This window comes from Physella acuta, unplaced genomic scaffold (assembly GCF_028476545.2).
Source record: "Physella acuta isolate Inbredline_101_S28 unplaced genomic scaffold, ASM2847654v3 ptg000142l, whole genome shotgun sequence".
NCBI lineage: Eukaryota > Metazoa > Mollusca > Gastropoda > Physidae > Physella > Physella acuta.
The window spans coordinates 5939-78027 of record NW_026731661.1 but is presented as its reverse complement, the minus strand read 5'-3'; the positions used below and the strand labels follow the sequence as shown (position 1 = coordinate 78027).

The following is a 72089-nucleotide window of genomic DNA, read 5'->3' as shown; positions in this document are numbered from 1 at the left end:
ATTTCTGACTGGATTGTCTAATAATAGATGCTTATTGCATCATTCGCAAAGTGACGAAACTCTACAGTAGGCTCCTCATATTCAAAAAGTTATTTTTTTTTCATCTTTCGCAAGGTGACGAAACTGTGCAAAAGGATTTCCTCGCGTTACAAAGTTATTCTTAGAAGCCTGTTGTCGTTTTTACCGCTGAATATAGTAGTACCCCTTACTAGCTATGCAGGACGCTCGATTAACGGATGCCAAGTGCCAACTTAGTCGCTCTAAAACTCTGGGCGCCAAACCGTGTATTGACGAAAGTTGTACCCTATATGGCGCCGCCCGTTAGAAACTTTAGTTTTATTTTTCGCAGAAATATTCTCGGGAGTATTCTCATCTACTCCCTAAAGTTTCATGGCACTCGGATGAAACGCATCCGAGTTTTATTTTTTATATACCGTGTATAGAGAATTGCCCTTGCAATATTAAACCGAAATTTTATAAACCGTATATAGAGAAAAATCGCAGCCGCCCGTGGCGCCGCCCTTGCGAAATTAAAAAAAGGATTTTTTTTACAGAACCCTTTACTGAATTGTTCTAATCAACTCCCCCAAAGTCTCATGGCTATCGGATAACGGTGTCACACCAAAGTCGACTTTTTTTTTTACATACCGTATATAGAGAAGAATCGCACCCTCCCGTGGCGCCGCCCTTGCAAAGTTAAAGTTATTTTTTACAGAACCCTTCCCTAGAGCTTTATAATGAACTCCCCAAAGTTTCATGCCTATCGGATGAACGGTGTCACTGCAATTCACATTTATTATTGGTATATACCGTAAATAGAGAAAAATAGGACCCTGCCTTGGCGCCGCCCTTGGGAAATTAAAAATTATTTTTTACAGAATCCTTCCCTAGAGTGGTATAATGAACTCCCCAAAGTCTCATGGCTATCGGATGAACGATGCCAAACCAAAATCGACTTTTATTTTAATATACCGTAAATAGAAAAAAACAAATCGTGCCATTTCAGGGCGCCACCCCTGCGAATTTGAAATATTTTTTTTTGCAGAAACCTCCCCAGGAATATTTTTAACAACTTCCCAAAGTTTCATGGCGATCGTGTGAACGTTGTCACGGCAATCCAATTTTATTATTTTTATATATTTGAAAACAACGATTACAATACCATAGTAAAAAAACAAGATTACAATACCAAAGTAAAAAAACACAACGATTACAATACCAAAGAAGAAAAAAAAACAACGATTACAATACCAACCTAAAAAACACAACGATTACAATACCAACGTAAAAAAAACAACGATTACAATACCAACGTAAAAAAAAAACAAGATTACAATACCAAAGTAAAAAAACACAACGATTATAATACCAAAGAAGAAAAAAAAAAACAACGATTACAATACCAACGTAAAAAACCACAACGATTACAATACCAAAGTAAAAAAAAAACAACGATTACAATACCAAAGAAGAAAAAAACAACGATTACAATACCAACGTAAAAAAAACAACGATTACAATACCAAACTAGAAAAAGGGAAACAACCAAGTAGTCGCGTAGGCTGTTGTTCACTTAACCTTCGACATTAGCATCGTACTGTTAAGTTTAAAACGGAAATCGATTCCTCCAAGATCAAAGCGACTACCAAATCAGTAATCGATGCTGGCCTGTTCTTTCTTTTATCGTCGGGTAATGATACCTTATCAAAGCGAAACAATCACCCCCCCCCCACATCCCCTCCTCCCGACTGAGACCGCCCATTTTTATATGAGGTGTTGTGAAAGTGTGAGTGGCTGTGTGTGTGTGTGGGGAGGGGGGGCGGGGGGTTCAAAGTATTTGAACATAAAAATAAAAAGAATATGTATTACATTTCACCGGGCATAGTTTTGATCACATAAATCCTTCATATGCCGTTGCCATAAAAAAAAGAGGTGAACTCTACTTCATCTGTCCGATGGATCGCCAGTTTAACTTAACGCTCGTAAAAAAATTTAGTAGATCAATATTTTTTTTTTTTTTGCTTTTATAAGATTCGTGGTCCGTATGTAGTCAATTATATTTATTCAAAAGTATAGTCATTTGTTTTCAATCTTTGAACCAATTTAACTTTAAATTAAGAACGAAGAAGAAGTTGATGGATTTATTCTTGGATGTGGACCGCTCGTTTGAAGAGGTTAAATCTAGTATTGAGGTGACTTAGCTAGCAGTGGGTTGTCTAGTGGTGTTGGGGTTTTCTGTTGAGGTGACTTAGCTAGCAGTGGGTTGTCCAGTGGTGTAGAGGTTTTCTGTTGAGGTGACTTAGCTAGCAGTGGGTTGTCTAGTGGTGTTGGGGTTTTCTGTTGAGGTGACTTAGCTAGCAGTGGGTTGTCCAGTGGTGTAGGGGTTTTCTGTTGAGGTGACTTAGCTAGCAGTGGGTTGTCTAGTGGTGTTGGGGTTTTCTGTTGAGGTGACTTAGCTAGCAGTGGGTTGTCCAGTGGTGTAGTGGTTTTCTGTTGAGGTGACTAAGCTAGCAGTGGGTTGTCTAGTGGTGTTGGGGTTTTCTGTTGAGGTAAGAAAATTGAATACATATTCATTTGATGATTATTTAAGGATTTAAAAATACATAGTATCACCTATATTTGCCTTGTATCTGTATGTTTTTTAGCGCAATTTCCATTCTGGAGAATTGCGTTTATTAACGCGTCATTTCTGGGAATGTATGGATGGATGGATGAATGAATGTATGGATGAATGTGTGTCCGGGCTTTAAGTCGTATCTCCTCCTCAACGAAGCAATATCGATGACTAGTTCCAAAAGCAATTATGTTAAGCAAGTTACGAGAATGAGCATAGGCCATAAAAATTCCGGGTTTCTTTCATGTATTTCCCGGAAAAGCCAAAAAACCTCGAACAAATGCAGTTTTTGGCCCATATCTCGGCAACCAGACCACTTAGCGACTTGAAACATGTACCAATCGATTCCTGCCATAATTTAGAACAATATTGCCGAAGAAAGTTTTCAAAAATATCCTCTCGTTTAGTCACAAATTTTAAAATTACATAAACACCTACAAACCGATCGTTCTTCTAGCTTGAACGCATCCCAGCATTATACGTCAGAGCTATTTTTAGATAACATAAGGAAATTGCGCATTAATGTCACTAGACTTTTTAATTAACTTGTTTTTTGTTTTTTTTTAAATCCAACTTGTACAATAAATTAAAATAATCAAGTTCAACCCTCTGTTACCCTTATTTAAATGATTCATATTTTATTGAATTTGAATAGTAGTAATTTGAGAGAAACATCAGAGTAAACTGTAACATTTTCGATTAAAGTAACGATAACATACACGTATAATATATACCATTTAAATCTGTATTTTTTAAAACATAACATTACACTTTATGTTTACCAAAAGATCCAGCCTCTATTTTTTCGAAAAGTTCAAGGTGGAAAAAAAAAGATAATATTTGGTGGTGGACAGTTGATTTTAGGTCAAACATTTGTGAACTAAATAGAAAGAAAAAAAATTGTAATTCTGAAAAAACTTAGAGCATGTAAAAATAAGTTCACTGTGCTTACTTTTAAATAAATTCTAATATTAAAAAGAATGGGTTCTTTTTTAATACTTTTATTCGCACCATTTATTTTTTTAATATTTTATTATTTATTATAATTTTAACATTTAACACAAAATTATATATGCAAAAATTTAAAGCCAAAAAGCCAAAAGTCAAACGAAAATGTGTGCATAGGTACACTATTACATTACTATTAGTATAGTAAATTACACTCATAGTTTACATTAGTCACATTTTTTCTCTTTTTTTTTTCGCCTCAGACATGTAATTTACAGTGTCATTTTGCCTTGCATGTCGGCTTTAGTATTACAGTTTTCATCATCGGCTTGTGAGAACTGATACAGATTTACAATAATAATACTTCTTTCTTACTAGTATCCTACTTTCATTCATTTAAGACGGTTATATACATATATCTAATACAAAACGTCTAGTTACAATTTTTATTTTTTATTTTTTTAAATTAAAATGCATATGTGTAATTAAATGATGATTCAAGGGATTATTTTCATAGGCGTTGTGGGCTGAGGGGGGTTCGGGCTTTTAAGTAGTGTTGAAATAAATTTGGGATTACAGATAATCAAAACGATGACCAAATTTAAATAATTCGAAAACGACAGGTACAATCTTCAAATAAATGGTACAAATCAGTCACAGTTGATATAACAAAATATATAACATATTTAAATGGTTCTTATGATTTTTAAAAACAAACGCAAATTAGAATTTTCCTTATATTGAATGTTATTTCTTCAATATTACAATCGTGATTAATTGATATTATCATAAAATTACTATAGTAATTTAATTAATGTATAATTCTTTGTACTTCTTAGTTACACGTTAATCAACAAAATATTGTGTAAGTTATTTCCCTTATAAAATGTGATGTCAATTAAGTCAACATTATTAATCAAAGCTGACACTAGTATCGAAGCTAACAATAGTATTCTAATAGACGTCTTTCTCTTAATCGGTGAGCTTAGCACAGATACATGTCTTATCAATTTTTATTTTATTAAATTAGTGTGTAGAAAATAATTACGGTGATTAACTGCAACATTATTCTTCATGTTTGTCTTGTTTTATTTCCCTATTTATTTAATATTGAGTAGTTTGGAGGCAATGTTATGTCGTTTGTTTTGCTAACCGACTTTCTGTACTTATTTACATGTTGGATTTAAAATGTTCTTAACGTTATAAAGTAGTAAGCTGGCATAATCAGTGTTCTGAAAAGAAACAGTGGCATTCGGTTATGAAGAAGTTTTGGAATTATGTTGGGGTTGAGGTCGGGGGTTAAAACTGCCAGTCTTACCATTCAAAAGCGTTTTCGTTTTTTTTTTTTTTTTTGGTTATACACTTTCGTGAAACATAAAACAAACATGGAAATAATGTACAATGGTCTGTTAAAGTATCATTCATCTTGCTTTTAGATACATAGCATCGATTTAAGACGTATTTTTAAAAATAAAAAAAAAATAAAACTTAAAAATGTGTGCCTGTTTCTTAATGATTTAATATATATAAAAAAAAACCTTTATATAAATAAAAAAATATGAAGTAATTTTAAAGTCTTTATTTTTAACTAAATTACTAAGCTAAAATGTTGTTTTTTTTTTCCTTACAAAAACAACTTAAATATATTTTCTAGATAAATAACTGAACAGTCCTAATATTATAGTCTTTTAAAGTTCTTGTAATATGCTATTCATTTAAAAAAAAATTGTCGACATTTATTTCCCTTGACACATGGGAGATAATAACGTTCCTTATGTTCATTGTATTGTTACCATAACATTCCATCAGATGTCTATTTTTTATTTGATCAACTTCTCAACTCGAGCGGTGGAGACTATTTATAATTTATTTCGTTATAGGAGAAAACATGTGTAAAGATTAAATGATTGCAATCGGATGGATTTGTTTCTGAATTATTTTATTGGTCATTAACTAAGTTCTCGCCCTAATAAACCAATCATAGACGTGTGTCTAACTTTTATTCCCTGCCTAATGAAGATAAAAAAAGATTCATGAACAAGATATCAATCACATTCGTTTAACTATGTTTCATTAATTGGTGAAAGAACCACATCCATTACTTAGTAATCAACTTATTTTTATTAGAAAATGTTTATATGAATTGATTACATCGAATACTGTTAAATCTTCACAATTGTAACGTTGGTTCGTTAAAAATGAGATTTGACATTTCGAGAATACGATGAAAAGTCAGTAACATCGACATGTTTCTGTAGTTTATTGTTTAACATTTTTATACACTACAAATTTTAAAATCGAGACATAAAATGTGCGTGTCTGACATATAGACATTGTTCACATTCATGACTTCAGTTTGTTATTCAATTCGCCACATTTGAAAAGACTAGGCAGTAGATCTATATCAAATCGATCGAAATGGAGTGGAAATCAACTATATTTTAAAAAAAGTTTACAACGATCTTTTGTATGCCGTGAATGTTGTCCTACAGTACTGACCATACAACCATCTTATATGTAGAGGTTAAAGAAACATAAAATGTCCGTCTAAAAAAGTTCCGTATTATAACATGTGTAGGGCAAAAAGAAAGGTGTTAAACTTAAACATTAAAATTAATTAAATCTAGAAAGTGATTATTGGCATGAATGAAACAGTATTTTTTAAATTCACAATTTACAAAAAGAAAAAAAAACTTTAAATGGTTCTTGAAAATGCTAAAGTGTAATTAAATATTGATTCAAGGGATTTATTTTTTCCCATTGGCGTGGTGGGCTGAGGGGTGTTTAGGCATTTAAGTAGAGCTAGAATAAATTTGGGATGACAGAAAATCAAAACTATTTTTAACAGACTTCCTTTATTAATAGTTAAAGCAATGATCTTATAAGGAATATGTGTCAAGAAGTCAGGCTTGACTCTCTTAGTGATGACAAAATGGGCTTTCCTTGGCTGGGCGGGATCTCTCTTAGTGTTAGCTTTAACACCTGTCTCCTTAGCTTGTCTCTTCAGCTCTTCATTTTTCTTGACGCATTTAAAGAAATCAAGACGGCAGTTACTGTTCTTAACATGCTCAATTCTGACATTGATTTGTTTGGGGATAATACGGTTGTCCAACTGTTTATTGACAACCACACCAAGAGCATGAGGGGTTACATTGATTTGTTTGGGGATAATACGGTTGCCCAACTATTTATTGACAACCACACCAACCAACAGCATGAGGGGTTACATTGATTTGTTTGGGGATAATACGGTTGTCCAACTGTGTATTGACAACCCCACCAACCACACCAATAGCATTAGGGGTTACATTGATTTGTTTGGGGATAATACGGTTGCCCAACTGTTTATTGACAACCACACCAACCAACAGCATGAGGGGTTACATTGAAAACACGACCAGTCTTTCCGTTATATAACTTGTGTGGCATACCTTTTTGAATGGCACCATCACCCTTAATGTCAACGATGTCCCCACGTTTGTAAACTGACATATAACGTGACATATTGGTCACACCTTTGTTTCTGAATCTACGTGAGAACATGTAACGCCTGCCGCGGCGATAACCTTTTGGATTTGTCATTTTCAATCACAATAAGTTTGTCCTGTCACCCACACGGCTTTAGTAAGAGGACAGAAAGTCAAAACGATAGACTTTTTTTTTTTAAGTAAGTAGGGGGAAATAAGTTGTTTTTTTTTTTACAGCAAAATGTTATAACACGGATGAGGACCCAACGTTGATTAATTAGCAGTCCCAAAGTATATTACAAGAAAAGTGACCTATTTAAAAAGTTTTTGTCATTTTTTTATTACAAAATAAATTTAGTTATTTTTTATGCAGAATGTCATTTTTGTAAATATTACCTATGCAATTATTTGTTGCTATTCGAAAAATACTATGGCAATTTGATTGATGCATACTTTTTTGGTACTTCTTATTTAAACTTTAAACAACAAAATATTGTGTACGTTGTTTCCCTTATAAAATGTAATATAAATGAAGTCCCCATTATTAATCGAAGCTAAAAATAATATTCTCATAGACCAGGGGTCGGCAACCTTTTGGGATGGAAGAGCCAAAAGTTACAATTTACCACATTTCACAGATTTGAAAGAGCCACGAACATTTTTATTTCAATATAATGATATTTGATTAGGTATATATATATATATATATATATATATATATATATATATATATATATATATATATATATATATATATATATTTAAAATAAATAGCTTGAAATATGATATAATATTTATTCTTTTAAAAACACACATGTTTCGCATAAAACATATTAATGTAGTTTAGCAAGCTCCGCTCGAAATTAGAAACTGTACATTGTTATTAGATCTATATCTTTAATTACCGAGTATTGCAGACTAATATTTTATGAGTTTTAAAAATAAATTAAAATAAGTAATAATATTTGTGTATGGAGCTGAAGAGCCGCATCTTAACATCAAAAGAGCCGCATGCGGCTCGCGAGCCGCAGGTTGCCGACCCCTGTCATAGACGTCTTTCTCTTAATCGGTGAGCTTAGCACAGAGACATGTCTGATGAATTTTTATTTTATTAAATTAGTGTGTAGAAAATAATAACGGTAATTAATTGCAGCAGTATTATTCATGTGTGTCTTGTTTTATTTCCCTATTCATTTAATATTGAGTAGTTTAGAAGCAATATTACCGTTTGTTTTGCTGTTCGACTTTCTTCACCGATTTAAATGTTGCATTTAAAATGTTCTTGGGCGGATTTAAATTTCCTATATGTCGTTCTGTAGACAAACAGGACAACTTTTGTATAGAAATGTATCATATGATTGTCAGGACTGTAGGGTGTACTCATGTCTGTGCTGCTCGACCTATGTGTAGTTTAATCTTGGTTTACATTGACCCTGGTGTATACATAGATTTTTTTTTGGAAATGTGAACATTCATAATATAAATAGATATTCAAACAATAGAAAAGCAGTACTATATTTTGAAAATAGAAAGTATGCTAATTTACACATATGTGACTCTTAAAATCAAGTTAACATCTTTCAAATTAAATACGAGACATATAATGAAATGATAAATCTTTAAAAAAAAAATGACACTCGCATAGTTTAGAATTGTCTGTATTTATTAAGCAGTGAACAACTAATCAAAAGTTCTCACAAGTGTACATATTTTTTTCTTGTATTAAGTTAATTTAACAGAGTAATGTTTATTTCAGGCATCAATTCCGGGGGGAGGATTGAAGGCACGTCTACCACCCCCCCCCCCCCCCCCCCGCCCACCCATACACACCTTATAAAAGAAAACGGATTTATATAAAAATATCTGCTATTTAAATTATCCGCTCCCCCCCTCCTATCCCCCTACTGAACATTTTGTTTACCCCCCGCCCCTTTCTTTATAGTTTGACATCAGACACAGTAATTACAATTTTTATTAATTAAGTCAACTTAGTCCCACAAAAGTATATGCTGTTGGTACAAATCATATACCACATGTTTCTAATTGTGTTGTTTAACAAAAACTAATATAACGTTTTTTCATTTGCAATTAGTTCGGTTAAAAAAATAAACATGTCTCATTATTATTATTTGATAGTTCTCGTTTATTTTTATTTTTTCTTTGTTTCTTCCATTCTTCATGATTTTTTTTTGTTAAAACAACAGTTATGGTCTGGGTTAGATGTAACATTTTCTCCATTTCTTCTGATTGGTGCTGATATATTTATACAGCCAATAACGATCGTTTTAGTCTTACACTTGAACTTATTGATGCATAGTTAGCTCATGAAGCTAAAGCTACCTTTACTAACTATTCTATGAAGACAGATTAGCAAGATCTTGTCTTTTCTTTTGGACTTTCTTGTGGTGACATATGTTAACCTTTTTAACTCTAGAAAACAAAATAATTTCATCTTGTCTTTTTTTTTTTTTTTTACCCTTTATTGATATATAGTCAGCTTCTGAAGCTAGAGCAACCTCTGCTAAACTTTCTAGCACTACAAAGCAGAATAGCAGAATATTGTATTTTCTTTTAGACTTCCTAGATCTCATGACTGACCTCCAGTATTAAATCTAATATCTGTTCCACTTCAGTTGTATGACCCAATACTGTAAACTGTACTCTCGAGGGGCCATCAAAGCTTACATCTACTTCCTGAAATATTTCTCAATATCATTCATTAGATAAACTCTGTGATAAAACTGTGGAGGTTCCATTAACTGCCACACCCCCAGCGTGATTTAAATATACTAGATGTCATCTGTATAGTTTTTACAATCATTGCAATACTTGGATGGACAAAGAGCATAAGTTATTGCACCATTTTAACGTTGTTTTATAATAACTGACTGTTATATCCCAGATGACCATCGTACATAGTTTCCTTTTTTTGCGTTTTGAGTTTGGATCTTCAATATCACCGTAACAAAGTGGTACCTCGACATTATAATCCCCCGACATCTGGTTTTATTTTAGATACTTGCTAGATAAAATTTGCTTTGATACTTGAGGATAAAAATTGGGAATAACCAATATTAGCGCGAATGATAGTTAACACCCTAAACATGTTTCAGCTGAATGTGCATCGGGGCTAGTTTATGACAAATACCTAATTTATGTTTGAAACATTCTAAAATGATAGAAAAAAACAAACCTTGGACACGTTTATTTTAACGGCCAGCTTGGAAATATGAAAAAAAGTGTGGCAAAAAGGCAATGACAAACTGAGAGAAAAGAGGGCGAGACAATAGGGCTGGTAAGTAGGTCACCAACTAGTTCTATGTCTCATGCAGGTTTTATTCAGCCGTAGAACAGGTTGGTGATCTACTTACCAGCCCTACTTAGTTAAATAAACCAAACATTCTTTTTTTTTCTTTTTTTTTTATTCACAAGTTTGAGAGTAAAAAAGAAAATCGTGACGTAAAAAAATCATTCAATTATCAATGAACACTAATGAATTCCTGATGTAGACTAATACTCTAATTCAGCTTAAGGCGTTCCAATCAATTATTTGACTGTGTGACTCAATCGACAAAAAAAAAATTACGGCAGCAACTGTGTTTTCATTTGAACTAAATTACCCCGTGTTGTAGGAATCACAACACGTCAAATGACGCTCCATTAAAACTAAAAGACAATATTCAAGTAGATTGTGTTACAACACCAAACAACACATGTCATAATTAGCATAATTATTTTCACTACGCAATATATATTGGATAAAATGTGGTGAAACATAAACGACATGCAATGCAATTTGTCAAGAACATTAATTATACCATCGTTAATCCAAGTCTGTTCGAGAAAAAAAAAAACATCAAGTCTGAAAGATAGATCATGGAATAGGCAGATATTATGCAGCTGGGCGTAGCCAATCCGGGTACACATGTAGCACAGTAATACTCCACGTTGTTTGATGACGTCAACGACAAGGACGACGATGATGATAACAATAACGATAATGACTAGGTCAACGGCAAAGACGTGACTGATGTGGTTTAATAACACATTCTTAGACAATCTCATTGTTTTAAGATAACATTTAGTACCATAATGCCTTACATCAGTTGGTATCTTTTCTCTACTGCGCGGTCATTGTAATTGTTATTTAACCATTCTTTTATTTACGGTTAGTTTGTTCACATTTCCAAATTATTTAAAATAGTATTATTGTAACGGTTTTTTTTTGCGCTATTTTTTTTCTTCTTTCATAATGTGCACTATTTCGGTATTGTATTGTATACATCTTTCGGACAATGATGTTTCATAATGAAAATATTATAAAGTACTCGGTTTTTCTTTATTTTCCTTCTAACATGTTTACATATAATCACGTCCTTCTGACAACAAGTATTATGATAAAATGTAAGACTATTTTTGATAACTTAAAATACGACGCTAGAGTGACCGCAATAACTTGTCTTTAAGCCCCATCTTTGTTTAAATAGATGTATGTAGGTAAAACATACAAATCTTTAAAAAAATATATGTAGATATTTATAATTTAGATATGTGGATTAAAAAAGGATATATTTAAACACCGAATTGATATATTTGAAAACCTTTAAAAATACATGTTTATAAAATAAAAGACAAACAAACAAATAAATAAATTGTTTTTAAAGTCTCAGATTATGTAATTCTTTTCAGCTCGCCTGAGCTTTGTCCCGAAGGTGACCACTGTCTAATTACTTGTATTTCATAAACTGTAAAAACTAGCTAACGGAATAAAACCATTTCGATTAATTAATCGCTTAAAATATTTAATATAAGAAAAATTAAACAACCATTCATTTTACAGAGCTAATAATAATTAATATTATAAAAAATGTATCTTCTGTCTTTAAAATTGAAAATTAAATTATTTTTAGCAATATAAATTAATACAGTGGATTGCTGAATTTAATTGTGATCATAGTTATGATTAATTTTAGAGATTGTATGATTAATTTATACACAATTTAGAATTACAGAATATTGATTATTCGGTATAGAAAACATTAGGGTAGAGATTACTAAACGATATAATATAGGATTATGTAATATAGAATATATTAGTATATTATTATAGAATCTAGGCTATACAACAAGTAATACATGATATGATTGCAAAATAGAAAAAATACATAATATAAAGGCCCATTTTTTAATCGAATTTAAGACTCTTTTCGTTTACAATATGTTATTACAAATATAAAATTAATTGCAGAATACGTAATAGCTATTTTTATCGAATTTATACATAGAATGTGCTATATAATCTTAAGAACATGATTATGTAGTGGCGTAGGTACAAGGTGTGCCAAGGGACTATACCCCCCCCCCCGATATATATATATATATATATATATATATATATATATATATATATATATATATATATATATATATATATATACATATACATATACATATACATATTTACTGTACTCAAGTAGTACCCCTAACCAGAGGCGTCACAAGGTTGGGGGGGGGGGGGGGGGCGGGGCTGAGGACTGCGCAAGGTGGCAAAATTTTGGGGGTAACACCATGGCAAAAAATAGCAAAATATATAGAAGAAGTAAGCATTTTGCCAGTTCAATAAATGACTAATGAGAGTTAACTGTACTAATAACTGACTGCAGATAAAAAAAATATACAATTAACTGTGCACGTTTAAAAACTATCATTCAGGGGGGGGAGGTGAGGGGAGATGACACAAACTGCAAAATGTACAGGTGAATACATGCTTGTTGAATTTTTGGATAACAGATTTGCTAAGCGACGACCGGAGAGAGGCTGATACCAAAATCTAATAATTTACGATGAAAACGATGCTTTTTTTCACATGAATTAATAGGTGGATTATGTGCAAAATTTGACGCCATTGGGGAAAATGGGAAGTCACCGAATGTAGCTATAAATATATATATATATATATATATATATATATATATATATATATATATATATATATATATATATATATATATATATATATATATATATGCATATGTAGAATTATTTATATTTCTCTCTATGTATATATATAATGAAGTTTTGCTTGTTTGTTTGTGGGTTTGTTTATGTCCTCTATGCAGCACTACACCTTTCATCCTATGGCCATGCAACTTAAGTTAAGAATACCACTGGATATATTTCACAAGCACGGTGCCCCAGCAGGGCGCGAATCGATTCTATATATAGATCCCTATATAGGGTATATATACGTAAAAGTAGATTGCGGTTTAATCCCGTTCATCCGCTCGCCATAAAACTTCAGGGGAGGTTTTTTTTATTTTATTTTAACAGGGCGGCGCTTCTGGAGGGTGCAATTTTTCTCTACACAGTTTGTAAAAAACAAAACGGATGCTGTTTGACATCGTTTATCTGAGTGCCGTTAAACTTTCGAGAGTTAATGAAAACACTCACGAGAAGGTTTCTGCGAAAACAAAAATTAAAATTTATTATGGGCGTTTCCTTGGAGGGTGCGATTTTTGTTAATAAACGGCTTGGCGCCTGAAAATCCAGGACGGCGATATTAAAACTGCATGGGGGCTAAGGTAAAAAAGCAACAACAGGCGCAGCCGCCGGCGCCCCGGATATTACGTAACCCAAAGCGCCCCGTGCTACCATGTGAACACTATGACGCCTACGTTCGTTTTTTTTTTAAATTTATACACTAAAGACACGATGGGCAACAATAATTTTTGACTATATGGAATCAGGCGCGTCTGCCGGCGCCCCGGCAGGATGCGATTTGGCTCTCTGAGATATCCTAAGGTTGTGTTAAAGAGCACTCTACAATATTGACCCTGTGGCACACGACATTCGATGACAATTCGTTTGACCCGATGCGCCACTGGCTTCGGGAGGAACACTATGAGTTTTAAAAGAGCGCCCTACAGTAGGGAAATTGTTTGTCTACTGCACCCCTGGCGTGTGGTCTAGCGCCCCTGTGTGGGTCCCTCATAAACACTATTGCGCCTACGTTCGTTTTAAAGAGTGCGATACATTATGGATACAATGGGCTACTGTGTGCGGTAGAATTTGCGCCTCAACAACTATGATGAAAGCAATATAACACCGGCTTTGATTACATTTAAATTGTTTAGATTTAGAAATCAATGTCAAGCGTAAAAAAATACGTGATTGCTAATGTAATTATGGAATCCTCTTAAAATATTGCGTCAGTCTGTCTTCTGAGACCGCAGCAACGCGCGGGACGGGTACGCTGGTTTAATATATATTTCTTCTATATAAATAATTCTCTTCATGGATACCATAGAAAACACCAAGCTGTAAGCGCCCCTAGCAGCCCCCTCTCTTTCTCTCTATCCCTACCACCCCCATCCCTACATGGTCTGGTGAGCTGTGGTTCAAGCTAAATGTTTACAATCGTAGAGCCGGGTTTAGTGACAGCTATTAGGGGCAGATAATTTAGTTTGAAACGATTTTAAACTTAGTGGAGGTAACTCAGAGGGGGCTGCTTTCACGAGGAGGGGGGGTAGGATTTTTGGGAAAGGAGGGTGGGGAGGGGGGGTTATCGTCCTTAACGAGCTACTGATAGTGTTTTAAAGCAAATATTTTCAGTGGCAGCATTGTTACTGTCAAATTCACAAATTATGAATTACTGAAAAGTAGAAAATGAAACAACTAAATAGCGGCGTATGATAGCGGCTCGTAAAATATAAAACACAATGTAAATACCTTTGTTATACCAACGGAAAATAATAATATGTAACATGGATTCCTGAAATTTTGCGCTGCTTTAATTTTTAATGTTGGGATCCTCCATCAACATCCATACTCTCCTTTAGTATGTTCAGGCTTTTTTTTTCATTTATGGGAAGGGATGATCGGAAAGTGTGACGACACATTTTTGCTTTCATCCGTTATTTCGGGCTTTAAAAGATTGCTTTTGGTATTAATTCATTTATTAACTCAATGTTTATCGAGGTCAGTACATATTATAATAAACCGGGAGTGATCTCCCCTAAACTTTCTCGAATATTCTAATATAACACTACGGGGAATGGCAACTCGGGATATAGACATGATTTTTAATCCATTTTAAATACTTAAACTTTTTAAAATAGAATAAAACCTCGTAGAAAAAAGAATTGCACACCAAGTGAACGTCAAATAAAGATGTGCATAATAGTGCGCAACATTATTAGTACTTTATAAATTTACGTGCGTTTTTTGAGAAATCGGAAATAGCGTAAATTAGTACTTCCTGTCAACGGAAATTACTCAAAATTTGACAGAAGGTATAGAATTAGATCTTTTACTTACATGTGAAATTTCATTTATCTATCTGCAATAGTACTCAAGTTATAGGCTTTTGAAAAATTCAAAGTAGAAAAAGTACCACTTTCCGTTATCGGAAATCACTCAAAAGTTTATACGGATCTATGATTTTGATAAAATACTTATATATGAAATTTCATCAACCTAGCTGTAACGGTACTCAATTAATCGTGTTTACACACAGACACACACAGACACAGACATACGGACAAGATTGCAAAATTATGTTTTTCCGTATCAGTGAGGTGTAAAACATCGAGATTTGTAAAAAAATCTCGATTTTTTTTTTTTTGCACGATTACAAGCAGTGTTTCTTCAAGACTTTTTTCTCCGGGGGGGCACTTGAAATCTTCGGGGGGGGGGGGCGGTAAACTTTCTTCGGGGGGGGCGGACAGTGTTAAAAGTATATATTTTCTATATAAATTATATAAATTTCATTTCGTTCGGGGGGGCGGTAAAAAATTTTCGGGGGGGGCTTCGCCCCCCCCCCAAGAGATGCCTGGAAGAAACTCTGATTACAAGACTTTCTCTATACTTCGTATATACGAGAAAGTAAAAATGCAGTTTCAGGGGAACGGCGGAGGGGGTTATGTGTAGAGGTGTAGTGTTTTTAAAGAGAGTGGTGGGGGGGGGGGGGAAGCGAAGATCTGGCTTTTTGTGAAAATTTGTTACAATTAGAGAAGGGGGGTTTGGTGCAAAATCGTCTGAAGAGCGAGTCGTGGTTAATGGGTGACCACTTTATGATTGTATATTGACGTCACCATCATTTTGGGCGGTGGCTTTATGTGACGATATGTAACGAGAAAAAAGAGGGTTGAGTTAATGGCGTAGCATTTATTTTGCATTTTTTAAGGATACAAATAATAAAAACACTGCTTATTTTGTTTTACATGTGTGACGACATTGTGTTAACCAAATGTATTGAATAGTAGGACTTACAGATTATTAGTTCTCTCCCCCCCCTGAAGCAATTACCCCCTGTCATTTACCCCCCGCCAAGGAGGACATCTCCCCCCCCCCCCACGCACACACCTCTTAAGGTACAGCTGGGGTTAGGGTTATGGTTAGGGTTACGGCTAGGGTTAGGGTTTGGGTTAGCGTTAGGGCTAGGGTTAGAGTTAGAGTTAGGGTTAGCGTTCTGGCTAAGGTTAAGATTATGGTTAGGGTTACGGCTAGGGTTAGGATTAGGGTTAGCGTTAGGGCTAGGGTTAGCGTTTGTGCTAAGGTTAGGGTTATGGTTAGGGTTAGAGTTAGGGCTAGGGTTAGAGTTAGGGCTAGAGTTAGGGTTAGCGTTCGGGCTAAGGTTAGGGTTAGCGTTAGGGCTAAGGTTAGGGCTAGGGTTAGATTCAGAATTAGAGTTAGTGTTATGGTCAGGGTTAGGATTAAGGCTAGGGTTAGTGTTATGGTCAAGGTTAGGCTGAAACCTAAGTCTAGAGTTGGTTTTGGTTATGTGTTAAGTTTTAGGCTGAGGTGAATGCTTAGGGTTTGGTCATTTTTTTATCGATTAGGATTAAGGAAATACATAGGTATAGAGTTTGAGTTAGGATCATAACTTGAGGCCGGGGGGGGGGGGGGATTCTCCAGGGGGGTTATTGACAAGGGGTAATTGCCCCGGGGGGTAAATACGGGAGGGGGGGTCTCCTCCGGGGGGGGTAATTGACGGGGTGGGGGTAATGTCATGTAGCCAGGTCCACTATTAGAAAGCCAAGATTCCAAACTGCGTAGCCTTATGTATGTAGGTAATCTAATCTCATACAAGTTCTTGAAAGCAACATCAAAGACGAGAAATAAAAAGAGCCATCGTTGTCGGCTTATTTAACAGGGAAGTCTTAGTCTAAATCAATCCACGACAATGTCTTTAAGACAATAAACTTTAACTTTGCTTGAAATAACAATATCGTTCTTCATTCAGTCAAACTCAACATTATGGCTTCACTGAACTTTGTCATTGAAATGCATGTGTAGTTTGAAATGTGTGTCTGTTAAAATTGTACAGTTGATACCGAATATATCCAGCCTTTTTCTTCTTCGTTCAGCTGCTTTTCTTTCTGGATTTCTTTTCTTATCTTTTGTCAATCCAAGAACAAGTGTTGTATCCCCAAGATAGGTTGCTATCCCCAACTATAGAGCCTCATCTACACGGGAGATTGAACTCAGGACTTCTCGGTTTAGCAACCACGAACTTTACAAGTTCTTGATTTTGGTATTGGCGTGTCAGTTTTCTTCTTTATTTAGTCGACATCTAAAGTTAAACAAAAACAGTTGCCTACCTCAGCAAAAATCAATGTAGGCCAATTATGGCCAGTGTAGCAATTAGCAACATCAAAGTTGATTTGAATTCCATGCAATACTCATTCCATACTTCTCTAGTGTGGAGGTCTTGCTTATTAATATTATCCTGTTTGTTTGATACTTTTCTTTAACTTAATAATATTAACCATAGACACTTTTTGCCTGGAGTACAAACTGGGTCACAGTATTCTCTGGTAAACAATTAAGTTCTTTTCCAAATATATGCTCAGCTAATAGAAACAGCATTCCTAGATTATTTTATTTATTTTTTTTTTTTTTTAAAGGGCTTCAGCTGTTTTAATGTCAACTTGTGCTGGGAATACTATAACTACATACAACCCTTTTCAGCTTTCAATCACTTGCATCTTATGTACTAAGTAAGAAAACCAAATACATCAAATTTTGAGAAATAATTTATTTATGAAACAATTGCATATAATTATAAAGCCAAACATTAATATATCAAGATTATTGCAATTATCACCATTTGCAGATTCTTGTTTAACTATGGTAGATGGAAGTATTAGTTGCCTTTTACATCACTTTTCACTTCCTGAAACAAAACAAAATGATTTTCTTAATCATCCATCTGAAATAATAAAATTAGCAAAAAAAAAAAATCTTTAGTTTAAATTAGTTTAATACATCAAAACAAAACAAGAAAAAAGTGATTGAATGAGATGAATCATGGCATAGATATCTATAAAATTTTGCTTTAGTGATAAAGGGGGAAAAATTTAAGTTATTTTGAGTGAAACATAAGCTAGAGAAATAAACTATTAGGCCTAATTTAAATAATTTAATTCCTTTCTCCCAAAACACTACATGTATCCTTAAAAAAAGAAAACTTAAAATTTATCAATATTTACCTTGTGTATAAACTCTTCTGTACATCTACTGTATCAGCTTGACGCTCATTAGGTATGCCTAGTTCCTGTTGAGCAGTTAAGACAGATTAAGTAAATAATTCAAATTTGTAAGACAAACCACTAAATGATACTGTTTTATATATATATATATATATATATATATATATATATATATATATATATATATATATATATATATATATATATATATATATATATATATATATATATATATATATATATATATATCCTTCCTGCAAATCAGCATATTTTGCAAAACAAATATTTGAAAAAATACATAATGATATTGTATCAATTATCACCACTGACTTGGTTTTACTAGGTAAAATATTTTTTTAAATACAATATTTATACAAATAAAAATCTATCTCAATCAACATGTTCAAAATAAATCAAAGCAAACTTGTGATAACTTACCTGATTAATGTTTGAGAGGATTCACCCAGTTCTCGCCACTGAAGCAGATTAGATGCATGTGTTATTACACTTGTGATATACTGATTGCCATTTTGTGTACTTTTAGTCCTGGAGATCTATGTTGTAGGCATAGACTGTTAAACCTGGATAGTAATATTATAGAAGTAAATTATATCTAGTATAATATAAATATTTTAAAATATAAATGACACTAAATTATATTTATCATTATTGGAAATAAAAATGGTACAATTAAGTTATAAAAAAACAAATTATAAAATTTAAAGCAGCTTATTAATAATTGTCATACCTTTTCCTACTTTTATGTTAAATGTAAGAGGTAATTGAGAAAGAACATCTTGTGTCATTTAGTATGCTGTAGTCTTATTACTGGTAAAAATCAGATCTTCCCTTTTATTTGGATGAACCTGTAAAAGAGAAATTACAACATGGATAAACACAATGAATATCATATCTAATCCTCAACTAGTTATCACCCCAATCCTAACCTCATTTTTTAAAACCAATTTCTAAATATGTTTTCAGAACAAATGTATGTTAAGTCTACCTATTTTAATGTTCAGAATACTAATATTTATCAAAACTACCTCCAGTTGAAATTCAAGATACCTTTATAAAAAGTTATTATGACTTTAACTTTGTGTAGTTGTTATTTAGGCTATTTGTTTAATTTATATTATTTAAATTAATATTTCATGCCTTGTTTTAAAAAGATCTACAAGTCTACTTTTGATTTTATGGTATAATCTGATAAAAATTAGGCTGCTACATCTGAAAACTAAGGTCAATGCAAAGACTTCCAAATTAACGATAAGTAGGCTTGTATAGATATTGTATATAATTACTAGCCCAATAGTATTACTCTATAGGACTTAATGTATCAGACCTAATTCCTATAATTAGGCCTACTAATTATTAAATAATTAATAGATCTAACATTAGGATAATTACAATTATGGGCCTTAGCTGACATAGAGAGCTGAATACTTAACTAAACATTTTTAAAAATTATAGTAAGCTAAGTGAGTTGAATTATTTTATTTAGATAGGCCTAGGCTATAATATACTCTATAGCAGTCTATAGTGATAGTCGCAGAGTAGCGTATATCATAATAATTTCAAATTAAATCTATAAGCAACATTAAGCCTCTGCCTTGTTGCCTAATTAAAAACTAAAGCCTATTAAGCCTTTTCCTAATAAGCCTTTGGCCTAATTTAAATAACAGCCTATAGGCCCTATAATATATAAATAGGCTAAACTACTTGTAAGACCTAATAGACTAATGACTAAGAGAGTGCTAGGCCCCTTTTCGATATTATATAATAATTGCTTGATCGATATCATAATATCTAACACTGATTACATTAATTTACATAAGGCTATACCATCTTAACTATGACTAATACTTTTTCTACTAATAAAATAGGCTATCTCTAGTTTAAACTTAGGCCTAATAGTAATTAGTAATTATAATTAAGTAGGCCATTTTATGACATTTATAAAAATTTTAGTAGATGGCCGAGCCTTAAATTTAAATACTAAAATAGATTTAGCATACTATGCCTATTGTTGGTCTAATTAATAATTTATTTTTCATTTAGAATTTTAGATCTCCAAAAGATAGGCCTAGGTCCTAAATAAATTATTTTTATTTTATTGAGCCCGCCTTAATGTATAAGATGTGATCTGTTTTTTTAATAAAAATAACCCTACACAATACTAGTGATTTAACTAATATCTAGTACTGCTTTAGGCCTATTTAATTATTTATTAGTAGGCTGAATAAAATCTAAAGCTATAAGGCCTACTTTATTACTATATTTGCCTATTATTCTATAATTAATTTATGTTTTCTTTCAATACATAGTAGATCCTGTAGTACCTCAACATTCTAGTGCCTCGACATACCAGATTTTTTAAATACGAGCAGTTGAGCGAGTAATATTTCGCTTTGAGTTACGCGCAAAATTTGAGATACCGTATTTCACAGTTCATGTAAAAGAAATACCCCCAAAAAGATGCAAATGATTATTTATCGCAGCTATTTAATTATAATAATAAGCGTCTTACTCATATTTGCAGCATTATGAAAGGGAGAAAGAAATAAACTTCCTAAACAAGTTTTATTTTAAGCTACCAGCACATGAAAGTGACTTAAATTATTAAAATTAAGCATGGCAAAAAAGAAGAGAAAAGCTGTCATGAAAATTAAGCTAACGTAATAATTTTATTTAGTATTTAGGCCTTACGTTTAAGTCTTAAGTGCAACAATGCTCAGTGAATTTTAGCCATTAATGGCATTAAGTTTAGGAATGATGTGTACTTGTGTAGCCTACTGTAGCTTTAACTTTAGTATATTTTTAGACCTAAGCCTAATCTTGTAGATATAGATCTACAAACAATTTGAAATAGAAGAGATTTAAAATTGAGTAGATCTAGATTCTAGATCCTAAATGCTAAAGGACAGCTATGCCACAGAAATAATTATCTTTCTATCTAGTCAATCTCTAGACTAGATCTAGTGCTACTGAAAAATTACTAGATTTTCTAGATCTAGATTCTATCATTTACTTTCGACGCACTAGGCATACTTTTAACTTTTTCTCTCTAGTCAATAATGTAGATTTCTAGATCTAAATCCTGATCTTGTAGATTTGATTTACGTAGGTTTTACATCAGTGTAAATCGTTGATCAAGTAGATCTAGTCTAGATCTGGACTAGCTCTCGTCAAAACAAAATGGCTGGAATATTAGCTTCAAAACACCTACAGTTTATGCTTTCCTAATTGTGGAGAGCATGTTTAATTATTGTTTTATTTTCAACGACAGTGTTGACTGAGAAACCACCAAAGGGTTTTATTCTCAGCGACACAGTCGGAGAGAGGCTCAACGATTCTGTCGTTGAGATGATCCGCATGGGGTGAACATTCGGTTATGAAGAAGTTTTTGAATTTTGTGGGGGTTGGGGTCGGGGTTTAAGGCCGCCAGTCTGTCCATACAAAAGTGTTTTCTTTTTTTCGTTATACACTTGTTTAGTTTGTAATTTTTTCTTCTTTTTTTTTTTTCGTCTCAGTGTTGTAGAATTGACTTTCAGCGCGCCTAGCCAATGAGTGGTGGCAGTTTGTAATTTATTTTTGGTGTAAATTAAAAACCATTAATATTTAATATGGAAAAAGTAGCCATTAATTTGCATCAGATATCAAATGATAAATCGCTCTATATTTAGCATTAAGTACTGAAATCTGACAAAAGTTTTACATTTAGAGTTAGATCCAATATTAGAGGACATGTTTATAGATAATGTCATTTTACATCATTGTTTCAAGGAATATTTTTTTTAATTTTTATTTTATCTTTTGTTTTAAAAAAAAGGTATATTTTATTTTATTTCTATTATTTATTTTTGTTGTGTTTCTTAAATTAATGTACTGATATTTGATTGTTTCCCCTGCATAAAAAGCATTTGAGTTACCTTTACCTAAACAATGCTTTGTCAATTATTTTCTATTACTGCGATCTATGGCAAAGCATAATGTTTATAATTATATTTGCGGTTTGGGATGTGGGCCCCATATTTTGTTAACTTTTGAAAGAAAATAGTTTTTTTTACTTCATAAGTAAGCATCATTTATCGGAGTTATTACACTTACGTAGACCTACACAAGATAGTTTTAAATCAATTAAATATATTTAAATATTGTACACTTTCTTAGCAGCTATATATCTTAAAAGATGTTTTTTTAACACGTTTTTATTAACTCAGCTTCGCGTGGATGTGTTTGTTGTTAAAATTGACATCGAAAATTAGCCCACTTCTGATTGTTCTATAGTTCTGAAATTTGGCATGCAGGTTACTTTCGCCTAACAATTTCAGATGCAATCATAAAAACTAGCAATTAGAGACCGTAATTAGCTTAATTTAATTACGCCCCAAGGACCATAAAATTGAGGACATGATTTCTAAAGATACCGACAAGACTTGAGGCCTATTGACACAGTTACTTCGGCCCCAATCGATGTGAGCGCGCTGGCCGTGATCGTATAGTGGTTAGTACTTCGCGTTGTGGCCGCGACAACCCAGGTTCGAATCCTGGTCGCTCATGATTTTTTTAGTCCGTGTATTTATAAACACTTTTTTAAAAACCACGTTTTTCATGTGTAGCAACGGACTAAAAAGGAGAAAATAAAATACTTAAAAAAAACTTTTTAAAAAACCACGTTTTTTATGTGTAGCAACGGACTAAAAAGGAGAACGGACACGGTAACACATTGTTAACGGTGACACGGTTGGTACGCTGGGCATGCTAAAATACACATAAACACGTTTTTCCTTAACTCAGCTTCGCGTTTATTAAAACGTTTTTCTTAACTCAGCTTCGCGTTTGTTTGTTTGGATGTTTGTTGTTAAAATTGACATCGAAAATTAGCCCACTTCTGATTGCTCTAGAAACCTGAAATTTGGCATGCATGCTACTTTCGCCTAACAATTTCAGATGCAATCATAAAAACTAGCAATTAGTGACCGTAATTAGCTTAATTTAATTACGCCCCAAGGACCATAAAATTGAGGACATGATTTCTAAAGATACCGACAAGACTTTAGGCCTATTGACACAGTTACTTCGGCCCCAATCGATGTGAGCGCGCTGGCCGTGATCGTATAGTGGTTAGTACTTCGCGTTGTGGCCGCGACAACCCAGGTTCGAATCCTGGTCGCTCAAGATTTTTAGTCCGTGTATTTATAAACACTTTTTTAAAAACCACGTTTTTCATGTGTAGCAACGGACTAAAAAGGAGAAAATAAAATACTTAAAAAAAACTTTTAAAAAAACCACGTTTTTCTTGTGGACTAAAAAGTAGAAAATAACTATTTACATACATTTGATGACAAAAAACGTGGGTCGGGCAGATGGGTCGGGAAATTTGATGGTGAACGTACCCACGTTTTTTGTCATCAAATGTATGTAAATAGTTATTTTCTACTTTTTAGTCCACAAGAAAAACGTGGTTTTTTAAAAAGTTTTTTTTAAGTATTTTAACACGTTTTTATTAACTCAGCTTCGCGTGTGTTTGTTGTTAAAATTGACATCGAAAATTAACCCACTTCTGATTGCTCAATAGATCTGAAATTTGGCATGTAGGCTACTTTCGCCTAACAATTTCAGATGCAATCATAAAAACTAGCAATTAGAGACGGTAATTAGCTTAATTTAATTACGCCCCAAGGACCATAAAATTGAGGACATGATTTCTAAAGATACCGACAAGACTGGAGGCTTATAGACACAGTTACTTCGGCCCCAATCGATGTGAGCGCGCTGGCCGTGATCGTATAGTGGTTAGTACTTCGCGTTGTGGCCGCGACAACCCAGGTTCGAATCCTGGTCGCTCAAGATTTTTTTAGTCCGTGTATTTATAAACACTTAGTCAATTCATACTTAATCAAGTCATTAGATAAAGTAGAAAATAAACTATATAAAAAACTTTTTTAAAAACCACGTTTTTCATGTGTAGCAACGGACTAAAAAGGAGAAAATAAAATACTTAAAAAAAACTTTTTAAAAAACCACGTTTTTCTTGTGGACTAAAAAGTAGAAAATAACTATTTACATACATTTGATGACAAAAAACGTGGGTCGGGCAGATGGGTCGGGAAATTTGATGGTGAACGTACCCACGTTTTTTGTCATCAAATGTATGTAAATAGTTATTTTCTACTTTTTAGTCCACAAGAAAAACGTGGTTTTTTAAAAAGTTTTTTTTAAGTATTTTATTATTTATTAACTCAGCTTCGCGTGGATGTGTTTGTTGTTAAAATTGACATCGAAAATTAGCCCACTTCTGATTGTTCTATAGTTCTGAAATTTGGCATGCAGGTTACTTTCGCCTAACAATTTCAGATGCAATCATAAAAACTAGCAATTAGAGACCGTAATTAGCTTAATTTAATTACGCCCCAAGGACCATAAAATTGAGGACATGATTTCTAAAGATACCGACAAGACTGGAGGCCTATAGACACAGTTACTTCGGCCCCAATCGATGTGAGCGCGCTGGCCGTGATCGTATAGTGGTTAGTACTTCGCGTTGTGGCCGCGACAACCCAGGTTCGAATCCTGGTCGCTCAAGATTTTTTTAGTCCGTGTATTTATAAACACTTTTTTAAAAACCACGTTTTTCATGTGTAGCAACGGACTAAAAAGGAGAAAATAAAATACTTAAAAAAAAACTTTTTAAAAAACCACGTTTTTCTTGTGGACTAAAAAGTAGAAAATAACTATTTACATACATTTGATGACAAAAAACGTGGGTCGGGCAGATGGGTCGGGAAATTTGATGGTGAACGTACCCACGTTTTTTGTCATCAAATGTATGTAAATAGTTATTTTCTACTTTTTAGTCCACAAGAAAAACGTGGTTTTTTAAAAAGTTTTTTTTTTAAGTATTTTATTAAATATGTTTAACTTAGCTTTCTTTCTTAAAAATAATGCGTTATCTCATATACGCTAAATTCTATGTATATTTGATTATTGTTAAAATCTTTGTATCACAAATACATGCTTTCTAAAAGCGCGTAATGATTAATTCAGTTCTGAAGTAGGTGGGGCTAGACCAATATAGCTAGAACTTGTAAATACAAATCGTGCGAAAAGACGTGTATTTGTTTTTAAACGTGATATTATTTGTACTATATGAACGGCTAACAGTTTAATTTGAAGGCAAACATACATAGTAAAAAACGGTATTGATAATAGTCAGTGCTGACTTGTGTTTATAAAGGTGTGTCCAGTTTATCATGACAGATGTAGCAGATAGTGTGTATGTTGGACGTGCACATTTTACAGCTAGAGAATAGGTCTGTGATGTTCTTATGTTTGGTATGATTGACATGCAGTTCTATTATTTTCTGTTGCTGGGTAGGGGAGGGAGTGGGCATGTTTTATTCACGTGTATTGTTATTTCAGGGGTGGACGTGAATACTGTTATTGTTACGCGTCGGGTTAAGGCTAGGTAAGTCATTGTTTATGGTGAGCATGTGAGTTGTGTTCAGCCCCACGTTGTTGTGTTATTCCCCTTAGACCAAATGTTGGTATTCAGTTTACTAGGTGTGTGAACGAGAGTTGATGGGTTGATTTGGACAGAGGGCTAGGCGAATATATTACGGGTGTAGGCCCGCACTAATACTGTGGTCCAAACTGTGTGTAGATTGTTGTTTGTACTTCTTAAAGTCGACCTTAACAGCGGGTGGCCAGTAAAAATAAGAAGAACTTAGAAATAGACCGGCCGTACAAAAACATCAACCCCTGTAGCGATCGCAATTTACCGGGACTTGTCACAGTCGCTGGTATTGTTTAAGGGTAAATGTTTACCATATAAGGTGTTTATTGCCTGAGACTTGTCACAGTCGCTGGTATTGGTTAAGGGTAAATGTTTACCATATAAGGTGTTTATTGCCTGACACTTTCATCGTCGTCACATGATGGTTGTTATCGTCGTCACATCTGAATTTGTATCATCGCCACTACCGAACTGTTACTGTCGTCATCAGCAAACTTTTAACGACGTCTCTACTGAACTTTGACACCATAATATTTACTACCAATGACAGAGAGTTGCTACAGGATTAGGGCTGAGAATTTCGAGGTAAGTTTTTTTTTTCTATTGGTCTTTAGCGGGTACTCACGACCGGTTTTTAACTTTTGTCAAATATAGAAATCTGCATCTAGTAGAATGTTTTGCATTACAAATTTAGATGTCAGATTTCATTCCGTCTCTACTCTCTCTCTCTCTCTCTCTCTCTCTCTTTATATAAAAGGCATATGAAATGGCATCAACCTAGTTATAACAGTACTAAAGTTATCGTGTTCACAGTCAAAAACAGACACACACACATACACACACACACACAGCGAGAGAGAAAGAGAGAGAGACATTCTGAAAAAAAAGTTTTTCCGACTCAAAGGGGTATAAAACTTCGAGATTTGTGAATATCTCGATTTAGATTTTTGCACGACTATAATACTTCCTCTATACTTCGTATATGAGATCGTAAAATTGACGATAATTGTGTAACAGAGTATTTTATAAAAGACAAAACCTACCGCTAGCCATATTTCAACATATCCTATTTTACAATCTCTTCTATTCACTAGCAGAAACTTGTTGGTCATTAGAGTATCGAAGTTTCTGTTATTTCTTTGATGTTCCGTTTTCTTTAAAACTTTCCTTTGTGTTGCTATAAAAACAGCCATGGTCTGGGTTAGATGTAATATATCACTTCTGATTGGGGCTGATATATATTTTACAGCCAATAACGATTGTTTTAATCTTACACTTGAACTTATTGATGCATAGTTATCTCCTGAAGCTAAAGCTACCTTTACTAACTATTCTTAGAAGACAGATTAGCAAGATCTTGTCTTTTCTTTTGGACTTCCTTGTGGTGACTTCTGTTAACTTTTCTAACATTATTATATTTAACTATATTACAGTTTCGATGAATAATAACAATATTTGTGATCATGTGTGTATAATTAGGTGTACTAGTCGTAGCTTTACTTATTTCCAAGTGTTGTTCACTTTACTTTGATGGATGCTAGATTGAAAGAAAACTAGACTTTTGAACATAATTTCTGCATTTTAGACCATGGTATGGCTAACCCAATTGATCATTATCAGTATTTTTAGCTGTCCTAAACAATGAAATCATTGGTCTAACAATACAAAATCAGTATACAGCTTCATTTTTGCGTGATTAGCCACATTTCGTTATAAATGATTTTATTTTTCAATAAATGGACATGGGGCCGTTCGTTGCTAGCGTCCCATTTATGGGACGTTTTTTTTTTTTTAAATCGATATATAAAAAAGTATTGATTTAAAAAAAAAATCCATAGTCATTCCTTCATTCAGTGTCCGAAAGCTAAACCATATCAAAAAATTATAAAAATTTGAGACCTTGGGATAATATGGGTTAATATCTCAGTTTAAAATATAATATTTTATCTGTCGATTCATTTATAGTTTGGCATCAGATACAGTAATCAGAGTTTGTTTTAAATCAATTTAGGCTCAAGAAATTATTAGCTATTTCTATAGATCATGTACTATATGTTTCTTATTAATGCTCAGCATTGGAATGCAAACATACTTTCAAAAAGATCTCTTGATGTTATGTTTTTAAATCATAACAAAACCTAATGTATGATTAAAAACAATTTTTATGTGCAACGTCCGTTGTAAAATGAGCACATTTTTACCATGTTATTTTTCTTCATACTAAACCAAAACGGAAAAATATTTTACCCTATGTGATTTCAATTGTTTTATTATCTACATTTCCACCCAGTATAATGTCATTGAACATCATTGGCTGTTAATTAAAGTGTAGACGTTTTTAAATACAGTGGTACCTCGACATACGAGTGCCCCAATTTAAGAGAGCGTTGGGGTAAGAGCTGTTGAGCAAGCTAAAATGTAATTTGACATACGAGTACAATTTGAGATACGATTAACCGGATTAGCGTGTGTAGATGTTCGTGGAAAAGAAACTGCGCGAAAGAGTGGTAACTGATTGTGTATATGAGCTATTTAATGACACTTACCTAACTCATTTAAAAAACATTATTTCAAATTATCTCTATATATAATTCTCTTCTGGGAGCCGTTAGAAAACAAGCTGCCAGCGCCTCCTTGCAGTCCCCTTTCTTTCTCTCTATCACTATCACTATCACTACCACCCCCACCCCACCCCCACATTGTCTGGTGAGTTGTGGTCACGCTAAATGTTTACAAGAGCCTTAGGGTCGGGTTTCTATTAGGGGCAGATAATTTAGTTCGATTTTAAACCTACAGGAGGTAACTAAGAAATAACTAAGAGGAGGCTGCTTTCACGGGGGGGGGGGGGGTGTAGGGTCGGGGTTAGGGGAAAGGGGGGGTTAGTGTTTTAAAGCAAATATTTTCAGTGGCAGCATTGGTACTGTCGAATTCACAAATTATGAATTACTGAAAAGTAGAAAATAAAACAACTAAATAGCGGCGTATGATACGCTGCGGGTCGGCTCGTTTTAATATATTATTACATGCATGCAACTTTTGTTTATATAACAATAAATAAAAGCGTAAGGATCTAAAAAAAACTAGAAAGCGTATTCGTAAGCAAACATGTGATACGATCGTCCACTTTTAGCATTATTTGAGTTCATGTGTAGTATATTCCTTAGGCGTTCTTCTACCACCTCACAAAATTTCATGAGGGGTCGTCGGAGGAAATTTTTTTTCGTAATAGAGCTCATATAAAGAGAATTTCACTCGCGGTCATGTTTTAGCCCTCGTCGAGGGCTTTAAGTCAAACCGACAGTTTTCCTTAAAGGCCAAGCCATTTACCTAAGAGCATGCAAAAAATTAGCCAGCTATACTGAGTTTAAGTATCCTTAAATCCGCGTTGAAATGACCCTCTGTTTTTCCCATAAAATACAAAGATTATATAGGGAAATACAACTGGTCAGTTTTGACCCCTTTACGAAGTTTTCCCAGATATGCCGAGTTTTTTCTGACACCCCTAGGCGTTCTTCTACCACCTCAGAAAATTTCAAGGGGGTCGTCGGAGAAATATTTTTTTCGTAAAAAGAGCTCATATTAAGAGAATTTCACTAACGGTCACTGTTTAGCCCTCGCCGAGGGCTTTGAGTGAAACCGACAGGTCTGCCCTACGGCCAAGCCATTTACCTATAAGCATGCCAAAAATTAGCCAGATGTTAAGAGGGTAAGTGCCCTAAAATCCGTTTTCAAATTTTTCTGTTGCAAGAACAGCTCTGACCTGGATTAGATGTGCCATCTTCCCTTTCTCTTCTCCTTGTTGCTTATATCTTTTTACAGCCAAATAAAGCACTGTTCACTTTACACTTGCGCGTATTGATTTATAGTCAGCTCCTAGAGCTAAAGCTACACAATGTTTTAGTTTATTCTTTTTTTTTTTATTTAAAGCCGAAAAAAGTCACTGTCAGTTTTCGTCATCGGCTTGTGAGGACTGATACAGATTTACTGTAGTAATACTTCTTTCTTACATGTAGCCTACATTCATTCATTTAAGATGGTTTACTTATATGAAGATCTAATATAACTATATAATTACAATTGTATTTTTTTTTTAAAAAAACCTGAAAATGCAAATGTGTAATTAAATGAGGATTCAAAGGATTTTTTTTTATCGGCGTTGTGGACTGAGTGGTGTTTGGGCATTTAAGTAGAGCTGAAATAAATTTGGTATTACAAAAAGTTAAAACAATAGTCTCATTTTTATAATAAAGTCAAAATTAAATATTTCGTATCAATAGGGTAGTCCCTACTCCCCTGAAAACATTGATAAAAAAAACAATCATACGAGATATAACAAAATCAATAACCTATTTAAATGGTTCTAATGATTTTTAAATACAAATGCAATTTAATTCCTTTTTTATACTGAATGTTATTTCTTGAATATTTCATACGTAATTATTTGTTACTATAAGAAAATTACTACAGTAATTTGATTAATGTATAATTGTTTTGTACTTCTTAGTTAGACTTTAATCAACGAAACTTTGTGTAAGTTTTTTCCCTTGTTTAATAAAGCTACAATTTGGTTAACGAGAAATAAAATACCATAACGGGAAATATTGTAGTATATAATAACATTTTCTTTTTAATAACATTTTATACTATGAAATAAAAACAAAAACGTTAAAGTATGTCACTGACCTACATATTATTGTAATAAGACTAGATGTACTACAGTGACTTCAGAAGTAAACTTAAAAAATATATCTATATATATTTTATAAAAACAATGTTACGCATGACGAACTGAGAACACATTCAATCGTTACATCGTTTCTTTATGCATCAAGTAAATCAAGATTCTCACATCGTATGTCAGTGAATACATGGTAATGTGGGTATCAAACTATAATTAAATATTCGTTTTTGTTTCGTTTAATTTAATGTCCCATTTCCCCAGGTAGTTTATTATTATGTAGCCTTTAGAGATGGATGTTGGGAAGGTGTAATTAGCGGATGGTCTCATGACGTGGGTCCAGGGGACAAACAAAACTATCGCTCAGCAGAGAGTGAAGTTACAATCTAATCTGGCTTGTATTGCCGAGTACTGACGTAACTGGCTGTTGGAGATTGTTACGGGTCAGATGTAGGTCAGATTAGAACTAGAACTAGGGGAGAGTGCGTTTGTGAGTGGAGTTAACCCTACTGTGTAGTAAACCCTTGTAATCCCAAGGTCGAATGCGGGTATAAAAGGGCGAGTGAACGATTGTAGGGGGTCAGTCAGTGGGTTATTTGCTAGCGATTAGGACGAGGGCTACGCTTGAATGTATTTGAGACGGAATAAAAGTAGCGAACGAAGTCACGAAGCGTTGTTGTTCATCAGAAACCAACCCCGAATGTAACAACTGGTGACCAGTATGAAACAAGTAGAAGCTAAGACCGGATGCTGTCCTGACGTTTGCCTGATGTTGTCTTGACGAGTGATGATACTACTCAAGTAGACGAGTGATGATACTACTCAAGTAGACGAGTGATGATACTACTCAAGTAGACGAGTGATGATACTACTCAAGTAGACGAGTGATGATACTACTCGTGTAGACGAGTGATGATACTACTCAAGTAGACGAGTGATGATACTACTCAAGTAGACGAGTGATGATACTACTCAAGTAGACGAGTGATGATACTACTCAAGTAGACGAGTGATGATACTACTCAAGTAGACGAGTGATGATACTACTCAAGTAGACGAGTGATGATACTACTCAAGTAGACGAGTGATGATACTACTCAAGTAGACGAGTGATGATACTACTCAAGTAGACGAGTGATGATACTACTCAAGTAGATGAGTGATGATACTACTCGTGTAGATGAGTGATGATACTACTCGTGTAGACGAGTGATGATACTACTCAAGTAGACGAGTGATGATACTACTCAAGTAGACGAGTGATGATACTACTCAAGTAGACGAGTGATGATACTCATCAAGTAGACGAGTGATGATACTCATCAAGTAGACGAGTGATGATACTCATCAAGTAGACGAGTGATGATACTACTCAAGTAGACGAGTGATGATACTCATCAAGTAGACGAGTGATGATACTCATCAAGTAGACGAGTGATGATATCAAGTAGACGAGTGATTATGCATAATGCTACTCAAGTAGACTAGTGATGATACTACTCAAGTAGACGAGTGATGATACTACTCAAGTAGACGTGTGATGATACTACTCAAGTAGACGAGTGATGATACTACTCAAGTAGACGAGTGATGATACTACTCAAGTAGATGAGTGATGATACTACTCGTGTAGATGAGTGATGATACTACTCGTGTAGACGAGTGATGATACTACTCAAGTAGACGAGTGATGATACTACTCAAGTAGACGAGTGATGATACTACTCAAGTAGACGAGTGATGATACTACTCAAGTAGACGAGTGATGATACTACTCAAGTAGACGAGTGATGATACTCATCAAGTAGACGAGTGATGATATCAAGTAGACGAGTATGCATAATGCTACTCAAGTAGACTAGTGATGATACTACTCAAGTAGACTAGTGATGATACTACTCAAGTAGACTAGTGATGATACTACTCAAGTAGACTAGTGGTGATACTACTCAAGTAATCGAGTGATGATACTATTCAAGTAGACGAGTGATGATACTACTCAAGTAGACGAGTGATGATACTACTCAAGTAGACGAGTGATGATACTACTCAAGTAGACGAGTGATGATACTACTCAAGTAGACGAGTGATGATACTACTCAAGTAGACGAGTGATGATACTACTCAAGTAGACGAGTGATGATACTCATCAAGTAGACGAGTGATGATACTCATCAAGTAGACGAGTGATGATACTACTCAAGTAGACGAGTGATGATACTACTCAAGTAGACGAGTGATGATACTCATCAAGTAGACGAGTGATGATATCAAGTAGACGAGTGATTATGCATAATGCTACTCAAGTAGACTAGTGATGATACTACTCAAGTAGACGAGTGATGATACTACTCAAGTAGACGTGTGATGATACTACTCAAGTAGACGAGTGATGATACTACTCAAGTAGACGAGTGATGATACTACTCAAGTAGATGAGTGATGATACTACTCGTGTAGATGAGTGATGATACTACTCGTGTAGACGAGTGATGATACTACTCAAGTAGACGAGTGATGATACTACTCAAGTAGACGAGTGATGATACTACTCAAGTAGACGAGTGATGATACTACTCAAGTAGACGAGTGATGATACTCATCAAGTAGACGAGTGATGATATCAAGTAGACGAGTATGCATAATGCTACTCAAGTAGACTAGTGATGATACTACTCAAGTAGACTAGTGATGATACTACTCAAGTAGACTAGTGATGATACTACTCAAGTAGACTAGTGGTGATACTACTCAAGTAATCGAGTGATGATACTATTCAAGTAGACGAGTGATGATACTACTCAAGTAGACGAGTGATGATACTACTCAAGTAGACGAGTGATGATACTACTCAAGTAGACGAGTGATGATACTACTCAAGTAGACGAGTGATGATACTACTCAAGTAGACGAGTGATGATACTACTCAAGTAGACGAGTGATGATACTACTCAAGTAGACGAGTGATGATACTACTCAAGTAGACGAGTGATGATACTACTCAAGTAGATGAGTGATGATACTACTCGTATAGATTAATGTCCCCATGTTAAAATATTTTATGCCAGTCTTAAATTTAATGTGGAATTTGCCGTCTCATTTTTAAAAAACAGATCAATATAATCAACCAACCCAAACATGAGCTTTTTTAAACTGTTTAATGTACCTAATAAGTCCAGTGTACAAACATATCACAGGATGGCATCCTGAAAGGGTCACAACAGACTTAGCTGATAGAAACAAGAGTAACAAATTGTAGGCACCTTCTACAAATATTTAAGTACAATAAAAACTCACCGTTTACAATAAGTTAACATTTAAAGTGGAATCAAAAATTAAACGTTACATAACTGTACACAAGTTATAGGTGATATATTTTACACATGCATGGAATGTACACCTCGTGAAGGTTATTTAACATTTTTATTACTTCGGTAAACATTTGATTTCAAATTACAAGGAATGGAACGTTGAGTATTTGGATCACATCTTCACAACAAACAGAATAATTAGAGTATAATATTTGGAACATTCAAATCAAGTACACATTTTGTTTATATTTTTTTTTAAGTAACAATTTTATTTGATTGTAGGTAAGAGTACTATTTCACAACATAAACTAGAAAAAATATTTAAGTTACTGAGTGACTTCAATTGTCTTTCACAAAAATATTGGTATGTACAAAATTAAAGGCACACAGAATATGTACAGAACAAGCACATAAAACAAAATTTTATTCATATTTTTAATATTGGAAATGACCTTTATATCTAAATGCAGTTTTATATTTAATTAAATTACTTGCAAACCACATGTACACGGAAAATGTACCAAAATAAAATGTCATGTCAATTTGCTTTTAACAAGGAAAAAAAAATTATAACGTACAAGGTAAGTAAGAAACAACCAGCAACCCAAAGAGACAATTTAAAAAAAAAAACATCACCTTTATAAATGCTTTGTGCTAAATTGTATGTACAAGGACTAGAATTAAATTATGTACAACAAGTCTTCATTTTCTCAAATAAATAAACAGATGGTAAACTTGAATGCCCATCACCGTATATTGCATGGTGAATTACTTCCGTAATAGTTTTTACACTTGGGTTGAACAACCTGCAACCACAAGCTCAACTTGTTTAAAAAAAAATGAAATAATTTTATTGAAAACTGCAGCACTAAATTTTGTTGCTCACAAGGTTCAACAACTTAACCCGCAGACTTATTGGTTTTATTATAGAACAAAACTTTTGCTATAATTACTGAGATAGAAAACTACACAATACAATTTTTTTTTAAATGTTCATAATAAGAATCAAGAAGAAAAAAATCTATTTATTCCTCAAAAAAAAAAAACTTTCTAATCAGAAGTGAAGAAGGTCACTACCAACATATGTAGCTACTAACAATGCAAAAAAAAAAAGAGTTTAAGCACTTAAACAATAACTGATCTAATAAAACACATTTACTAAAAATCCAGAAATAAGTAATATTAAAGTTTTAGCATACACATTAATTTTTTTCAAAAAATTTTATAAACAGGTATTATTTTTTTTAAGTGAGCTACATGGCTACTCTATAGTCTGAGAAGCTAAATAAAAACAACTGTCACAAAAGAATCTACTAACAGTTTTAAGTGGACAATGTAAAATATTTTTTATACTATAACGCTTTCAAATAATTAACAACTCATTAGTATCGTGTTAATTACATGAGCTAAACTACACCTGGCCAAATCTATTGATCAACAAGTACAAAGTTTCAGCTGCAACAAGATCTTGTTGTCAATCATCATCCAGCGTATATCATTTATTTCTGGGCATGAAATAAATCCTCGGAATCTGTCCTGATCTCACACTGGATCTGTTCTGCTTGACCTTGGGTGGGTTGCTAAAGGTAAACAACATAGTTCCGTTGTGGACCGTGGTCTGGCCACTGGTTCCCAGGTGGGATTCGGGACCACGGATGTAGATCTCTAAGGTGTACGGCACGTTCTTGTCAATTTTAATGGGGCGCTCAAACATGACAGGCAGTATGACACCAGCACCCTTAATGTTTATTGTCTCAAGAACTATATCTTTTCTCTTGCGGTAGAAAACGATATCAATACCGAACTTTCCCTCTCCGCCATTTTTGGGTCCATAAATTCCAAAGCCATAGAAATATAGGTCATGGTCCACAGAGAATGTGATGGCATCCACTTGGTTCTTATTTGTATCTGACTTGTAAACTTCTAAAAATCTGGTCACCTAAAGAAAATCAAATGTGTCTTTGTTACAAACCAAAGATGGACGTTTTATTGAAAAATAATAATTGCAATATTGAAGGAAAAAAAGTGATCAATCCTCAATGACTATTTAAGACCAGAATTATTTCCCTTTAATTCTTTAAGGACCCACCCAACAAAAATGATTAAATTGTTTTCAATGTTAATATTTATAATCTACTTAATTTTAAACAAAAAAAGTACAAGAAAGAAATTTCTAAACTAAAAAATCTTAATGAGAAAGCTGCAATAAACTCAAATTAAAATGTACTGCAGACAGTGCTTGGAATGTGTGGTCTGTATTATAATGTGTTCACATGCCCAAAAAAGATTTTGGACTCACTTGCTCAAAATCTGGCCACATGTTACAGCAATGAATCTTAGAGTAGGTGTACACAGAAGACCTTGACTTCAGGCTGGACATGGTGGACATCTTGTCAACTTCATCTGTTCTCTGTGCCTCTGGCGCAGGCATTGCCAGCGGGTCTTCACGCTCCCCAAACAATTTTTGTGTAGTTAAACTGTTTAAGATGTACCTACACAGAAATGGTAAAAAAAATAATGTGAAATCATCACAGTAAAGACAAATAGTAGTCTGGAAGTCAAAACACATTTGAAGTAATTCTTACCTGACTTTAAATAAATTAATGAGAAAAAAATTATTATTCAGCTTTCAAACACTACCAGCTGATTGGCTAGGGGGAGGAGCTTGTGATCAGCTACTTGAGCCAACAATCCTCATTGGTTGTAACTATCACAGACAAAAAATAGCTCTCATCTCCCTACAGCTGTTCTCAGTCTGTAAATATTTAGACTAAGAAAAACCTGTGTTAAGAACACACAAATGAAGGAAACACCAGACTCATGTTCTTACAAGGTATGGGTCTGGTTCCATTGTTCCTGTAGACCTAGTCACATGACGCAGGTGAGAGTTTCTACAACAGATCTTACCTGTGGCTGGCAGCATCATCTCTGTAGACCTAGTCACATGACGCAGGTGAGAGTTCCTACAACAGATCTTACCTGTGGCTGGCAGCGTCATCTCTGTAGACATAGTCACATGACGCAGGTGAGAGTTCCTACAACAGATCTTACCTGTGGCTGGCAGCGTCATCTCTGTAGACCTAGTCACATGACGCAGGTGAGAGTTCCTACAACAGATCTTACCTGTGACTGGCAGCATCATCCCTGTACACATAGTCACAGTCCTGTATGGAGTCCAAGACTGTCTCTTCATTGATCTCCTCTTTAGCCTCACTGTTGTGGTACTTTGTCCACCTGTCCACCACTTCCTGTTTTAGAGATTCCTCAACGTCTAGACCAGGCAGGGTCAGGACCTGTACAAGAATTTACATTTTATAAATTAAAGGTTCATGTTTGCAGTGCAAAATTATTAAAATTCTTAATTAAAAACTATAGGTTTCTTCGAATAGAGCTTTAATTGTTTTCAAGCCAAAACTATGTTCATGTAGTATTTGTGTATTAGCCAACTAGTATATATCTGATCAAATAAACAAAACTGATGAGAGCTGACCATCTTTTAAAACTATTCTTTCCATCCCAATTTTTAATCACATCTAATATCTTTAAGCATTGATAAAAGTAAAAAAACAAAAAAAAACGTCCCTACTGTTCTCAACAGTTTCTTAAAAAATAAAAATAGAAATGGTACCATGTTTAACAAGTATAAAAAAACAACTAGAAATGGTACCATGTTGTTAACTAAAAAAAAAAATGGAAATAGTACCATGTTTAACAAGTTCTTTGATAGTAGGTTCATCCCAACAGTCTGGAAAACATCTTCAGCATTTTTCCTTATAAAAGTTAAGATGGTTTTCTCTTCTTCTGGGTAGCCATAATGGTTTGTTTCATTCAGCAGGTAGCAAGCATTGTTTATCTGAAAAAATATTTTAAAATATTATTTGTTCATTTGATGGACACATGCAAGGTTGTAATGTAATAATTTGTTTGAATTATTATACTTTTCCCCATCATTAAGAAAATACATTTTGGAATTATTTCTCTAATAGGTCTGCACAACTCATTAGCTGCAACTAATTAGAACAGAATACCTACATCTAAGCAAGCATGAAGGTAATCTAGACAGGATTTTTTTAGGACTGGCAGGTCGTACTGGTCAGCTGCGTACAAGATGCCCACAACACTCTGCACTTCTAGTCTCTGCTCCTCACAGTATATATGTCTGGATGGGGTACAAGATAAGAGGGAATGGGTCAGCTCAAAGTGTAGAAACAAGGCATACATGAATAAATACAAGTGGGTAGCACTATACCACGAGTGTATACACACTTCATGCATGTAATGAATATACTTCTCACATATAGTGTACACACACAATCATGTACACACACACAATCAGCATTCAACAAACACATGACTGAAATGTGGGTTATTTTGCCACATTGATTTGGAGTCATAACTACAATTACAAATTAATTCATCAAGAGTTTTGTCACACATGTAACTGAGAGTAAATGGCAATCTTTCCATTAGCAAATAGTAGGTAGTTACTGGTTTCTTTCCAATAGACATTTCATAGAAATGTTACTGTAAATAAAGTGATTTGTATTGGGTTTTTTTGGCTTGAAGAAACCTCTTATTATTGAGACTGAACACGCTGGGACATATTCATATACTACACCCTTACTAAACTGCACATTAAAAACACCAACAAATTCCAAACATGACCACATGCAACATCCACACATACTCCACATGACCACACAACTAACACCCACACTCCACATGACCACACACAACTAACACCCACACTCCACATGACCACACACAACTAACACCCACACTCCACATGACCACACACAACTAACACCCACACTCCACATGACCACACACAACTAACACCCACACATCTCCCACATGACCACACACAACTAACACCCACACTCCACATGACCACACACAACTAACACCCACACTCCACATGACCACACACAACTAACACCCACACATCTCCCACATGACCACACACAACTAACACCCACACTCCACATGACCACACACAACTAACACCCACACATACCCCCACATATGACCACACACAACTAACACCCACACTCCACATGACCACACACAACTAACACCCACACATCTCCCACATGACCACACACAACTAACACCCACACATCTCCCACATGACCACACACAACTAACACCCACACTCCACATGACCACACACAACTAATACCCACACTCCACATGACCACACACAACTAACACCCACACTCCACATGACCACACACAACTAACACCCACACATCTCCCACATGACCACACACAACTAACACCCACACATCTCCCACATGACCACACACAACTAACACCCACACATCTCCCACATGACCACACACAACTAACACCCACACATCTCCCACATGACCACACACAACTAACACCCACACATCTCCCACATGACCACACACAACTAACACCCACACTCCACATGACAACACACAACTAACACCCACACATCTCCCACATGACCACACACAACTAACACCCACACTCCACATGACCACACACAACTAACACCCACACATCTCCCACATGACCACACACAACTAACACCCACACTCCACATGACCACACACAACTAATACCCACACTCCACATGACCGCACACAACTAACACCCACACTCCACATGACCACACACAACTAACACCCACACTCCACATGACCACACACAACTAACACCCACACATCTCACACATGACCACACACAACTAACACCCACACTCCACATGACCACACACAACTAACACCCACACATCTCCCACATGACCACACACAACTAACACCCACACTCCACATGACCACACACAACTAACACCCACACATCTCAAACATGACCACACACAACTAACACCCACACTCCACATGACCACACACAACTAACACCCACACATCTCCCACATGACCACACACAACTAACACCCACACATCTCCCACATGACCACACACAACTAACACCCACACTCCACATGACCACACACAACTAATACCCACACTCCACATGACCACACACAACTAACACCCACACTCCACATGACCACACACAACTAACACCCACACATCTCACACATGACCACACACAACTAACACCCACACTCCACATGACCACACACAACTAACACCCACACTCCACATGACCACACACAACTAACACCCACACTCCACATGACCACACACAACTAACACCCACACATCTCCCACATGACCACACACAACTAACACCCACACTCCACATGACCACACACAACTAACACCCACACTCCACATGACCACACACAACTAACACCCACACTCCACATGACCACACACAACTAACACCCACACTCCACATGACCACACACAACTAACACCCACACATCTCCCACATGTCTGAACACAACTAATTCCCACACTCACTTGACCACACACAACCAACCCCCACACATACTCCACACATGCCCACACACCTTAGCATCTCCCAGAAGTAATCCCCTGGAATGTCCGCCACAACAAACTCCTTCTTATCCTCAGCCCCTATGATCATCTGCTTGAGCACCACACTACGGGTCATCAGCACGTACTTATGTGCCCCAATCCTCTCCTTCTTCTCTCCACATATAAACAGTATGTCACATGACATCTGGCCGGTCAACATAATCCTGTTCTGTTCTAGAACACTCTGTCAAAAAATAATTTCACACATCAGATGCATTGAGCTGTGACTGATAATCAACGGTCATAATCAATTTGACAATTCTATTTACATATATCAATATTGTACAAAATGTATTTTTAGAAAGTCTTTTTTTTTTTAAATAAAATAATTAAGTAAAAAGTATTTTAAATTAAATAAGTATATTTTTCTGAATTAATAGGAAAATGTTTACTTTTATCATTTTTTTTTTACATTTACATATCTTGATAGATAAGTGGTTCTTTTTATATTATACTTTTATTCACAAGAAAAACACTAGCAGAATCTATACACAAACACATCACTGACATCAAGCAACATCAATCAGGTGTGACCATCTTTGAAAATCTTCCAGGTATAACTGGATAGTGTTTACCTTTAACCAAACCTACACATCCTTGTTAGATGCAGGAGTTGGTTATACCCAGGTATGGAAAACGTAACAGGCCTACACACAATTATTAGGACATTAGCTTGGACAGTAACAATACAAAGACACACACAGTATACAAAGTAACATCAGAACACATATATTGGGACATTAATGAAAACTGTAACATTAGAAATACACAGTATAAAAATGAAACAATATCTGTACAAGTATTGGTACATTAGAAACACACACAGTATACAAAGTAACATCAGAACACATATTGGGATATTATTGAAAATTAACACTAGAAACACAACCAATATAAAAATGAAATAATAGCTGTACAAGTATGTACATTAGAAACACACACAGTATACAAACTAAATAAGAAGGGTTTTATAAAACCAGACTTTGCTGAAACACCAACACCCTACAGAGTAACAAACCCCACTCCACACAGTGGGGAATTTTTGGTAAAAATAAAATAAAACATTGCAGCCTTTAAGCCTTGAAGGTGGTGTCTAGCAAGAATAATTAAACAGAAAGTTGTGAGCAGGCTAACAGTATACATTTAAGCTTCTATAGGATCAAAACCTCCAAGAGACACAATCTAACAAGTAAAGTTCCATGTGTAGAGGACCAGAGGCGTAGCGAGGGGGGGGACGGGGGGGGCGGGACATATGTACCCGGGCGCCGACCATAGGGGGGGCGCCAAATTGAAAGTGTGAGGGGGGGTGCAAATAGAAAATCTGCTCCCGAGGGGGGCGCCAAATTGAAAGTATGTCCCCGGGCGCCGGGAAGGGTCGCTACGCCTCTGTAGAGGACATTAAGTAATTACAATAAAATGGTAAGTGTTGTGCTATAAAGTAATAGCTATAGGTAATACAAAAGCTTTGCATATCAATAGTTACATTTACAGTACCAAGTTGGTCACATTTGTTTAATATACTTATAATATTTCTTCAATTCATGTCTTTTTATAACTTACAAGCAACTTTTTAATTGTTAACTTAATATTCTTTAAAATATTATTCAAAAACAAAAAATAAAATTTAATAATATTTTAGGGTGAAAACCAGTGCTTATAAAGATAGAGTAAGAAAAAATAATACAACGAAATGAAAGCAATAGCCTTTTCCATTTAAAAAAAACAGTAAATAAATATACTTTTTTTTTCTAGCGCATACCTGAAATTGATGCTGAGATTAGCAACTAAAAATAGATGAATCAGGTGCTATAAACTTACATCATTCTCTGTGTATCTCACACAAAATATGTTGCCCCCATCCATTGTTGGCAACACTGGATAAAGCTTGACTGCCATTTTTTAAATTCAACCATCAAGTTGTTTACAATAGATTGATATATATTCAAACATCAAAACATTGATATATACTGCTTTAAGGATATATGAATTGCATACTTGTGATAAAAATATAAATAGTTTTCAAGTAAAAAAAAAAAAAAATTTTCCCAATAGATACCATATTACATCATACAAAAAAGTGGTGATAAGATGTATTTTCAAAGAAAAAGCGGCCTATCCTAGCATAGATGTTTGATGATAGGAGATAGATTTATCTCTCACCTGAGCTGGGTTACCTACATCAGGGCAGCAGCAACAGGGGAGTGTAACTATCAGGTCTCTCACCTTAGGATCTTTATAATCCACCACGCCGCTGTCGTCAGAGTTCTCTGAGTTGTGTGAGGCTTTCTCCAGGTGGGCCGAGTCGTCCAGCCCCGGGTAGGCTGGACACCCACCTGAGGAGGTGGTCATGGTGGTGGTTGGAGTGGTTGGCGACGGAATGGTTGCAGTTTTTTGTTCGACACTTTAGTATCAGATGTTTGGTGTTGGTTGATCAGGTTTCTTGACGCAGGTAGATTGGATAAATCTTCAGATGTTCATCTGCAGAAAGAGAGATCAATATATGAACTGATGTTGAAGAGAAGATAAATTAAATAAGGATAACATGATAAAAGCAGTGGTTCTAAAATTAAGGTTAATTGTGTTGGAATCTAATTTAGGTGTATGTGACCTTAGGAATGAAGCAAAATATTATTACTTTGAGTACCAAAATAACCAAAAGGAAAGAATTTCAATAGCTTACATAACTATGCAGCACACAACTCAAATTTTAAAATTTTCGGGGTGATTCACCTTTTTTTTAAACTTCATTCACTTTAAGCTAAAATTTAAAACGACTTTAAGCATAATGCAAAAATCTGTTAAGAACTGCTTTTTTTCATAAATGTATATTTTACAACTACTGTTTATCAACATCCATTTCCACAGTAACATTGGTGTAAGGGTGATAAAGGGGAAGCATGATAAATCCATGCACACAAGCATTAATACTTAAAATTAAAAGTTAGGGAATTTTAAATCATAATTTACATTTAAAGTAAATTATGCTTTAATTTTCATTAAAATAGGCAAAGAATATAAAATCCTATTTTACATTTAAACCATGTGTTTAAATATTCATTAAAATATTAAAAAACACAACAACACACACTTTAATATTTAAACCCTCATGACAGCCATAATACGACAATAAATTACTCCTTCAAATCGAGGCTTAAATCCCTACAGAGCTGACAAGTAAACAGCAAAGAAGATATGATCCCCCTGACACCTTTTTATTCCAGGTGAATAGACCATTCATTTAGTGTCTACACCTCTAGATGTGCAGCAGTACAGGACACCTAACCAGGTAGACAGGCTAGTGAAAGGCATTTAATAGCATTCCTAGGCAAACCTATCCAAGTCCCTGTTATTTACTGCCAGTGCCAGCCTAGGAATTGGGCCAGGAAAAGTAGACAGTTATTGGTTTGTGATCCTGTATGTATTGTGCAAGAATTTACACATCATAAACATCAGAGGTGTAGCGAGGGGGGGCGGGGAGTGCGGACCGCACCGGGTGACACCATTTAGAGGGGTGACACCAAGGCAAAATATAGTTAAATATATAGAGAAAAATTTGGGGGGGGGGGTGCAAATCGAAAAGGGGGGGTGCAAATCAAAAATTGAAAGTTTGTTCCCAGGAAGAGCCGCTATGCCTCTGGGGGGGGGGGGGGGGTGTGACACCATTAAGTGCCGCACCGGGTGACACCTGACCTCGCTACGCCACTGATAAACATTAAGCCGGATTTTTTAAAATTTGCTTTCACTACCCAAAATTTTAATGATTATTTTTTTTTTAAAATGTAATAAGTTTAACTAGATCTATTTTAAAGATTGACATTAAAAAAATATATTGTTTGTAAATTTTTGTTATCAAACATTGGGGAATATCCATTTTTATCTACATAAAATTAGTACTGACTTATCTGAATATGTTTACCACAACAGACATAGCTGATTCACCCACGCATACCAAACAAAATACTATTGGTTGTTATGTACACAAACTTTAATCATCGCAGTCACAATGGGTGTAGATTAGAGAAGCCTGGTGGAAGCCGACGTTGTAAAAATAGTAAATAAATAAACGCGGAGTGGGAGGGGGGGGTCAACAAGGGCTGGATCACGTGACACAGCACGGCAGATACCGTCCCCGTAGATAAACAAAAGACAAACGATGTTTTTGTGTCGTCCGTCACGTCGGCGTGTTCCAGCAGATTTGAAACGTCATGACGATCACACAGACCGTTGAGGCGTTCGGTACATAGTACATGCTTCAACACCACCCCTCCATATCGCACCTCAACAGTAAACAGTTTATTGATATTGATTGATCTCCAGCTTTAGAAAACAAAAAAAATCACGCTTGTCCCCATCTATTCAACTAATAACTTATTTTGATAATTTCCTATGATAAATACAAACAATATAGTTTACTAAAGCGCACTTTGAATTGTAGCGCACTTTTAATTCTAACGCACTTTCAGTTACAGCGCACTTAATGTAAAAATTTCCTGCCTAATTAAAACGCCTCACATAATAATACAGCCAAACTATTATAAAGAAATGGGTAGGCATTTATCTTTTTTTTTCCTGGTTAAGTTTTTTTAAGATACACAACTTCGTAACTCAACCCCATTAATCTACTTACTTTGACTTAAGTTCACATTTTGAAACAGCATATTATCTTAAATGTAGACGGTAACGGTAATCAACCCTGGTTTTTAATTTTCATAAACTTTTTGTCTCTCTCCCAACTCTGTAGGCTCGTGTAAAACCTATCAAAATAGCCGCAATGGCGATTGTTATGACAGACCAGTAACGTAAATGTATGTGTGTGTGTGCCCAGTCGGTGGTCAATGTCCTAAAGTCCTAAAGTGACTGTTACATTCACTATCCCGTACAAAGTCAATATCATTACTGCTTATTTTATATATACATCTGAAATGATCAGATTTATTGATTGGTTAAGTGATTTCTGACGACTGTTTAAAAATAGAATTACCAATCTAGACCCTATTTACGGTGAATTTCCCAAACAGTAAATCAAACTGTACGAAGATACATATACTGACCTACTTACGAAGACGACACTAATCAGCTTCGTATACCGACTTTGATACTAATACACTTGTAAATAATAGTCCACTCACATGGTAGTTAGAGAAACATTGGAACATGTGAAAACACACGACAACATTTCTACATCTAGATCTACCAGGTAGGCCTACGCTGTAAGCAGCAAAACGTCTCTCTGTGACCTACTTAAGCGACCTGTAGCCCACAGAATGACGTGACTTGCGCAGGCGTTGATAGGTACGACAGGTAGATTATTATGCCCCATCTTTCACAAGCAGGATGTGTTTACACTCGGCTCTTACTTGATGTATGTAATGTATGGGTCGTATCGATTAGCCGTACCCACGTATTCAGCGGGTAGTGCCGATAAAGAAATTAACCCTTGTAGTTACAACTAGAGTGTAGCTTAGGTTTATCAGTGTCTACTAAAGCTGCACTTTAAACTTCAAACTGCAGATATATGCGGATGACCGCTAAGGTGGGATCAGCGCCATGTACAAACGTTCCGATATATAAATATGCATAGTGAGTGTCGACTCTTCAATTTATTAATAGACGGAGTGAGGTAGAATTAAACGTAAAAACTATTTTTTAATATAGGCGCAACATAGAATGCCAATAAATCCAGTGAAACACTGTGGTATAAAAAAAACAAACCAGAACGAGATCAGATCAGTACAACACAACACAAATTACTGGAGAGTCGATGTTTTTACAAAAACGTGAAATTCTAAACTTGTTAACTCAATATCTGTTGTCAAATGTTAGTCGCTATACTTGTATTTTAAAACATCAAGATTAAAAACTTCAGAAGATGAGATTACTAACCTTTGATTGGATGTATTTATCTAATGAAATAAGACTGAAATTTTTAAAAGAACAACAATAAGTAAAATGATACAAGAGAAGTAATGTCTACCACCAAACAGGACAAGCCATTCTGAGAAAGTAACGGAGTAGTGGGTGTAGACCGGCCAGGATATTGCAGACCACAAGGAGATTCCAACACACTCAGTATTAAAGACGTTTGTCTTTGACAAACCAGGACATGCGCAGCAACATTGTCTTCAGTTGGTTGCTTATCCACATAAATCACAATAAAAAAACGTTGTAAGTTATCAATTACTTCAACGCACCGATGTTAACAATAATTCATTTAAACAAAACACAACCGTACAAGAATATCATTCAACACACATTCTTGGTGAAGGCCAATACATAGTAGGCCTCCCTTAGTTTCTGCTTAACCAGAGTCAGATTCGGTACAGTAACAATAGGCCTATATAATGATGTCACACTATTGGTTAAGGCTAATATATAGTAAACCTATACTCGTAGTTTCTGCTTAAAAAGAGTCCTATGTGTTACAGCAACAATATACAGTGGTTGCACACTTTCAGTGAAGGCCATTGTACGCTTAGTTTCTGATTAATCAAAATCAGAAGTGTTACAATAACAACGGACAAAGGCAGCACACTTGCATAGATAGCCTATGTACACCTGGTAGGCTATAAGCCAACGCCAAACCACCAGTCAAACAAAGAACAACCAAAACATAGTGTACAACATCGGGAATATAAACAAAACATACATGACAATCTAAATATAACATAGTTCGTACACATTGTAATCAGTTCTATACAAGAAAAATTAAAGTGCCAAAAAAAACTTAGTACTATCTCAAGTTCAAAAGAAAAAAACAATAGAATTATCAGGAAATAAAACATAACATTCATGATATCTAAATATGAAATAGTTCGTACACATTGTAATCAGCAGAGTTCAACACAAGAAAAATAAAATTGACAGGAAAATATCTCACTAACTCAAGTTCAAAGGGGAAAAAAACAATAGAATAAGCAGGGAATAAAACATAGCATTAATGACACTCTAAATACTTGATTAAATACTAGATACAATTTGTAATCAGCTTAGCTCTATACAAGCAAATAAAAGTGCTGGGAAAACATAGTACTAACTCAAGATCACAGAAAAAAAACAATAATCAGACACTCGCCGTGTAGGTTAATTCTACTAAGCAAATGTACATATTTTAAACTTAGCAGAAGCAGCGCAGTAATCCTTCCAACAGAATCGCTGGTATACCCTAACATCAACTCAGTGCTGATGTGAAGCACATCAACTTCAACCTTTATCTGTTGCCCCTTTCTGATTGGAGAGTATGTTGTTATCATCCATGAGTGCCACAGAACGCGGCGTAATGATACGGGTCCATACCAGAAGTTGTCCAGTCATCAACTTTCAAATACAGTAGCGACCTAGTTTTACAGAGAACTCATCGTTTGGTCAACATTTAAAAAAATATTTAAATATCACTGCAGCCGCTTTTACAGGTGTTTCAGTGCAATCTTAGACACTGCTTTGTATGTCTATACTGAACAAACGTCACAATATTTCAATTAATATAATCAGCAAACACAAAATATATTAACAAAAGGGTAGATTTGATATTGCTACACTTAAGTCTATGGGACATTTAAAATGGCGATTTCTTTACGTCGGTTAAACAATAAAAAAAAGCTAATTCACTACCAAGTTATAAATTAGTCTTAATGAGTTAAAGTACTGTTAAAGCATCGCTTAAAGCGGTATACATTACTAAATGTACTACCAAACAAAAAAAGCTGTCGGAGAGATTTAAACTTCACAAAGGAACTCTACTTTCTTATCAACACACATTATATATACTATTACTAGTCTCGTTGCACTAGTGTTTTTACTTTCTCCAATTACAATTTGCATCATCTACATATTGCGCCATTCTACCCCTCAATCTATATTATTTACAGATTGCACATTATTTCCTGATTATCTAGTGTTTCAATCATACTATATCATCTAGTATTTTTTAAACCATCCAACCTCATCTTTTATTTCTAGACCATCCAACCTCATTTGTTATTTCTAGACCATCCAACCTCGTCTATTATTTCTACACCATCCAACCTCGTCTATTATTGCTAGACCATCCAACCTCTTCTATTATTGCTAGATCATCCAACTTCATCTGTTATTGCTAGACCATCCAACCTCGTCTATTATTGCTAGACCATCAAACTTCAGCGGCTATTTCTAGCCCACCCCATCTAGTCCTTTATTACCTCACCCCTCTCCAACCGAAATTTTGTACCCTCCTGCCAGTGATATGAGGTCCATAAACGTGTCTAGATGGCGTATCCCCGTCGTTTGTTGAATAACATATGACTGAAAGTCGTGTTTACCCATACTCCTTCAGCACAAATACTTGATTAAGCTTGGCCCAGCTCCAAGGTCTCAGGTTGAAATCAAGCCGTTATACTAACGTATTGAACTCTTATTTAAAACGAGGAGAGGGCGGTGATCAAACAGCTTTCACTGGTCCACGTAAATAAAGGTGACTGACAGGCCTGTCCGTGTTAAGGTGGAGAAGGTAATTAACTTCTACACAACACACCGAGGTTCAAAGTGACCCACAATATTGAAGGTTAGGGGAATCTTCGCCACTTTAACAACAACTTTAGAGAACTCACTCAAGAAACACATGTTAAGAATTCAGCTACAAAGTGACCCACAATACTGAAGGTTAGGGGAATCTTCTCCACTTACACAACAACTTTAGATAACTCACTGGAGAAACACATGTTAACAGTTCAACTCTAAAGTTACATAAGAACGTTATATAACTGAACTGGAACAGCTGGAGTGTGTTGTGTATCTATGTAAACCAGCATCATCTAAAGTCCCTATACAATGAAACACAGCTTTTTAAGCAAACCAACTACAATCCCGGTATTAACTACACTTTATGAAGCCCGTATCAAAGAAATTGATTGAACCACCTAGATATAACTAACACAAATATTATATTACATTTAAAACAGAATAATTTTGTATAAATTATTATTAAAGAAACACGTAGCACTACCTTTCAAATAAAAGGTCACTTAAAAGTAAGCGACAACATACTGTTCAGCATGACGGATGTTGATCTATTTGTGTCTAGCTCTTCACATTTAATTATAAGTGACCATGCAAGTTTAGATGATTCAGACAAGTGGTATAAATAGAGGGTTATAAACAATGTAGGACAATACAATGACTTGTTATCGGAAGCTACTTGCTGTGGTTAAGTGGACGGATACTCGAACACGGATTTCACAATATCCTAAATCTAAAAACCAAAAATGGAGATTCAAGCTCACCAACCATAAAACAGCAAACAAAATCATACGATACGGACAATAGAATGTCACTTATAAGGCAAAGGGTGCAATCAGAAGTTTTAAAAAAAAAACTTTGAGAAAAAAAGAATCGCGAGAGAAAACGATTCTGTTGTAGCGCGCGGCATAAGTTAGTCGACTGACCAGTTGGTTGAGGAGTCGAGTCTCACTCGTAGGCTCCATACGTAACACATGTTGAAAGACGGGTGGGGGGGGGGATGAGACGAGACGTGTGTGCAGTTGGACATAGTTATCACACACACTTTAGACTATTGAAACTATCAAGGCCTACTAAAATGAACAACTATTGCTAATCTTGCTGTTAAACATATAGCGCCGATCTTGTCCAGTTAAGCCCTGCCAATAGTTAACCCCCGCCACCCAGAAAAATGAGGATATGAAACTTGCACTTATTTATTTATTTATTTATTTTTGAAGAGGGTGAAATTGTGACATGGCATTGATAATTTGAATGAAAAGGTCTGTATTTTGGTACGTTTAACACTAACCCTAAACACTAGAAGCGGTTAAGACGTTTTTATGACGAGCGTTTAAATATTCAAATCTCAGACATCCGAAATAGATCACAAGTGGCGGGCTTATCTTTTCACCAATGCATTTTTTTTTTTTTTTGCATTCGTGGCGGTGCTTATCTGGACAAGATACTATATCGCTTTAATAAAACATTTACACAAAAATTTGAAAGTAACAAAACATTTTTAAAAGTAGGACCTAATAAAACGTTAAAATAGTTTACGACTCAAGACACGATTTACAATAGAGCTAAACATAACCGGGCTTATATAAACTGTTTATTGAGGCAATTTAAACATTAGCCGTCAGACAACAGCACCAAAACATTGACACATGTTTTCCATCACACCACCCAACACCGCCACTATACAAACGGGCAGACACCCCAAACGTCAACACCGGCCCATCCCCCAGTTTAACAAAAATGCGAGACGCCGGTTTATTTCCGTCTAGACAAGCTGATTTACGATTGAATAGCCCGTGTCAAACCCGGGCATTGTTTGACTGGCCAAGGCCGGTAACCCTGGAGTGACCGTGATAAACACAGCCCCTTTCGCGCCGTGATGCAGAGTCTGTATGGCATATCACGGTTCACACACAATTCACATAAAGCCACCGTAAAAACCGTGTATGTAAACTTTTTAAACGTAATCCAGTCACATAGACACCTCATACGCATTACCGCCTGGGTAAATTGACAATGGTTGCCAAACCAAATGTAGAGATCAAGATGAGATTAAAAAACAATACGTGTTTTTATTACCAACACCACCTCCCACATTCCGACTACATACATGAACAGGTTATGAAATAGTTGGGCAATTCTATAGGAGTAGAAAGTTAGCGAGGTAAGCACGAACGTTACACAGTTAACGTCACTACTATAGCCTAAGTTAAAGTCACCAGTCTAGCATAAGTTAACGTCACCACTCTAGCGTAAGTTAACGTCACCACTCTAGCCTAAGTTAACGTCACCACTCTAGCCTAAGTTAACGTCACCACTCTCGCCTAAATTAACGTCACGTCTATAGCATAAGTTAACGTCACCACTCTAGCGTAAGTTAACGTCACCACTCTAGCCTAAGTTAACGTCACCACTCTAGCCTAAATTAACGTCACCACTCTAGCCTAAATTAACGTCACCACTCTCGCCTAAATTAACGTCACGTCTATAGCATAAGTTAACGTCGCCTCTCTAGCCTAAGTTAACGTCACCACTCTAGCCTAAGTTAACGTCACCACTCTAGCCTAAGTTAGCGTCACCACTCTAGCCTAAGTTAACGTCGCCTCTCTACTCTCTAGCCTAAGTTAACGTCACCGCTCTGGTCTAAAAGTTACCCTAGTTAATGCCATCACCCTAACCTAAGTTAACGTTACCCAGTGAATGTCATCGCTCTATGAACCTAAACCTTAACATCATCCTACTAAAACATTGCGCAACGCTGACTTCACCCAACCATAATCCCTGGTCACCACTCCAAAAGCCCTTGAACTTACTCCCAGCAAACAGAGAATGTCCATACAAATGTCATGTGACCGGGAGATGGCCAAGCTGGCCTACACGTGGTCATTGTGTTCTCTGGACAAAACAATCCGAGCTAAACGCTGGGGGCTATTTTTAGAAACCCGACCCCCAAGTTTTGAAAAGCTCGCTAAGGAATGCATCGAGGTCTCCATACCGCATGGTCTAGTACAACTGGATGTTTTTGATGGGAGAAAGGTCACATGTCAACACACAAAAAAAAGTGGTCTAATCTACCAAACAGATCAAACTCTTTTTAAAGACAACCTGGATTATATCAAGACGAGATCGCTTCATTTATATTCAGTTATAATCTAGATCTAGATGTTCCACACCTAGTCTACATAGTGGATTTTAAAACAGCATATATATGACCTTTCTTTCGCTAATTTGATTCTTTATCGATTAACCGGACCCATAACATTCGTTAAGTCGACACTACTAGTGACAATATTTTTAATGTAAAGTTGTGTTTAGATTTAACTAAGGCTACGTTTGTGAATGAAGAAATACTAGATCAAGACGTTGATATTCCTAGGCTTACTACTAGATCTCTAGACGTTCTAAATATGTAGACCTAGGCCTAGATACCCATCGTATACTATACAAATACTGAAATTTCTATTGCAGTAATACACCATGTCATAAAAACCTTCTGACCAAAGAATGTAGATCTATGTACATAAAACGTGTGGTAGTGAAAAGGGGTTTTAAAAAATGTTGTGAGTGTCGAGATTGATAAGAATTTACCCTAATGCAGCACACACGATCAATCGCTACAATGAAAAGTCAGTAAACGCTACTGAACTATTCGATTCAATATGCACTACACCCATTCTCCCTTGCTAATCTATTCAACAGATACCGAAGTCTGAAGTAGCGGACTGACATATTACCAACACTTGTAAATATTTGAATAGTGAAGAAAATCGTGAAGAAATATGTTAGTGGGCTGTTGGCTATACAGATGAAAGGCGGAGATAAGCTTTATCAATCATAATACATGAATCAACAACAAATACCCTGATATATCAAATCTTAAGGGCTTGGAATGATAGTACAAAAATTTAACTTTTTTTTTTTTTAAATCAGCTCTTAAGAGTAAAAAAAAAAAATTACCAATAATATTAAAAGTAGAAGTGAGAAACAGGAAAGAAACGTATTATAAAATTAACTACACTTTGTTGTAAGATTAATTTTATTTAACTTACCATTTTAAAGATAATGCATTCGTTTGTTATGAAAATTAATGATCGAAGTATTAAAAAACCGAAATCCAGAAGAAATTTAAACAAGTAGATTTTTTTTAGATATTCCTGCAACCAAAAAAAGTGTATCACTCCAAATTATTTCACCACTTATTAATAACAGTTTAAAAACAAATGTATTCCACGGTAAAGTTCCAAGCCTCACACGCTATACAGCACTATACAAAGTCACTAGCACAACACTGAAAGAACGGAAACTGACGAAAGCGCTGGTGGTGCTTGCGTTATAAACTCGACACCGTCAGCCGGATTGATGCCCCCTTGCACGTTAGCCTAATCCAGCACGGAGACCCGATTGAAAGCGGTTCACTCCCCTGATCGACAAAGGCCCTCAACTCTTCGTTTTTACCAAATAGGGGTCAGGCATAGAACTAACCTAGTATAGCTCTATATGTTAATATTAGACTATAACAAAACTTAGTTTTTTAAATAGAAAATAAATGGGAATTTATCATAGGGCATAATAAACTAAGCAGGAATGTCTAACAATATAGGATGACGAAAATAATGATTTAAGAGGGCTAAAATAGATAATAAATGGGAATTAATCACAGGGCATAATAAACTAAGCAGGAATATCTAACAATATAGGATGACGAAAATACTGATATAACGGAGCTAAAATAGATAATAAATGGGAATTCATCACAGGGCATAATAAACTAAGCAGGAATATCTAACAATATAGGATGACGAAAATAATGATATAAGGGGGCTAAAATAATAACTAGATAAAATTCACGCAATGACTAATTAAGCCGATGCAATCCACGAGCAGTGGTAGCCTATTTGTTTTTATCTAAGTTTACATTTACCACGGACACTATTTTTATCTGTGTATATTATTTTTATATCAACAAAAAATATTGGTGTGAATGCTATTTTTATCGTGGTTTATAATTATTTTTAGTGGGACCCTAAAAAAACTGGCAGGAATGACAGGCAACTAAAATTAATGACCAATACAGATGTGTTTACATGGTAAGCAAACGCGCATCCCCGGGCGTTGATGCAGTGCGCCCCATAAGTTGCGCCATCGCCCCGTGTCATAAAGCTGTCAACAAGACCATTCCAATAAATAGATTGGATGATCACCCGGTCCATCGTTGCTCACACAGACCCCCCCCCCCCCCGCAGTATCAAGGGGGGGGGGGGGGGTCGGGGGTCGAATTAATCTAGGCTATAGCCTCGTCAAAAATTTGACAGAGCTAGCATATCCCACACAATCGCATCATTCTATGAAGCACACGCTTTAGGCAAAGTGAAAGTAAAATGATTCAGAAATGGCATTTTAGTTGAAGCAACACCGAACAAGGAAACCTATCTGTTAATTAAACATAAGAGTTGGGAGCTAGCGTTGTCATACGTATGACTACATAGCTATTTCCCTGGTGGATTATGGCAAGACATTATGTACCCATGCCACAATCACGACGGGCCATTTCCAACCTAACAGGGTATGGGTCAACAAGATGGAATACAGTAGTGGTCAGATTCGCTTATGTAAGCTACTGGGGGACTTATTTTTCTAGACGCCTGGTTTGTTCTGTGTGAGACCCTGATGACCACCACACAAATAAACAGATGCTTAACACCCCTATACAGTTTACATTGAAACATTTCATACCCCCCCCCCCCCCACTTCCATCCCAGATATCATGCACTAAGCACTACTTCCGGCCGAGCTATTCACTCTTTTAGACCAGATGCCTTCTGGAACTACAGCCAGACATTTTTTTTTTCTTTTCGTTCCTAGTGGAACATAGGGCCTCTGTCAAAGTTTTCCGCTCCCCCGCGGTCTCTCTACCACTTTTTTTTCAGCTTTTCCCAGTTCCTTCCTATCGTTTCGGTCTACTTCAGCACGCTACATCGCATGTCTTCCTGGGTCGACCCCTGCGTCGCTTGCCCTGGGGGGGGGGTCAACTCTAGGGCCTGCCAGGCTCTATTACATTCGTCCTTCCTAAGCATGTGCCACTATCCATCGCCATTTACGGTATGGAAGGTGACGATGCCATTATCATCGTTCCCACTATGGGACTATTTCAGTTTTCTTTAGACCCCTTTAAAAGAAAAAAAAAAACACTTTTCCCTAATGTTTGATTCACACATGCAAGCACATCAGATTTAATGGATTTTCCCCTTGAAGAATAACGGCCTAATTGAAAACAATACAGCATGCGTCATGTCGTCTGATACGTTTTCTGACATGCGTTACAACAGGGTCCACTGGTTCTCGGTCAGCTTTGACCTACTTAACCCAGTCCACTGTCCAGACAGCAGGTCAGATAAAGCACGGAAGTAACAGAGCTGGCTGATGTGTTAAAAAGGGAGAGAATCATAATGTGTATGTAACTTGCACTCGCTGACACTGATAAAGCAAAGCGATAACAGTTGAAAAATACAGGTGACACAAAGCGAGGCTTCGAGCCCAAATACTGGATCATTTTAACATCATATTGTATTCTTTAGTTTTATTTTACAGACTGCTACGTATTAATTTAATGGGGTTTATTTTAAAAAGGTAGCACTAGCTTAGTAAATGTAACAGACTTATATTGCTTACAACCAGTGTTCCATCTAAGCTGCGCGGCCGCACAGTAGTTTTGAACCTGCAGCGCAGTCATTTTGTAAAATACGTGTATCTTTGTGTAAGACTTTTAGAACACCGAGCACAGAAAATACAAGTTGCACACTAAATTTTTCCCCTTAGAGGGAACGTTGCTTACAACTATCGAGCATTTTAACTAGTCTAACATTTTAAAATATTAATACATTATACACGTACGAAGAACAAACAATGTGTAAAAAAAATAATAATAAAAGTATGTATAAAATAGAGTGGAGTGAGATTATTTTAAAGCAGTCCACACAATGTCAAAGTAACCTAACTAAAAAAAAAATAAACTACCTGTATAATGTGACCAGTTGTACCGTGCTATGCGACAGGTAAACTGTCCCTCACTAATGATTTTTTAATGGAAAAGTTTATTTTTTCCCCAACAGGTAGAGTAGGAAACAAGTCGTGTGTTATATTTAGCTTAAGGATAAGTAAGGTTGTGTTGACCTAGGAAGGTTAAAAAAAAAATTTAAGCCAAAAGGTAGTCTTGACCACACTATGCACATTCTAACACGCGTCCCATATGTCAACATCACGCGAGTCACTAGACTGGTGGGATTCATTGCTCACATTCCTTGATCATTGTTAGACACTTAACACTACCTAATCACACCCCACGTTATAAAAAAATGTTTACTTTTCTCACACAATTAAAGTTTTACTTTTTTTTTAAAATTAAGCAGATAAAGAAACAGCCGATAGATTTTACCTGACTATCCTTTAAGCAGTATAAAAATACTTTACTTACGGCCACTAAGACTTAAGCCATAGATTAGCAACATGTACACAGGAAACTATAAATTACAGCGAGCCCAAGGGGACGTAATCACGTGCCTCTCATCAGACGACACCAAACATTTCTGGTCACGTTGTGTATAATGTTACCTTTGTAAATAACATCACAATGGCAAATGTATACTTTTCCAATTTTAAATTCCAAACTTTGATATCCTTCTGTTTCCTTATGTTTTCGTTATATTGGTTCAACGAACAGGCCTAATTCAAGCTAACAACTTGATGTTTTTGTTGGAAAATCCAGACAATAAAGCCAAACGAATAATGTAATTTGGAAATTCAAGATCGTAAAAAATACGACTCACACCATCTATCAACACGTCCAAGAGAATGATGCAATTTGAGCATTGAAGATTATAAAAGACACGACTCTAAGCACCTCTCATTACGTCATGCGCTAACTAGATAATGTAGGCTGCAGATAGTACACATACATTAGTTTAGAGCACCATCATCTATTCTAACACTCAAGGTCGATGATGCTTTGTTTGTTATACTTAGGTCCAAAAAAAATATTTCTTTACATTCGAGGACATAATTCATTGAGCCAACACAGATGACCAAGAATGCACTAGTAGGACATCGCTTTGACTATAGCTCTACCTCCAAGTTTCAAGTAGTTTTACTTCGCTAGCGACTAGTTTTCTATTTTTGTTTTCATTCAAATACAAAGGTATAAAGGCAGCCTTAGTCGGAGGTGACGGCAAATGTAAGAATAAAGTTAAATAAATATTTAACAAACATACTTTAAAGAATTGTTGTCTAACTAACTTATATAAGAAGAAAAATCAGCGAAATTCAGCCGTTTAAATTAATTGGATTCGAATATTACTGCAGTATAAAACATTATCTTAACAGACCGCATCCAGCGCACAACAATCGGTTGTTTGCATCATCCTTGTTGACACGCCCCGGTACCATTGGGCGGTGTCAACATGGTCAATCTATTCTTAGATACGTTCCAGTTTTATAAACAAGCGCTGTTTACCTTCGATGGTTCACATTCTTTTGGTACACACACTACGCATGCGCAAAATATGTCGTGAGTGCTTCACTAAACTAGACCTTATGATATAGTTAGATGAGTGATTCAAACTGTCATTAACGGCAAACACAACGAATGTAAACGCCAGTTACTTTTTGGAGACGTGATAGATGCACGTGATCAAAAATCCATGCACTTAATAAAGCAACGACGAATCAGCCACCCCCAGTAAGATTTTGTGTCAATCTTAATTGATGTACAACTTTCTCCACATGACCAACAGGTTTGAGTCAACACAAATTGAATTACTTGCCCCTGACAGGTAGGTTTCGAGTGATCAGTCAGTGGTGACGTCAGCACTTCTAAAAATAGAACGTAACAAGATGATCTACACCAGCTTTAAGTCACTGTTGTAGTACTTAATTCAATTTACACTGCGTGGACTAAGATGGGCGTTTCCTTATAAGAAAGGCAAGACCCTCTCCAGGGGGCGTGTGGAGTGACCCTGAGTAGCTGCGGACTACAGTACGTACACACAGAGGTAGAGGGATGAGGGTGTGTGGTGTGGTGGGGGGAAGGGGGTGCTAGGTCTATCGCTGAGTACTCTGCCAATGTGGTCTCAATTCTCAACCACTCCCACATGTAGCTTCTGCCGAACAAGATCTTAACGTTGCTACAAACTAACCTTGACCTTTCAACAAGCTTCAATTTTACAACTCTTTGGGTTTTTTTTTTCAATAGTGATGCGATTTCTAACATTCACTGGAATTGTCTCCAAAATAATCTCTCAAACGAACTCTATCAAAACAACGTTCAAACAAGAAGAATCATGTTTATAAAATCGCATGTTTTGTAGACCTACGTATGCAAATTTATCTGTACATTAAACTGTTTATTTAAGCAGTCCCGAAGTTAAATAAGGGATCAAGCTTGCAGTTCATTTATAAATACAGCTTACACTAATTATTTCCCTTTTAAAAAAAAAACGTCCTCAGTACATTTAAATTGTTCATACATTGTATTTACATGATGTCCAAAAGAATTTTAAAAATGATACATATGTGTAAAGCAAACGGCATTATTCTTTAACTTTTTGTCATGAAAATTCCATGCAGTGAACGAATCCTTTCAGATAGTAATCTCAAACAAGGACATGGTACTATAACAGTACAACTGAACAAGAAAAAAAATATACCCCATGTTTAACTAAGCCTACATTGAAGACCTACTACAGTAACTCAGTGTAATAGCCTGTGGGTGTTGCAGCTGGATAATGTTTAGTGAAGTATGTTTGCTTAACCATTAGCTATGTTAGGTTACAGATAGACAGGAATGGGGAGTTAACAATTACAGCCTAGGCTATGGTTGTGTGGGATGAATGGAGAATTTTAACACAAAACTTCAAATGGTTGTGCTAATATGGGCTGAAAATAGCTTCACTCTGGGAATCATTGATCTCCCAATTATTAGCTGACTTTTTAAACTGTTGACTTGACAACGCTCAAGATGGTTGGTACATTTCTAACATAAAAAATGGCACTTTTTTTTAACTTACAAAAAAAAATAACAGTTTTATTTTTAATGGAATATAGGCTACTTTCAGTAAAACTATCAGCCTACAAGCAGAAAGTAGGCTTATATTATTTTGGGAAATAACAAATTAATGTTTAAAAGGATCATAAAGATGGTATGATATAGACTCTATCTGAAGTAACACAAACAAAAAATGTATTGAATAATTTATAGTGACAAGGTGAGTCTAATGGGTACTGTTTTCTGATATCAATATGCCAATATTGCTTTGAAATAATCAAATGTGCACTTCTTTGTGATGGATTAAATCACAGTAAATTATCAATTTTTGTTGCATTCAAGAGTTAGCAGTCTCTATTAAAACTAGAATATAATCTGTAGTACTGAAATACAAAAAATCATTTTTGAAAGTATCCAGCACTTTACAAATGTAAGGAACATATTTTTACTGTATTGTTAAGATAATCAGCCTGTCAAATCATAAGAAGGTAATTGAAATGCTAACACCAGGTCAACTATGGGTTAAACTATGAAATTATTCCTTACACTTTTTAGCACATTTTTCACATATTTTTTATATTAAGTATCAAGACTCACAATGATCACACAATCTTCATAACAGTTAACAGTAATTGAAAGCTGCATTATTGCTCATAAATTATTAAGGTAGCGTAGCCTTTTAAGGTGGGTGACAGGGAAGGGGAGGTAGAGTTCATATGGTTTTTTTTTATCTCTGCTTTTGAATAGACTGTATTGTTCGCACCATGCCTATGGTGGCCCTGATTTGAGTCAGGTACTAATCAGGGTGAGTAAACTCAAAAACATCAGACATTAGAGAACCAAATAACACATTATTACAGTACTATTAAGTTATCGGTGGTGTACACTACTACTTCACCATGATAGCCTAATGAAAGGATATTTTACTCCAGACAAAGTTGAGGATGTACATTACTAAAAATGACTTTTAAGGATATGAAAGCTAAACCCATTTACTAGCCTTTGTCTCAAAAATTTTACATTTTAGAATATTTCAAAATTTAAACAGACTAATAAACCAAAGCAAAACAAAACCAGAAAGAAGGATTCAAACATAAAACAAAAAAAAAGTAATAACTTTTTAAACTGTTATGTTTGCTTTACCTAATAAAAAAAACAAGTTAATTAAAAAAGTCTAGTGACATTTGTGCGCAATTTCCTTATGTTATCTAAAAATAGCTCTGACGTATAATGTTGGGGTGCGTTCAAGCTAGAAGAACAATCGGTTTGTAGGTGTTTATGTAATTTTAAAATTTGTGACCGAACGAGAGAATATTTTTGAAAACTTTCTTCGGCAATATTGTTCTAAATTATGACAGGAATCGATTGGTACATGTTTCAAGTCGCTAAGTGGTCTGGTTGCCGAGATATGGGCCAAAAACTGAATTTTTTCGAGGTTTTTTGGCTTTTCCGGGAAATACATGAAAGAAACCCGGAATTTTTATGGCCTATGCTCATTCTCGTAACTTGCTTAACATAATTGCTTTTGAAACTATTCATCGATATTGCTTCGTTGAGGAGGAGATACGACTTAAAGCCCGGACACACATTCATCCATCCATCCATCCATTCCCAGAAATGACGAGTTAATAAACGCAATTCTCCAGAATGGAAATTGCGCTAAAAACATTAAATAAATCTTCTTACCATGAGCAGTGTATGGATAAGCATATCTGAGCGTGAATTGTTGTTTTAAGCATTCAAAAGGAAAACATACACCATAATGGTAGTTGAAGTTCTAGGTTGCTTAATAAATGTATCTGAAAAAAAAAAAGAGACAAACATATTTAGTATTAATTTAGTGAAAAGGTAAGATGGGTGTGGGGAAATTGCGAGACGCGAAAAGCGAAATGGCGAGACGGGAAAATGCGAGAAGGTAATGCGAGACATACCTGCGGAATCAAGGGTAAATAGCGAGACACTTTTTGCGAAAAAAGTTTTTTTCTTTTTTTTCCATCTTTATTTATTTAAATTATTTTTTTGTTTTGTTTTAAAATAAACGAGCATTTAGCCATACCCTTTAACACGAGTGTTGTATGTTGTTATTTTTTTATCTAGATACTAAGAAGATAGATATATCTATATCTAGATCTATCTATTTAAAAATCCTAACATCGTTGCTGTGCTACTGCCATCGCCCGCTCTTGTTAGCGAGAGGAAAATCCCGTCTCAGTCGGCATTAATTTAAAAATCTAGCCCGCTCATGTTTATACAAACGTGAGCTGTGTCATTGTGAATTGGTATAATCTTGTCAGCAGGAGAGATATTTTGCAACATCTATTTATGGATTTTTGTACTTGCAAAAAGTCATTTATGGAAGACCCAAAATAACACCACCACCAAAACCAAAAAATTCAGATAAGTTCAACTTGGTTTTAAAAATATTTGAAGTAGGCCCATAGCTTACGATGTAGCACGAGCAACTGATAATATCGGTGACGTCACTTTATTTTTTCCCCAAACAGTAAGTAAGAGAAAAAAAACTGGGGGCATTGAGAGTTCATAAAAGCTTAGGAATAAGCAACACATAAGGGAGGGTTAATCTAGTCCTCACCTTCACATAGGGCAGTAATCGCATACTTAATTTGATGTTATTTTTCTGACTTATTTATGGAAATAATAAATTATATATATATATATATATATATATATATATATATATATATATATATATATATATATATATTTACAATTAATTAATAAATAATAATATAACATTTATGGGAAAATTCGGAAAAGTCACAACCGTGATACAAAAGCTTGTGCTTAGATTTATATGGTAAAAAAAAGCTAGGAAAAAATCGTAGGCGGCGGCTATAATACAAAATTTCTATGCAACAATAGAAAATATGCATGCAGTGGCAGCGGATCCGGGCACGGCGATCTTCAAAGACGGTAAATCAGGCGGCCTCGGCGTTCCACACAAAAGACAGAAGTTGATCTATCGTCGGCGGTATTTCCGTCAGTTTCGAACAAGGTGGTATTCTAAGTCGACACAAAAGATGGGGGGAGTTGACAAATCATCAGTATGTCTAGCGACGGAAAAATCGGAAGTTTTAACAATGTAAACGAAACGTCTTTGAAGTCTGGACCAAATACCACTGAAAATCGGGTGCGGTAAATTTTTCGCAGAAATCTTCGCATTTCAACACCACCCAGTGTAAGTATCGGCTTGTGGTAAAATGCGAGACAAAAAGTCACGTGACCGACCGTTTTCGCGCCCTTCTCGCATTTTCCCGCCTCGCCATTTCGCTTTTCGCGTCTCGCAATTTCCCCACACCCAGGTAAGATACAGTAAAAAGTGGGATGTTCTTTACTAAAGGCAACCTTGACTATAAGTTTAAGTAGTATAGCTAAGTAAACCTATTGAAATCTTCAAATATGTCTATTAGAAAATTACCAAGGTTAGGTTAGTACCAAAAAAATGTTACAGATTATAAGTTATATAACAAACTTAATCCCGGAAAAGTGGCACAACTTTCTCTGAAAGGACTATGTTGAATGTTGTACTATCTATAGAGTAGTGAAATTAATACCTGCTTACATCACACACCACAGTGCCATTACCTCAAACCTCCTACAATTAGGCCCTTTAACATCAGGTATTGTTAAACTGCACCATATGAAATTATTATCCATTATAATATGTTTGTCTTTCCTCTGCATTTTTACTTTCTCGTATATACAAAGTATAGAGAAAGTATAGTAATCATGAGTCGCAAAAGCATAGTTTTGCAATTTTGTCCGTATGTGTGAGTGTGTCTGTCTGTATACACGATAACTTAACTCAGTAATGTTATAGCTAGGTTGATGAAATTTCATATAAGTATTAGCCTATATCAAATTTATAGATCAGTATAAACTATTGAGCGATTTCCGATAAGCGGAAGTGGAATATTTTTTATATTTAATTTATTCAAAAGCCTATAACTTGAGTACTATTTCAGATAGATAAAGGAAATTTCACAAGTAAGTACAAGATCTAATTCTCTGCCTTCTGTCAAATTTTGAGTAATTTCGGTTGACCAGAGGTAGATCTAGATCTAGTAATTTTCGCTATTTCCAATTTCTCAAAAAACGGATGTGAATTTATAAAGTGCTAATAATATTCGGCACTATTATACACATTTTGTTTTGCGTTCACTTGGTGTGCGATTCTTTTTTCTACGAGATTTTATTCTATTTTAAAAAGTTTAAGTAGTTAAAACTGGATTAAAAATCATGTCTAGATCTATATCCCGAGTTGCCATCCCCTGTTGTTTTATATAAAAATATTCGAGAAAGTTTAGGGGAGATCACTCCCGGTTTATTTAACTTTAATTATAATTATTAAAAAATAATAATTATAAATAATTTAATTAAAAAGGCCTCCCCCAATAGTATTTTATATTATTTATTAAATAAAAAATCTAAATTTCTACATCTAGCTAGACTTAGATATCTAGATCTAGATCTACTAAGTCTAACTAAGTTAGTACACAAGATAGGAAGATAGTAGTTTTAATATTAATATTATAGATCTAGTTAATAGTAGATCAGATGACAGATCATGACAGATACAGTAAGTAGATTAAGTTAAGAACTTAAGATAGATCTCTAGATCTAGATCTAGCTTTAGAATACTTTTAGAACTTAGGCCAGGTAGATCTAGATCTAAATTTAATCTAGATTCTACCTCTTCAGCTTTGGTAAGTTTACCGTTTATTACCCTGTTTACTGTTCATCCAGTAGGCCTCAACAGTAAAATCCTTTCACATAGGCCTACGGGGTCAGAGGCTGAATGTACTGTTTGCCTGGCCAGATGTCGAAAACTAAAATTAGATTTCTAGATCTCTAAAGTGGCGATGATGTTCTCGAACCAAGATCTCTTAACTTTACGCTCATTTAATTATGAGTCAAATATTTTAAAATCCAAGGTTTTAATAAAAAAAAATTATATCTGTTAATTATATGTGTAACTCTAAAAACATAAACCAGTGTGGTTTATTGAGCCTAAAAGAAATGGAAATTACGTACCTTAAATATAAGCCAAACAGGCATTCGTATTTTTTAGTTGGAATGTTCAATGTAGGCGAGGTCCTATGCATTGTTGGTCCACCCTGAGGCCTAATTTAAAATATTAAATATATTCTATGCTGTTCTAGCTTTATAAAAAAAAAATCTTTTTTTCTCTAGATAGATCTCTATATATTTTGTTTGGTGCTACTTGATGTGACGGCGTCCGAGTAAAGTAGACTAAACAAAACACCCACTAGTCACTATTAATTTTTATATTCCCTTACAGTAAAGGCCGACTAATTTATAGATTCGGGTATAATGACATTCAACTAGAATTGCGTGGATTTCTATATTCGTTCAATGAAGAATACCAAATAAAAAATTGGAGACAGTGGGGAGAGTAGGCCTATGCATACTTCAGAGAAAAAGCATGCAAACATTTGCATCACACAACTAAAGATTGCAATTAAGCTAAATTTAAATTACTGAAGTTGCCCTCTTAAGATCTTGTCTAATTTCCCGCAAAAATTTAATTAGTTTTTAATTACTAATTAGGCCTACAGAGTTTTTCCCATTAGAAATTTTTCCTACATTTTAATTCAGCTCTAGAAAATTAAAAGTAAAGATCCTATGCAGCCCCTCTGATTTAATTTAAATACAAAGTTTGTGTTAGTAAAAGATGGTCTTTTTAACACTAAATGCTGAGCTCAATAGACAGACAACGATGACATTTGAATGGTGTGCCGGTAAGTACATGACTATCAACCCATAAGTTGGGAGTTCAGATCCCAAACCAAGGTCTGCAAGACATCATTGAGTCCACCAAACTCGGATGAGTACTAATGTTAGGGAAAACTAAGTCAGGTGGACATAGCAACATCACTATCCATATATATATATATATATATATATATATATATATATATATATATATATATATATATATATATATATGCAAAGGCCATTAAAACAACTGATCTGTCTTGTGCACTTGCAGGAAAATATGATTTACAAGCATTGACTTAACTACATCATTTTTGTTCTACCCAAAAATGTATTTCATCATGATAAAATTGATATTCAAACAAAACAATGGTAATGAATACAAAAGAACAAATAAAATAATTAGAAAGTTTAATGTATTTGGTAAAAAAAAGTTATGTGTGACAGTCCTGTTACAAAAATAGCAAGTCAATAATAAGACATGATCTTGCTGACAAGCCAGCCTGTTTCTTGTTTTAAAAAAAGTCAAAGCAACTTAGTGTTCAGCCTCAATAAACTTATGTTATTACCACCTGAATAGATGTAATCAAAACTTTTAAAATGGACAACTGAATCACAGAAGCAAAACAGCAAACACTCAAATGTATTCATTCTTTCACTTAAATACATATCAAACAAAACATAAAGTGAACCAGCATAAAGGATTTCTAGACTACTGTTCTGGGCCTTCAGAAGCCTGGGCGCCTTGAGGAGGAGCAGATGCTGCATCCCCTCCACCTTGTTTCTTTACTCCAGAAACAATGTCATCAATACGCAACAGGAGAATAGCAGTCTGAAACAGCAGAGAACATATCATACACTTAAATCCTAAAACCTTAACACTAGAGAATGTCTAGAAAATGGCAAATACTTTACACTGTTAATGGGATTTTAAAATCTTTTTTGTTGAATGTTCTACATAGTTATGTTGTAAAAGAATTTTATAAATGTTATACTTGAAATCTTAATTTTTTTTTCTTGCTAAATTATTGTAACACTCAACCATAAAGCTCTTCATACCACGTCTTTTATTGAATGTAAAAGGCATTTATATATTGTATATCAAACAAACAAAAAATTAATTTGTAGTATACACTATTTTAGTGCCATTAGACTCATTCAAGTAAGTTATTTATGTGTGACTAACGGGAACACATTTGATTCAGTTTTTAGATTTCCATTATATGACATAAATCACCAGACACGATTTTTTTTGTTTAAATACTGTTTGCATTAAGTTTTAATTGTTAAAGTATGTAAATATTTTTAAAACAAATGTTTATTTTAAAAATAAGTATCATAGCCCATACGATTATTTTCTTTAACAGAACATGGTCTTTTTTATTTGCTCTTTAATTAAATAAATTAGCAGAAATAAGTTACCTCAATTGCTGTCTTGAAAACTTGCTGCTTAACAGCAATAGGTTCCCATACACCAAACACTTTCATGTCAACAATGTTACCAGTATTACCATCAATACCCCAGGTTGAGCTATTTGCCTGTGCATGCTTTGCCTGTAAAACAAAAATTCACAGATTGACAAATAATTGCTTTTTTCCTTACATAAGAGATAAACAAAGATTTTGTACACTTACCCTTATCGCAGTTAAGGTACGGATGGGATTGGCCCCACAATTCTGAATAAGAGTTCTGGGAATGACCTCCAACGCTCTGGAAATGGCACGGTAGGGCCACTGGTGAACTCCAGTAATACTCTTTGCTCTTTCATTGAGAGCCTTTAACAAAAATGAGAACATTTCATTAAACAGAAGAAAAAAAAACAATAAAATTTTAACACATGTAATAAAATCATGATCTTATACCTGAGCAATTGCCATCTCTGAGGCCCCTCCACCTGGAACTAAGAATGGATCAATCATAACATTCCTGGCTACATTCATTGCGTCTTGTAAATTCCTCTCAACCTCATTTAGGATATCTTTACTTGCACCACGTAAGAGAATTGTACATGCTTTAGGGTTCTTGCACTCGGTTAGGAAAGTGTAATACCTAGAAAGAAATTCAGATACCTTAAATAATTTACTAACCACTATTTTGCATCAAATGTTAAACAACTGTGTATTTACAAAATGACTAATGTTAGTAATTTACATTAAAATAAAAATGTAATTAGTTATTTGTATAAATATAAAAAAATATATAAACGTACTCATCTCCAATCTTCTGAATCTCAAACAGACCACACCCAGTACCAATATCCTCTTCTTTAAGCTCATCAGTACGATTTGCAATAGTTGCTCCACAAGCCCTAAAAAAGTAGCATTTATAAAAACAAATCAGTCAAAATAAAAGCAATGATTTTTTATTATTTTAAACTATTACATCTGTTAGAAAGAACATTACACTAAAAAAAACACTACCTTGCAATTCTGTTGTTGTCAGATTTTCTAACTCTCCTGATCACACTAATGTTTTCTTTAACCAAATAGTGTTGGGCCAAGTCAGAAACACCCTTTTCTGTTATAACCAAATCAGGCTTCAATGCTGTAATTTCTTTGCAAACTTTTTCAATAAACTCCTCCTCTAGCTTCAAAATCTTACTGCAAAAAAATATTTAATAGGCTTGTATGGTATGAATACAATATTTTTGTTTTAAATAGTAAACAGTAAAAGAGAAACCCACTTTGTGACCAAGTTATTATACAAAAATGTTTCTTAAACTTACGAGAAATCTTCCTCTTTAGAGATTTCAATATTTGTCTGTGAAAAGTAAAGGATTTTTGTTTAGATAAAGTAATAATTAAAGAGCACATCCTACAGATATACATTTTTAATAAAAACAATTTATTAACATAAAAGAAATTAAATTATTAATTTTAAAGATTGTAAATCAATGTTCAATAACTGAATAAGATAGATTTAATTCATATCAAGAAAATGCCCAGATACTGAACTCGCGTATAAAAAATGCAATGTTCTACATACCACACTCTCCCCCTTTTTGTATTCAAGGTTACAATCTAGCAGCAGAATTCGTGGGTTTTCAATACGCCTGTTTCAGAAGTTAGAAAAATGTATAATTTATCTTTGTTAATTACGTCGTTTTGGTATAGTTTTAAATATAAAAACTACTATGTATAGACTGTAACAGATGATTACCTTCTCATCTTAGGGTGAGTAATATCTTTATTGAACATGACACCTTTCAGAACTTTAGAATCTTCAAGTAAACCCCCAGGAATCTAAACAATCAATAAAGAAAAGTTATATGAGTAAAAATGTTATTCAGTGATAAATTTTATAAAAATGAAGCATTATAAAGAAAAGAACTTTTAAAGTACCTTTTCTACTTTGGCATAGCGTTTAATATCAATTTCCTTTTTGTCATTGTCTAGAACCTGTACTGTTGAAGTAGCTTCTAGTGCAATATTACAGGCCAAATCCATCCTATAAAAATAAATTTTTAATAACATGCTTGTATTCAAAATAAATGCCTATCTATACATTGCTAAGGAATGGACACAATAGGAAGACATACCATTTGCTGATAAATTTTGTTCCCAAACAGCTTTTCACAATCTTCATCATCTCTTCTTTGTTGTTTATATCCACTGGAACACTAAACAAAACAAACTTTACAATCAGTAAAGACAAGAAAATGGTTTTAGAGCTAATCCATTCTTGCAGTTTTAAAAAATGTATCACAACTACAAAACTCCCAAAAGTTTTATTATAAAGAACAAAGTACTTACGCAACTTTATTTTTCAGATCATCTAGAATATCCTCTAAAGCCTGGCGATAAGCTGCAATTACAATTGTTGGGTGCATCTGCTGATGAATAAATTGCTCTGCAGCTGCTAAGACCTCTCCAGCTGCAATTTAAGTCAATTAAAATATTATGACTGCAACAAACAAAAATTAGCTCATGGTCAGTATTTCTATCTATGAGTCTGCAAATATAAAGCACTTATGGTTATTAGTAAAGTTGGCTGGAAAATGCACACAATGTCCTACTTCCATAAAAATCAACCTAATGCAGTGGCAGGCCATACCTAAAATTATTACTGATTTAGTTCCATCACCAGTTTCTTCATCTTGGGTGCGAGCCACCTCAATCATTGATTTTGCAGCTGGATGTTGGACATTTAGCTGAAATAATAAAAATTAAACATAAAAAACTATTGTTTTGACTTTTTAAATGTGCCTATAATAAATAACAAACTGACACTTGAGGAGGTTGAAAACATACCTCTCTAAGAATGGCATTTCCATCATTTGTCATTACTATTCCTCCCATTGGGTCCATCAGCATCTGAAAGAACATAATATTTAAAATTGTATCATTTATAGTACCACAAAATAAACATAATATACAGAAATTTCACTCCACACAAAAAAAGTGTAAATTAAATAACCTGTACACACCTTCAACATTGACCTTGGACCAAGACATGTTCGAATGATATCTGCTACAGTCTGTAAAATGTGTTAATTAAAAGGTTAAGCTACTTCTTTAAATAAATACATAACAAATACATAAATAAATGAGTAATGGTGGATTTCTGAATGGTATGTCAAGTAAGCAATCTGCTATAATCCCACTTATGTCAAATAGCCAAATACCCCTACCCCTAGCAACTGTACAACATAACATCCCAATCGATCTTAGGAGTAAATGGCCAAAAAACTTAAAAACAAATAAATCGACAGGCCCTACAAATATCTTTTCTGAATTCAATAAGAATTACAAATGACATTTTATGTCATATTGGTCATATGAGGTGAGTAACCCAATTCCAGGCTATGGGGGTAAAAAAAAAGACCCTTTTTTAAATTTTTTAATAAATTTTTTTGTTTTAGCCTAAATTTTCTAAAGTTAATAATTTTATAAAGCTAGATCTAGGTAGTTTTATATCTATTTTCATGTAAATCATGTGTATTGAAAATGAATAATCATAAAAGGCCTGTTACTAACTAAACTAGACAATCGAACTTTCCAGAAGTTATTTCCCAACTTAACGACCAGGACGCCTTAGCTATTTTCATGCCGGTACTTTCTTACCTTTCCGGCTTCGATATTTCCTATCTGCACTTTTCTTCCAGATTCTCTCTTTGTGTTTTGATCTGTGCAATTGTAAAACAAATATGTTAGATGTTTAACTCAACGTGGAAATCAATTTTATATTAATTAATGTTAAATGTTAAGTTACTTACTCAAAACTATTATTGGAACACCACCAGCCATGCTTGCCGTTTTTGATAAAAGCGAAAGAATGTGTCAGATTTTTATACTAATCAAAAAGCCTAATCAAAGCTGTCAAACTAAAATTGAAAACTCAATAGCGATAAAAATGCCTATGCGGATTAGATTTTTGTGTATTATCTTATAAAATATTTTTTCTATTAAAAAGCAGTTTTATTTCCTCATAAATATAAATTAAAACATTGCAGGTTCAGCAGCTTAACCTGGCATATAAAATAACAAAATAAAATTGTAAAAATAAGCTGTGCCTCAGTGTGTGAATAGACACTAAAAACTAATTATGTGGTTGTCAACTAAAATATGTTCATTTTAAGCAATTTTAAATAGAACTTTTGCAGAGAAAAAAATCAGTTTTTAGCGAATGTCTTTGGCGTACGAACAAAAGGACATGCAGACAGTGTTTCTTCCAGTCTTTTTTCTCCGGGGTGCACTTGAAATTTGCGGGGGAGGGGGGGGGACTCTGTAAAAAGTATATTATAATACAGTCCCACTAACCCAGCTTCTTTAATAAAAAAAAATATTGTATTACTACCTCCAACCTCTGACTACCTTTAGGAAAGATAGTGTGTAAAATCAAGAGGTAGGCCCTATACAGCGTCCCTGCGCGATCAGAGGCGTAGCTAGGGGGGGGCGGGGGGGGGGGCGGCCGCCCCGGGCGCCGACCCTTTGGGGGCGCCAAAAGGGGTGGGAAAAAAATTTTAAAGCTGATTTTATGCTGCAGTTTTGAATTATAAACTGTCTAAGTTAAGAAATGTAATGGCTACACGCCTTTACAAACTGATTTAACTGTTTTCTACCTTGATTTCTTAATGTAAAACATATACTCTTAAGAAACAGTGACCGGCAAAACCGCTTTGAAGCTTTACCTAGATGGGGGGGGCGCTTTTTCGAGACTTAAAACGGAAGAATTTACACTAGATTGTTGAGTCGATAAACGTTACCACTATTAAAAGAAACCAATTGTATTGAAACGTATTGTACGATTGTTGAACTGTAAAATACGTTAGTGACTTTTATCAAGATGGTGCAGGGGGGGGGGGCGCTTTTAGGCTAAATAAAATAGCAAAATTACACAGGATTCTGAGAAAACAACCTTTAGCTCTCAGAAAGAAACGAATTGTACTGTGCATTGTATAATTGTGTAACATTTTAAAAAAAAAGTTTGTTACGTTAAAAACCGCTCTACAAACTTTGTCCAAGATGGTTGTGATGAGTGTGTGGGTGGGGGTGGGGGCGCTTTTTTCGCTAAAAAAATCGCAAGTATTTGTACTGGATTGGTGAGCAGATAACTCTCTTAACACTTAGTAAAGAAACCAAGTGTATTAACGCGTAATGTACAATTTCAATAGCCAGTTTTGTTTAAAAAAAAAGACGCGACTAGTTCTTTGTAAGATTCTTACGATTCTCTCAACTTCAACGTGAGAGATCAGATACTTTTGATTGATTGCATTACATCTTACCTGGATCACTGAACTATATTAAAGAGAACTAAATATCACGGATTCTTGAATCCCTAAGCCACTAACCACCACTTTTTTCCATGCTCTTATTTCATTCTCCACTGTCTGTAATCTAGCTCCAAGCCATACAGTAAAAGAGACCACATTTAGTTATAGATCCTGATTGAATTTTTTTGACAATGCATTTGAGTTCTACATTTTCTTAGAGTATTAAAACGCGTTTTATTGCTGCTGATTATAATCAGAACGTCATGGGCTATCATTAAATTGATTGTTACTGCTTCTTCAATCAATACAATTAGTTCTGCATTTGTTGTTGACGTTGTGCGAGCAGTGTTTCTTCCAGACTTTTTTCTTCGGGGGGGGGGGGGGCACTTGAAATTTTCGGGGGGGGGGGGGGCGGTAGACTTTCTTCGGGAGGGGGGGGGGCGGACACTGTTAAACGTATATATTTTCTATATATAAATTTCATTTCGTTCGGGGGGGCGGTAAAAATTTTTTCGGGGGGCTTCGCCCCCCCCCCCGAAGAGATGCCTGGAAGAAACTCTGTGTGCGAGAAGGCAG

At 35.0% G+C, this 72089-nt stretch overlaps 2 protein-coding genes and 1 long non-coding RNA gene across 11 annotated transcripts; all 3 read right to left on the bottom strand.

Moving 5' to 3' along the window:
- Positions 1 to 18050: 18050 nt before the first annotated feature.
- On the bottom strand, positions 18051 to 21587 carry LOC131935341 (uncharacterized). The gene is made up of 5 exons (XR_009385932.1): positions 21573 to 21587; positions 19270 to 19387; positions 18960 to 19102; positions 18522 to 18586; positions 18051 to 18205 (listed from the first exon to the last, which is right to left on the bottom strand). It is a non-coding gene; the product is annotated as an uncharacterized LOC131935341 (long non-coding RNA).
- A 12270-nt stretch (positions 21588 to 33857) lies between these two features.
- Positions 33858 to 63906, bottom strand: LOC131935296 (BTB/POZ domain-containing protein 6). 9 transcript variants are annotated; one of them, XM_059291679.1, is made up of 10 exons: positions 63778 to 63877; positions 60727 to 60839; positions 42672 to 42989; positions 40484 to 40695; positions 38062 to 38188; positions 37733 to 37882; positions 37182 to 37322; positions 37081 to 37109; positions 36329 to 36521; positions 33858 to 35968 (listed from the first exon to the last, which is right to left on the bottom strand). In XM_059291679.1, the coding sequence occupies exons 3-10, from the start codon at positions 42858 to 42860 to the stop codon at positions 35525 to 35527; spliced, it is 1485 nt and encodes a 494-aa protein (XP_059147662.1). In that variant the 5' UTR covers positions 42861 to 42989; positions 60727 to 60839; positions 63778 to 63877; the 3' UTR covers positions 33858 to 35524. The 9 variants fall into 9 exon arrangements, with proteins under 9 accessions (XP_059147662.1, XP_059147668.1, XP_059147664.1 ...); XM_059291685.1 differs by lacking the exon at positions 37081 to 37109 and adding an exon at positions 36937 to 36965; XM_059291681.1 differs by lacking the exon at positions 37081 to 37109 and having other exon boundaries at positions 37153 to 37322; positions 63788 to 63906.
- Positions 63907 to 65194: 1288 nt separating this feature from the next.
- Positions 65195 to 70123, bottom strand: LOC131935337 (T-complex protein 1 subunit gamma). Its single transcript, XM_059291713.1, has 17 exons — positions 70017 to 70123; positions 69865 to 69926; positions 69228 to 69278; positions 69052 to 69114; positions 68855 to 68951; positions 68554 to 68674; positions 68340 to 68420; positions 68143 to 68248; positions 67961 to 68043; positions 67787 to 67853; positions 67527 to 67561; positions 67222 to 67401; positions 67011 to 67109; positions 66664 to 66850; positions 66436 to 66576; positions 66223 to 66354; positions 65195 to 65632 (listed from the first exon to the last, which is right to left on the bottom strand). The coding sequence occupies exons 1-17, from the start codon at positions 70045 to 70047 to the stop codon at positions 65513 to 65515; spliced, it is 1656 nt and encodes a 551-aa protein (XP_059147696.1). The 5' UTR covers positions 70048 to 70123; the 3' UTR covers positions 65195 to 65512.
- Positions 70124 to 72089: the final 1966 nt, after the last annotated feature.

Bases quoted from the DNA above. Each gene is read 5' to 3' on its own strand.
- LOC131935337 (XM_059291713.1), bottom strand. From the start codon at position 70,047: ATGGCTGGTGGTGTTCCAATAATAGTTTTGA. The intron at 68,421-68,553 runs GTAAGTACTTTG...TGTTTTGTTTAG, and splicing joins GATCTGAAAAATAAAGTTGC to TGTTCCAGTGGATATAAACA. The intron at 68,044-68,142 runs GTACTTTAAAAG...TTGATTGTTTAG, and splicing joins GCTATGCCAAAGTAGAAAAG to ATTCCTGGGGGTTTACTTGA.
- LOC131935296 (XM_059291681.1), bottom strand. From the start codon at position 42,860: ATGACCACCTCCTCAGGTGGGTGTCCAGCCTACCCGGGGCTGGACGAC. The intron at 37,323-37,732 runs GTACTATTTCCA...ATTCTTGTACAG, and splicing joins CAAAGAACTTGTTAAACATG to GTCCTGACCCTGCCTGGTCT. The intron at 35,969-36,328 runs GTGAGTCCAAAA...GATTTTCTTTAG, and splicing joins TGTGGCCAGATTTTGAGCAA to GTGACCAGATTTTTAGAAGT.